The sequence below is a fragment of the Pinus tabuliformis genome, chromosome J (genome assembly GCF_031772625.1).
Source record: "Pinus tabuliformis cultivar Carrire ecotype Pingquan chromosome J, CPIR1, whole genome shotgun sequence".
Classification (NCBI taxonomy): domain Eukaryota; kingdom Viridiplantae; phylum Streptophyta; class Pinopsida; order Pinales; family Pinaceae; genus Pinus; species Pinus tabuliformis.
Genome location: NC_142295.1, coordinates 65,540,581 through 65,612,669, shown reverse-complemented (window position 1 = coordinate 65,612,669; position 72,089 = coordinate 65,540,581). Strand labels below are relative to the sequence as shown.

Below are 72,089 nucleotides of genomic sequence, written 5' to 3'. Positions count from 1 at the left end.
AAGGTTTCTTTATTTTAGGGCTTAATCCGACCTTCGCAAACCATCAATCTTATTGTTATAGTCGTAGAGAATTTTCCTACTTGAAAAATTTGTGAGTTGCGCATAACTAGTCTAACATGTATTATTCATCATATAAAACAATATTTGAATCATCGCAATGAACTTAGAGAAGAAATGTAAAAAATGAACCATAAACAGGCTAAAACATAGAATCTATGCAAACATTAGAAAAATACATAGATCTATCTCAAATTCTTCTTTATTAGCTTAAGTCTTCACAGATACAATCTTTCTGACCCTGCGCACACATCTGCAGACTTACCAAGGTCTCCATGTACACAGCTATAGGAGCCTTCCACTTTTCCTGAAAATAGCAATATTTCCTAATCACAGACTCAAAAACATTGTTTTCAACTTAACTTACTTCTCTAGACTTTCTAAGACATCCCTTCATATATTCTCTTACCCTTATAATACCATGGTCCACAAACCATGGGAGGAGCTTAAAATACTCTAGGTAATCCCATCCCTTTACAAAAGAAGGGGCTTTAATCCAACCTAAATCCCATTTGACTCTTATAACCCTGTACTAATCACGCTCCACTCCTCAAAATGCGGAGTCTTTACATGACTCAGACAAAACTTAGACCTAGGGGACCCCTACCAAATATGCCCCCAACACAAAGATATGACTCGTCCTCAAGTCACTCAAATGGTACACCCTTGATCTTTTCTTTCAAGCCTTGGTATGCAAACTTCAATGGATGAAGTCTTATTGTGTATTGCTCTGTGGCCTGTCGAACTTCATCCACAAGCTTCTCTGTTGTTATCCCTTCTATTGAGAGGCTGATTGTCCTCTATGTTTGCTGCATGCTCTTCAATTTTCCCTCTACTTTCTATGATAACTGTTAGGCCTCATCTTTCCAAGGATGTGTCTTTGTGTATATGATCTGTGCCTTCCTCCGCAAATCATCAATATGTCCTTGCAGATGTGTTCCTTCTTGAAGACGAGCAAACCTTTACATAGGAGCTAAGGTCCGCGCCATTTCTTTAAGCTCATCAAACTGTGATTTCTTATCTCTTATTTCTACTTCGATATTCTACACATGTGAGTCCTCCTATAGTGAGGCCCACACTTCCATTGTATCTTCAAAAAGTTTACTACAATCTATGACTATAGTTTCTATCAGTGCCATATCAACTTTTATGGTAGCTTTGCGCTACTTGCAAAATTCTAGTGGAGTTGTAGGTTGTAACCTCATCTGAAGTTCTGTAATCTACATCTACAGTTTAAATCTAACCTTGCCCACCTCTGCCTTTGATTCTTTGACTGTTGCTGCTAGTTTCTGAAGTTTTTCTGCTGAAGCTACCTTGGTTGGGATTTGGAGCTCTGGAAGCTCACTCCATACTTTGGTTATGGCCTCTTCTAGCTGTTGGCTACGCACAACTACCTCATCGTGATCCTGCACCAATTTATTCTTTTCTTCTAACAATTGTTGGTTTTCTTTTTTCACTTCTTTGATGAACAACAAAGCTCGCTACTCCTAGATCTTTAGTTCCTCAAAGACTCCCCAATGTAAATCATGCAATGCCTGAATAGGGAATTCCATAAGGTTGAGACTTAGACCTTTACAGTATTGCGTGAACTCCTATTCTTTGACTGCCTCAAAAATGGAGATAGCTTCGTGGTAGTTTCGCTTCTCGGAGCTCGGATGTGATTTCAGTAGTGGTACCGAACTTTGACACACTCACTTTAATGCGCTCGCCTGAACTTGCAGCTTCTTGAGGCCCTGTTGTACCTCTGTCAAAGACACTTTGTATTGGTGTTCAATATTTCCCCAGAACTTCTTTATCACAACCCAAAATATGTCTCCTATCTCATCAATGTCCTCTTTAGTGAGGATCATTGGCTCTATGCCAGCGGATTTGTCGAACTTATGATTCTTCCGCGCTCCTCCAGTAATTTGATTCTTCCACCTTTTCACTATAAGCAGGGAATCAACATCCTTCGTGTCCACAAAAGGGTCTTCACCACCTTGATCACCCCCGTCGGTCTCCTTATCAACTTTCGGCTCTATTTCCTATGTGGTGTTTTTCTCAAGGTAAATTATGACCTTCTAAGGCACCTTCTCCTTTGTCGCTGGCTTTTCGGTGTGTGCATCTCTAGTTGCTAGTTGTGTCTTTCTTATGCTCGCCTTCTCTATCTTTGTTATATATAGGGTGAGCCAATTACTCGACCACTTGCTGATGATCATCAAGATGTTCTCTTGAAAAACTAAGTATGGTAGCTCATACCATACCTTCTCCAAATATTTCTTGGCGCGGATAAATACACGGTGAAAATCCACTTTAAAGTCAGAAATGTGTCGATATTGTTGAAATAATTTGGGTGATAGTCATGGCCTTTGGTTGATGACTGCGTGCAGATTCATCTCAAATCAAACCCAGAACATTTTGTTCTCTATAACCCAGGTCGGTTCCTTAGATGCCCACAACGAGGTAAACTTCACAACTTCACACACATCAAGGTCCACAATGGAGAACTACGACTCCTCTGACATTCTTCATGCTACCAATGTGATTAAGAGTAACAACCACGTGTAGTGGAATGGCTTCCCTTCTTCCTGTGCTTCTCGACAATCATCCAAAATCTCCTGACATCAATACCTAGCCCAGTTAAACTAGACCCCTTGCTGCACTGCGCAGCCAAGGATACAACTGGGGTTGACAATTCATACACCAAACACTTCCTCATGATCTTAGCGGCCAAAATGAATGAGGAAAAATTCACAACCCCATTATTAATATACCTAACAGCATAGCCTTGGGACTTCTTGACGAATCTGAGGTCATTCTTAATCTGATCGGTCAGCATTTTCTCCTGATACTTTCCAAAAAATGCGTCAGTGGGGTTTTCTCCTCGGTAAGGTAGTGTAGTAATCCTTCGAATTAACATATCATCAACCGAGATTTGTGTTCTGAGCCACAAACACCCATCATGGATGAATTCCAATAGTTGGCGCACACAGATTGTGTTTATGTTATTGTGCCCAAAGTGTGGAACATAAAACATATTCACCAACCTAGCACGATGAATCCCTGCTACCCACTTCATTGACTCAACCCTTGTCACTCTAACTTCTTCGTAAGAAACATATTGAAGGTACTTGTTAGGCTCGAATTGGGGATACTTGCTGCAATCATTGAAATCGCAGTCTTCCATGTGCAATTGTGGTGCCCTCGCCAACAACTATCCTTCAATCAGCACATCCTTTGGTAACAAGGGTGTAAATATATTTTATTTGATAAAGTTTGGGCCCTTTGTCACCTTTGAAGTTGGCTTCCTCAATGGCATATAGGGTGGCAACCTAGAGATTGGTTCCACCTCATCTACACTGATATCCTCAATTCCACCACTATTTCTTCCTCATCCAGATCTTGGGTCTCCATTGGTTTCTTATTTTTATCCATTCTCTCCTTACTCCATTTATCTAGGGGAATTTTTCTTAGTGATTGCCTAACCAAGGTCCTTTGGGGCTTCTTCTTCTTCTTGGTCACTGCTGCTGTGGCAGTAGGCTTAGTTCTTAGCGATCTTGGTGCAATAGTATGCACTAGCTATGAAGTGGTCATGATGTATTCTAGCCCTCGACTCAATCCACTCTAGATCCTCCTCATAAATGCAAAATTGGTGGAATATTTGCCTAGATATGCTCCTTAAATGTGTTTCCCCTTGCTCCCTTTAATGGCCATTTCCCTGTCAAATCAATTACAACAACCCCAATGGTCCTATTCTGCATGAACTGCATCGGAGCCTTCCCTTCAGTGCAATTACCCCTTCTTCATCACAACTTCGTCCACTTGTGTCATCCTCCTGAATGCTGCGTAGCCCTCCTTCTTCGACAAGGTCCTTCATTGGCAGAGTACTTTATAGGCTCGTGCTTCCTTACAACTACCTGTAGTTCTAATAATGTCCTACGTTCATATAGTCATCACATAGCCCCATGGATGGAATCATCCCTGTAGAGTTTCAACCTACTCCCATTTACTCGTCCAACAAATAATTCTCCATTCAGCTTTGCGAGTTGAACTGCACCACCATTTGAGATTTCTCTAATAATGTACGGGCCTAGCCAATGTATCTTGAACTTACCTGAGAATTGCATGAACTTACTATCGTACAAAAAAGCCAAGTCTCCATTCTTAAAATTTCATTGCTTAATATGTCAATCATGGCATGCCTTTTCCTCGGCTTTCTACACTTGTTGGTGAAATCCTGCAAGAAAGTGATCTTCTTCTAGCATGAGTAGTTGTTCCAATATTTCTTCCATAATATCATTATCTGCCATATTCGTGACTGTTGCAATTCTACGGGTACAGATTAATGAGCTACGGAGGAAGGTACAGATCATCTCCACATGGATGTAGCCTTTGGCAGATGAGGCCTGCCAACTCTCACATGAAGTAAAGGGAAAATTGATGAGCATGCAACAAACATAGAGGACAATTTCCCTCACAACAGAAGGGTCAACAATAAAGAAGCTCATGGATGAAGTTCAATAGGTCATAGAGCAATGCACAGTAACACTTCATCCATTGAAGTCTACGTACAAAGGCATGAAAGCAAATATCGAGGGTGTACAGCTGAGTGACTCGAGGACGAGTCACATCTTTGTGTTGGGTACCTATTGGGTAGGGGTCCCCTAGGTCTAAGTTTTGTCTGAGTCATGTAAAGAGCCCACATTTTGAGGAGTAGAATGCAATTAGCATAGGGATATGAGAGTTAAAGGGGCTTTAGGGTAGATAAAATCCCCTTCTTTTGTAAAGGGATGAGATTATCTAGAGTATTTTGAGCTTTGTCCATGACTTGTAGACCATGGTATTGCAAGGGTAAAAGAATATGTAAAGGGATTTTTTAGCAAGTATAAGAAAAAGTAAGCTAAGTTTAATGTAATGTTTTTGAGTTTGTAATTAGGAGATCTTTCTATATTCAGGTGAAGGGGAAGGCTCCTACAGCTGTGTGTGCAAAGACCTTGGTAAGTCTGCAACTATGTGTGCAGGCCCCTGCAACTGTATGCTCAAGGTTAGAAAGATTGCATCTGTGAAGACTTGAACTAATAAAGAAAAAATTTGACACAAATATGTGTATTTTCTTTTGTCTGCATAGTTTCTGTGTTTTAGCCTATTTAAAGTTTGTTTTTTGTACATTTATTCTACAAGTGCATCACAAAGATTCAAATATTGTTTTATATGATGAATAATAAATGTTAGACTATTTACGCACAACTCGCAAATCTATTAAGTAGGAAAACTATTTACGACCATAATAATAAGGTTAATGATTTGTGAAGGTCAGATTAACCCCTAAACTAATAAAAACCTTACAACCACACTGCATAGTCCCTTTGGATGCAGAAACCTAGTTCTAGCATCCCCAAATACTTCCTCGGGTGAGACTGCAGTTTGCGCTATGCAAATCATTGTTGAAAGGGGCGGTAGTATAGGGTTTTGTTGGTTAGTGCAACTAACTCGGAACCTGGGTCTAAGCTCTTGAAGCCAGAAGTATAGATGACAGGAAAAACAAAGGTGGTGGTGATTTCTTTCTTGGAAATTTCTCAGTAGTCTGGTTGAGTAAAAAGAAATCATATACCTTCCTTTCTACTACTAAAGTTGAATACATAATAATTATAGCAAGTTTCTCTCAAATTTCGTGGATGGAACAAACATTACAGGACATAAAGATAACTTATGATGAACCCATTCCAATTATCTATGATAATGTAAGTGCTATCAATATATCCAAGAATCATGTTCTTCATTCAAAAACCAAGCATATCCCCATACAATACTATTTTATTAGAGAATAGGTGGTTGATCCGATCATGAATTTGGAGTATGTATCAACAAAGGAACAAGTTGCTAATATCTTCACCAAGCGTATTTCTGAGGAACCTTTTCAGTATTTAAGGCAGAAGTTGGGAGTGAGGTCTCACTCTTCTCTTCACTAGCTTTCTTCATAAAAAAGGAAGGAAGCTACCCAAATATGTACAAATATGGTTGTAATGATTCGAGCCAAGAAAAGAGACCAAACTCAAGGGGAGTATTTCAAATTAGTAGGATTAGTACAAGTTTAGGGGGAGCAGGGTGAAAATTCAAGGATAATGACATGGTCATATTGCATTAATATTAGTTTCTTTTAGTCAAAAGCGGGAGTATAATGGGTAGCTTGTCATATCCTTTTAGGCGGTAACATAGTGAGAGAGAAATTACCCAGGATCTTTTCCATGGATGTCAAAGGGAGGGAACAAGCAAACATTAGAGATATTGAATATGTAGAGAGAAATTATCAATAGTAAAGGGGAAGAGTGAGTAGACAGTGCAAATTTCTTCAGCTTGACAAAGGATGTGTTGCCATCAATGACCAACAATGTTTGGTGGTGTTTCCATCAATGCCAAAGGGGGATATCATTGAGCCAGTTGGAAGTGGTTTTCATTGATGTCAATTTTAGTCATTGATGACCAATGATTTCAAGTTCAGGGGGAGCTTGTTGAAGTGTCATGGATTACTTATGGTGTCTTTTGGGTTTTGGCTAATTGGACTATATTTAAAGGAATTTTTCTCGCAGATATTTTATTCGAAGTAACATGCCAAGTCCTTAGGTTGATAGACTTATCCAAGAAATTTCCAATGGTATATGGAACTTAGTCCAACTCCAAAGGAAATAAGGTAAAAATAGTTTGAAGTGTTGTAGTTCAAGCAAGGGTCTAGTTGGTCATGGTTCTAATGGGCCACCTATCAGTTCAGTGCCAAGGTTGAAAGAACCTAAGGAGGAATGGTGATACAAGTGGTGAGCAATGGATTGGAAAGGTCCTGTCCATGTCGATTGGTAACAAAGGGGAATAAATAAGTGTTTGTGAGTTGGGAGGCCATCGATCATCAAACTATGAAGGTGATAAGATCAAGAGGAAGATATGTGAGTGGTGGCTGACACACGTGGTACGACAAGTGGAGCCTCCATGTAGATGCTAGGTGGAAATGATTAAAAGGCATACATATTTCAAAGATCAATCACCATTTATCAATTTTGGGTTAGTGAGTGAATGACACTTGTCAAATATATCACCTCCCTTGTGTTAAGGATTAATAAGAGGGGGGCTAAAAGAATTAGAAAATCCTTCATTGTATCGCTCAAACTATAGAAGAATTCTTGGATCCAAGAATTTCTAATGGAAAGTTTATTCTTACCTAGAATGATATAAGAACTTATAAAAGAAAAAACTATTAGATTTGTTAATAAATGTGATATTATCTGGATACAATCTTCATTGTACATTTCGACCAATTAGATCATTTATTTGTGAATCTCTATAAAAAGAGATTGTGAATGTGTTCTCAAAGAATATTGCACCATTATTTCTAAAAAGAATAGTTCTTTTATTTTCTCAAATCTTCCTAGAGGATTTTGTTCCTATAGATAATCAAAAAAATTCTGAGATTTATTCGTATTCCACCAATTTGTAACCCAAGGCTCCAAACATTTTTGTAATGAAATAGGAATTAACCAAGGTAGTACTACTAAACATGTGAGATATCGTAGGTAACCTGATGCTTTATGTTTGAGCACTTCCAATTCGTGAATTTCTAACGAATAAATTTTTCACAAGACGATAAATGGTTGTGCTGGAATCTAGACCCCCCCAACCCAAAGTACAATACCACCTTGGGGGGGCGGGGGGAGGGGGAATATAGGTTTTTTCACAGTTGTGGTTTTGATGAAGGCGGATTCCAATAAGGAAAAATGCGAGGAAACATGACAAAGGAGGATAAAGATCAGACAATGGATAGGTGGAAGACTAGTTAGTACTGAAACGACAGGAAATTGACATGTGACCATATGGATGGGTGACATGAGTTGATCATATATGGTTTTTTTGGTTGGCCAAGTGGGTTGGGTCCAGGTGACACGTGGAACGACCCAAAGTGTGCCACCTGGCATGATGACATGACCATAATGATAACATAAAATCAACAAAAGTTTTCCCTTCGACGGTTAAGGCCATGTTTGTTCAGCATGGTCCTATGATTCAAAGAAATAAGCCCCTAAGGGAAAGGGTGATTGGAACCTCAACATGTGGGCTTAAAATTCAAAGTGTAAAATATAAATACATGTGCAAAGGTGTGCACCTAAACATAATTGAAGATATCTAACACAGAAAACCAAAAGCTACAGGGTTGGATTTCCTTTTTATTTTTTCTTTGTGACATGGCTAATTTTTATTTTATTTTGGTGATTGGGTTATTTTCACTATCCTTAAAGGATATACTACAAAAGGGATGCATCTTGAAGATGATGTTTAACATATGTTGGGATTTTTTTTCAAGTTTGTTTGCTAAAAATAATTTTAAATAAACACTGACTACTATCTATATATAATGTTGAGTTTATCAATTTCTGCTAACATGATGTTTTGTGTTTCTTTATGCCACTAAGATGTTATTGATTTCAATGTATCATAATAAGGGTATTATTGCAGAGATCAAAGTTAAGGTTGTAGATTACTAAGAAGGACAATTTGTATGAATGTTAAAGTATTTCCTTCGATGACTAAATGAATGGATCCAATATGAAAATGTTATGAAAGGGAGGTCCATAGTGTAATTATTTGGGGTTGGTACCTCCAATAGGTTGTTTCTTACAAACATGTTTAAGAGGTTAGTGCTTGCACATTATGGGATTGGTGCCTCCTTCAAGTTGGTGCATATAAAAGGTTAGGGAGCAGGTGCTTCCTTCAGGTTGGATCCTATAAATATCAGCGAGTTGGTGCTCCCTTCATGTTGGATCTTGTAAATATCAAAGAGTTGGTGATTACTTCAAGTGGGTGCTTACAAATTCAATGGATGGGTGTATCATTCTTGTTCGAGCTCGTAAAGCAGATGTAATAGTAGGCTGCAACCTACAACAATATTCATACATAATTGTTATGGTTTTCTCCATTTATGGGTTTCCACATACATCTGGTGTTTCCACATGTTCCTATGTGTTGCTTACATGATTGATTTATGAATGAATTGAAATATTGGATTTTATTAATAATTGTTAAAAATGGCTATAATACTGATTCACCCCACCTCTTATTATTATCCTAGTTTAACATAGGACTAACTGGGAATGAGGGCTAACTGGATTTCAATGTGTTTATGATGAGCCTCCATGTATTTTTTGTGGATCACCATATTTTATAGCATATAAAAAAACTCCTCCTTGGCTTCATTCCTTTCCAAAACAACCCTTTCAACTAGCATTTTCATCCTTCAATAGAAGTCAATAGAAACCACGTTTCACCACTACATTAGCTTCAAACTCTCAAATATCTTCTTGAGATTCTATAGGGACTTGTTCACAGAAGATGCACACTGGGGCCTCATCCCTATAATAAGCATAAGAAACATCCATCCCACCTTGATTTTCATTCCCTCATCGACATTGCGCTCATTTCTAGACCATTTTTTGAAATATAGGTAACTAAACTAGCTTTCTTGATGGTGTAATATGTCATAGGATTATAAATAGAAGGAGAGACAAGGTTTGTATAACTCATAGATGCTTGTAGTGTAGGTAGAAAGGTAGATAAGGCTCACACATACACAGTGGATCCAGAGGGAGATAACTTAGAAACAATAACAATATGGGAAACAACCACTGAGACCACATTATAGAGGGCCTATATGATTTCAAATTCCAAGTTAGGGTAAGAGAAATGAATTGCCTAAGATGAACTAATATTGAGAATGATGGTCAATTCACCATGTCCATTTTCTTCTTGGTTCCACCATGCGAATTACAACCCTTCCTTATGGCCCAGTCTCATACCTTGTCCTTTCCACCTTAATTTGTAAGCACCAGACCTCAAACACATTTTGGATTTATGGCATGGAATGTAGCATGTAACCTTCACTGATTTTGTGGGATGATGACTACTTTATTACATCCCATGATACTCTATCCATGGGCACATTAAACCTAAAAAGTTTTTTTTTAACAATTAAGTAAATATTATAGGTTAAGTAAACAAACATTTAAATATCAATAGGGTACATAATGATGTAAATGGTAAAGTAAAGACTAAAAATAATAAAGTTAAAAAAATTGATAGTAAAGATAAAGTATAAGGTTAAGATAAAAGGATCTTAAAAAGCCAAAGAGTAATATAAAAAGAAGAAGGAGAAATAATAAAATACAGAAAAATAAAATAAATGGTATAAGGATGAAAGTGAAATTAGTAAATGAAAATACGTAAATAACAAACTAGAAGATAATAAAGAATCGAATATAGATTTAAATGAGTAAAACCATAAAAATAGAATAAAAAAAAAAGTCATACATAAATTTAGTATTTTGTTTTATTTGTTTTTATTCTTAGGCTATATTGTGTAGGAAAATAAAAAATAAAAATAATAAGGTAAAAAAAAAGAAGATAAAATACCACATAATAATAATAAAGGAAAAAAATTCACAATGAGGATAAAGTATGGCCCTTAAATAGAATGATGTAAAAAATAAAGAATAATATAAAAACATCGAGGAATACTAATAAAATATAGAGTGATAAATGATATAAGGATGAAAAGATAAGTAGTAAATTAGGGAAAAGTAAAAAACATAAAGATAAAAGAACCTAATGAATAAAGGTCTAAAATAAGTTAAGAAAATGGGAGGAAATAATGGGAAAAATTGTAAATAATAATTTAGAAGATGGTGAAAAAGTGGAATATAGATTTAAATATGTAAGAATAAAAATATAGAAAAGGGAAAAATATATAGAAAAAAACAAAGATAATGGAATGGAGATAGAAACTAAAGAATAATGTTTAGATTAACAAAAAAAAACAAGAATATCGAAGAACTCTATAGCAAATATAGATTTTAGTATAAGAAGGTGATATTAAATAAGAATGAATTGAAATTAAAAAGTAATAATTTTAGACTCTTAGTTTTTTTGGTTTAATGAACAGTGGATTCCATAAACCGTGAGAGAATAAACCCTATCTAGAAAAGAAAGCTTATACATTGTTGTTGAATGTATAACATTGTCACTAGACATCAATGAAGATGTTGAGATATTTAAGTAATCATTGAAGTAGACTTGATCCGAAATAATAGCTTGAAGAAATATTGTAAGGATAACCCTCTCATCATAGAAATAGAAATCTACATAAAAATAAAAATTGAAATTGAAATTGAAATTGGGATAGAAATAGATATAGAAATATAAATTGACATGTATATTAAAATTAATGTATTCATTTCATTGTACATGCATTGACAATGTACTCTGAAGAAAACAAGTGACATATATTTATGCAAACCATGCAATGGAATATAATTATGACAAGAAGAATTATAATTAGGAAAATGCCATTGTCTTTTTAGCATAATTTTCCAGCATGAATCACTAGGTCACATAGATTAACAACATTGTAATAGATCAACACCATTTGCAATTATAATCCTATTAAACCCCATGATTAATAGTTACTCTATTAACATTTGAAAATATCATTTACATCTCTTTGAGAATATAAAAATAGACATAGATGTGCGAGTTAACAAATTTCTATAATTCTAAGAAAACTTGATTCTAGTGTAAATGCATTGATTTCAGTACACAATTTTCTTCATTTCTAGATTGACATGTCTAGAAATTGACATGTATACTAAAATCAACACATTATGAGTTGAACAAATAGAAATAAGATTTGATGTGTGCACCAAAATTGATACATTAATTTCAATATACATTTTTCATCATTTTTACAACACATTTAGGACTTAAATATATACTGAAATGGAGATAGAAATTGACATAGAAATTGAAATTGAAATTGGCATAGAAATAGAAATTAAATTCAAATTCAAATTCAAATAAATAAATAAATAAAAATTGAAAAGGAAATGACATATACATTGGAATCAATGCATTGATTTATGTTTACATGAATTTGTTTCAATACACATTTTTTTTATTATTCAACATTGATACTTTATTTCTATTTTTTTTTTCATGTAATTATTGAAATATATGTAGTTTCTGGATAATGCTCTTTGCATTCTCAAAAAACTGAGGAAACTAAGTAAAATTAAAACGTTCATACTAATCTAAAACATGTAGATAAACATAATATTGTGTCACTATATTAAAAACTAAGTAGACTCACATTGATCTTTCTCCACTAGATTGAGAAGGATTCAATATCTTAATCATTTTATTTTGCTATTATTCAATGTATTCATGATTAAACATTGTTGTTACTTTGTTATTATTTAGATTTGTAATGATGTAAATTTCAAAATATTATGTTCATTTCAAACATATAAACATACATAATGATGACTATCTAATAATTTCGTGATGTTGTTAACAATTGGAAGTAGCATAGTTCTATATTAATTCTAGATCTATCATGTGTTGAGAGGGTTCAAATTGCTCGAGACACAAATCACCTTCCAAAGAAAGTTTGCACCTTGAGGAATTTGATATCCTTTATGTAAAATAAATCTATAATTAAGATGGATCTTTTAATGTCAAAATAATTAAAACTAGAATATGACTAAGGCATTTAAAATGTACATGTTAACCAATAGTTACAAATTGATGTCAAATTAAATAATATTTAAAAGCACACATCTAAATAATTAACTACCTCTTTCACTTAACATTTTTGATAACCTTTTATTGGAGACTCTTTTAGTTTTGTACCCAAACCATTAGGAATCACTTGGTCATTAGTTTATCCACCTTGGTATCTCCCCATTCAAATGTGTTTTATGTGGTTTCATAAACGCCTCATTACTAATTTTAGTTTTGTGTTTACGCTAAGCTAAATTGGAACATTGGATGTTAGGATTTGTGGTTAGAGATACTTTGCTTCCATTTCCTAAAAACATGCCTTCCTAAAAGACAAATTTAGTTGCGTTATTTAACTTTATATAAAATGGAAATTATCAAAATTGAAATGTTATTTGGACATTTAACAAAATTGGTATGTTATTTCTTATATATAGATTTTTTTATTAGAAAATAATCCAATTTATACTAAAAAAAATTATATGTATATTATTATTTAAGTTCAAAATTTGGATATAGACCATGAGCTGAATGTGATGTATCAACACGAATTAATGGAGTGTTGGATTAAGTCTACGTACATCATGTAAAGAGCCTTCTATCCTTTTACCATTTTAGGTGGTTAAGTTGTTCAAAGGGGAGACTAAGACACATGGATAGTTTCGACATTTGTGAAAGGTGAGATTGTTATGAAAATTAGTTTTGTATTTTATTATGGTAATTTTCTTTTGGGTGTAAACTGCGGCAATTGATATTCACTCATAAAAGGAAGTTATATAATGATCACCTATAGAACTATAGATTTTTGATAGCAAGAATTACAAAGACTATGCAATAAATTTTCCTCACGAAATTATTCTATTAAGAATTTAAGTTAATTTTGATCGCCATCAATGGGGAACAACGTTATGGCTCGACACTTGTACTTTTCTGGACATGGCATCACTGATTTGAAAATGAAGATCTTAGATTATTTTTAAGGTATTACAGACTCATGTGTAGGATTTGCATATATTACTTAGTGCAATGGATCAAAAAGATTGCGATTAATATAGACAATGAGCAGTTAGAAAAATATAATAGACAAACACACATTATATAGCAAATAATCAAGGAGTTCACCCAAAACTCTTGGGCTACGTCTCTTGGTCCAGCTTTCAGTGGTGACCTCTCTATTATGTCTTCAAGAGTAGAGTTTTTATAAATGTGAGCTCCAATTGAGTTTCAACACAATAGGAACAAAACAATAGGGATTTACTTGGATCCCCTAAGTCTTTCTAAGTACACAGACTCTCCTCCTCGCTCTCTGTCTCTGTTTTCTCTCTGTCTCAACACTGCCTGCCCCTGTCTTTGTCATTTTGTGGCTTTTAAGCGGATCGGCGCTGGTCTGTTCATTTTCCCTTTCGGGCCCTCTTTCTCTCAGCCTCTGTCCGCTCAAATCCCCTCTGAGCGTTAAACAATCATTTGTTAAATGTCTTCAGGGAAGGTGGCCACCTGTTCTACAACGGAAGGGACCATCAGTGCATTCGAAATCCCCAAAATAGTCGTTCTCTGTTTACACAGAGAAATACACAAAAACATGGGAAAATCCGCCAAAACGCCTTTCTCTGGACTTGAAATATCATTAACTCTACCCTAAACTCCATCAGGTCTGCCTTTAGATCGCTATCGCAAGTTGCTTAGTCACGGGTTCCATTGTATTTGGGTTTATAATGAAAAACCCCAATTACAAAGGAAAACTTGACAACTAGCCGCATATTGGAACTCAAAACATATGTAATTGCCTCTATAAACCCTTTCGGGTCCAGCTATATATCACTATCACATATCCTTGTTTGGCTTTCGATCGTCGATTGCGTCGATTGACCTTATCGGCTATCGGCACATCACATGGTCGCTGGCCTCCTTGGCATCACCCCTTATGTAGTTGCGATGCGATATTGCGATATCGCAATCGCATATTGCTGATCCTCCGAGCCGTGGGTTAAGTCCCTTTGTACATGCATATGAGTGATGCGATATAGCGCGGCTAGTTCTGGACCATTAGATCTGCGCGCTTGATCGACGGTCCTTGTCTAATTGCGCTTAGTTGCCATTGCGATTTCCATAAGGTCGCCCCCGATTAACTCCACCTACCACCGCCGATTGCGATATGTCGATCAGATCTGGACTGTTGATCAGCCAGATCCGACGGCTCCTGTGCATTATTGTTTTGGCTTCTGATAGGCTCTATTTTCACCATTTTCGCGTGTTTTTCTTGCCCAATAGTGTGATCCGCCCTTTATAAAGGTTTTCTCATGCGATAGTTTTTTTTTTTAAGACTTAGAGGGTTTTTAGGATCCATTTTGGATCACCCCTTCCCACTGAAAAGCTTTTGGACCACCAAAAGTTGGTTTTTAAGTATCGATCAAGTGAGGATATAGCTTCCTTACTTGTCCAATTTCTATCCATCGTGCACTGCTTCGTTTTGAACCTTTGAGTCCAATTTTGAGGTACTCAACATCCCCTCTACGCGTAGTTCTCACCTTCCTGTCCAGAAATGTGTCTTCTCGCAACTCATTGAGATATTCAGGCAACAAATCATCAACAGAAGGTAATTTACTTTGCTCTTCAGGATCTTCAATCAATGAAGGTTCATACAGCCTCAAGTTCTCTGCATTAATGATTGAATAGATATGCATATAAGCTGGAAAATCAAGGTGAAAAGCGTTTTCTCCAATTTTCTCAAGTATATTGAAAGGCCCATACCTAATTGGCTTCAGCTTCTTACCTTCACCTTGCATTTTGTCTTTGTTGATGTACAGCCAGACTTGATCACCAACTTGGAAGCTATGCTCCATTTGATGCTTATCATGCCTTGCCTTGTACTTGGCCTGGCTTCTTTCCAGCTGTTCTTGCACTGCTTGGTGAATTTCTTAGATCTGTTCAATGAACTTGGTTGCTTTGTCGACATCACTGTGTCCATCAACTGCTATGTCTTAACTAAAGACAAAATCCAAGGGAGACTTTGGTATAAAACCAAAACAAGTCTCAAAAGGAGATCTCTAAGTAGAAGAGTTCTTGGCACGGTTGTAAGCATGTTGCACATAACACAAATGTTCATCCCAAAGCTTGGGATGCTTGCTGCAATAGCCTCTGAGCAACTGGATCACTGTCCTATTGACCACCTCTGTTTGACCATCTATTTGTGAATGAAATGTTGTGCTCTTCTTCAATCTGGTGTCCATCAATTCCCACAGACTTGACCAAAACTTCCCAACAAATCGGGAATCTTGATAAGATATAATAGAAGTGGGTAACCCAAAATGAACCCATACATGTTGAAAGAAAAACTTCGTTGTTTGTTTAGCTGTAACTTGCTTGTTACAAGGTATCAAAATACACATTTTGCTGAACCTATCCATAATAACATATAAATTATCATGACCTTTTTTAGATTTTGGTAATCCCCCAACAAAGTCCATGGAAACACTTTCCCAAGGACGAGAAGGAACTGGAAGTGAAGTGTATAAGCCTATTTTTCTATTGTTGGGCTTGCTTTTAGAACACATGGTACACCCTTTAATATATCTAGAAACTTTTTCATGCATTCTTAGCCAATAACAGAACCTTTGTAGTTGTGCAACTATTTTGTTTACACCAAAATGACCTAATATAAGAGAAGTATGTGCTTCTTGGATTATGTTAACTCTTTCAGTTTGTGCAATGCATAACTTTCCCAAATGATACAAGAGTTGGTCCTTAACATAATAATCCAATTCTTCTACTTTTTTGCCATGACTTAAAGTTGCATATACATCTTTAAAATCTACATCTTGAGCATATTGTTCAATGTAGCTTTCATGCATTACTGAGTTATGCGTAAGTATAGTAGATGCATTTATGATTGGTCTTGATAGCATATCTACAACCTTATTGTGTATGGATTTCTTATATCTGATGACAAGATGAAACTGTTGTAGGAAACCCATCCACCTATAATGTCTTGATTGTTGCAATTTAGTTTGGGAGTGCAAATATTGAAGTGGTTGATGATCTGTATGTATAATTGTTTCTTTTCCCATTAGGTAATGTTTCCACTTTTTCACACTGCACTAATGCATACAATTCTTTATCATATGTGGGATAATTAACTACTACAAAATTAAATGTCTCAGAATGATAGCATATGGGTTTACCGTGTTGCATCAAAATTGCTCCCATGGCATAGTCACTGGCATCTGTTTCAATCTCAAATGGATGTTGAAGATTTGGCAGTGCTAGTACTGGTGTTGTACTAATTTTTTCTTTCAAGGTTTCAAAGGGTTTTTGCTATTTGCCTCCCCATTGAAACACCTTGTTCAATCCTGTTAAAGCATGTAAGGGAGCTGCAATCAAGGAAAAGTTAGCAATGAACTTTCTCCAATATTGTGTTGCTCCTAGGAAACTCCTAACTTCTGTAGCAGATTTGGGTTTAGGCCACTTCACATTGACTTCAACCTTAGAGGGATTTATCTTCAATTCACCACCCCGTACAATATGACCCAAATAATTTAAAGATGTTTTTCCAAATTCACATTTTGATAACTTCACATAGAGATTTTCTCTTTTCAAAACATCTAAAGTCTATTTACATGCTTCAAATGTTATTCCCATGTTTTACTGAAAACAAGAATGTCATCTAAATATACAATTACAAAATCATCAATAAAAGGTCTGAGTACATCATTCATAACTCTCATGAAAGTGGCAGGAGCATTAGTTAAGCCAAAAAGCATAACTAGCCATTCATACAGGCCTTGCTTTGTCTTGAAAGCAGTCTTCCATGCATCTTGTTTTGCAACTCTGACCTGATGATAGCCACTACGCAAGTCTAACTTGGAAAAGTAAACTGTTTCTTTCAACTGATCTAATAGATCATCAATGCAAGGAAGAGGATAATGATTCTTGATCGTTATTTTATTCAGTGCTCTGTAATCAATGCACATCCTCCACGAACCATATTTCTTTCTCACCGGTATGATTGGAGATCCACATGGTGATGTGCTTGGTCTTATGAACCCTTTATCGAGCAGCTCCTATACCTGCTTCTTGATCTCTACATTCTCTAAAGAGGATAACATGTACATTCCGATGTTAGGTAATGGAGCATCTTGCTGCAAATAAATATCATGTACTATTTCCCTTTTGGGTGGCATACCTTTAGGTTCTTGAAATAGGATATCATATTCTGAAACAACTTTAACTAAATCAACTTTCTGTTTAGCATCACAGCCTCAAAATACATTGGTTTTATCAGGGGTCTTTTCATTTACAAACATTAGTAAAAATTGCTTGCATGAATTGACAATTATTTTCATCTACCCTGAGTTTATGAGAGAATAGTTATTTTTGAGTTTATGAGCTCTTACAATATATTCTATTCCATCTTTAGTGAGTTGATACTTATTTTCAGCTCTATAGAAAATGGCTTTTCTGTCATACAAGTAGGGACATCCTAAAACAATACAACATATATCCAAGGGAACTATATCTAACTCAACCTCATCTACAAATGTTGACCCAATAGAAAACCTAAGTTTACATTGTCTAGTCACTTGTAGCTTTTCTTTATCACATACCTAACCTAATGGATATGGCTTCTTGTGAGGTGTTGTTAGTAATGCCAGCTTCTTTATAATTGTTTCAAAAATAAAGTTTAGTTGTGATCCACTATCAAATAAAGTATCAATCTTTTGGTGCTTGGAAATAACTCTAATATGAAAATGCTCATGTCTTTTCCTCTCATATATTCATTATCAATAGATTGTGCATAATCATTTGTAGATGCTTCAGAATTTTTACCTTTTATACCTGTGGCTGTGACTGTTGTTTGATCACCTGAGCCTAACCCCAAGTCTTTCTGAATAGCAGCATCACTCTTCTTCTCCTTACCACCAAACTTCTTAGGTTTTAGCTCCAGATGCAAAGACCAGTAGTGTTCATCGTCATGTCCATCCTTCTTGTAGTGAATGCATGAAGTTTTGTGTTATGCTCTTAACCTGCAAGACAATTACCAGAACACCAAATATCCGAAGAAATATACCTAGAACATAGAATAGTGAGAAACAAGAGCAAGTATTTTATTATTCAGAAAGCAATGTTCACTTGCCTCTTCGAGGGGGCAACCTCCAATAGAACAGAGCTCGATTACAAAATAATACATGATTCTCCTCACATGGAGTCTCTATCCTTTATATATGACTCATACATCCAATACCATGGATCAATACCATGGTTCTTATTAATACCATCTATCTAATACCATGGCCCATTTGCAACTAACTGTGGTCCCGTCATTAATTGCGGGTTAACCACTTACAATTATTAATATGGGCTTTATTGACTCCTTACGTAACTATAACTATGACTCGATCCTACTACATAAATAAGGGGGTTAGGGTGGGACCCTAACATGCCCTCCCCCTTAAGAATATCCTTTTCCTCAAGGCTGAAGCTGTGGAAACTGCTGAAGAATAGTGGCTGCTTCCCAGATTGCATCTTCTGGAGAGGTGTCTTTCAATTTGACGAGGACTTCCTTGATCATGCGACCATGCAGGTACCGTTCTCGTGTGTCTAGGACCTATTCAGGTTGGAGCCAAATTGACCCTTCTTCATCCAATTCAGGTAGACTGGTTTGAATTTTGCAATTGTTCCCAATCACTTTCTTGAGGCATGAGACATGGAAAACTGGATGGATTTTTGCAATGGGTGGCAAAGCTAGCTTGTAGGCCACTTCTCCAATGCACTGAAGTACTTGATATGGTCCGTAGAATTTTGGAGATAGTTTATGCCAACCCTTGTCTTTGAGTGAAGTTTGCTTATATGGTTGCAGCCTAAAAAATACCTAATCCCCTTCTTGAAATTGGCGCTCTGAGCGATGTTGATCTACCTATTGCTTCATGCGGTTTTGAGCTTGATGAAGATTATCCTAAGATGGGCAAGCATGGTTGTGCAGTTTTGTAGGAGTTGATCCACTGCTTGTACCTTTGAGCACCCCTTGATATAAGAAGTAGGGGAAGGAGGGAGTTGACCATAAACTGCTTCATAGGGAGTCACTTTGGTGGTGGCATGATAGTTGGTGTTAAACCACCATTCAGCTAGAGGCAACCACTATACCCATAGATGTTTCTTTTTTGAAGTGAAACACATAAGGTAGGTTTCCAGACATTTGTTGACGGCTTCAGTTTGACCATCCATTTGTGGATGATAGGAAGTACTGAGTTTTAGTTGGGTGCCTTGTAGCTTGAAGAGTTCCTGCCAAAAATTATTGGTGAAGATCGGGTCACGATCAGACACAATAGAAGTGGGCATGCCATGCAATTTGAAGATCTGATCCACAAAAGATTGAGCGACCAAAGTCAGTGTAAACGGGTGGGGTAGGGCACAAAAATGAGCATACTTAGAAAGTCAGTCCACAACCACCATGATGGCTGACTTGTTTCCTGACTTTGGAAGACCTGATATGAAATCCACAGAAACCTCCATCCATATAGATGCCGGGATGGGCAACATTTGTAATGTGCCAGGTGCTTTGACTGTCTCCCCTTTGTGGCATTGAAAAACATCACATTCCGCTACAAAAGTAAGGATGTCCTTTTTCATGCCTGTCCAAAAAAATGATCTTCTAGTGCGATCATATGTCTTCTGAAAGCCTGAATGTCTTGCAAGGGGGGATGAGTGCAATTCTGCCAAAATGCGGCTTTTGAGGGTGGATGTTGGTGATATTACGACTCTGTTTTTGTAGCGAAGAATCTCATCCTACCACGAGTAGCCCATGGTGGAATTTGGATCCGCCTGCAATTGAGTAATGAGTTGGGAGAGCCCGGCATGTGAAAACCATTTCCTGCGAGCCTCTTCAATCCATTCTGGAAAGGGAATGGAAATTGCGAGCAGGGTACTTTCCTCCTCAAATTGGCGAGATAATGCATCTACTACACTATTTTCACGCCCTTTCTTGTAAATGATCTCATAATCATATCCCAGCATTTTGGCGAGCCATTTATTTTGTTGTGGGGAGGATAGGCATTGCTCCAAAAAATATTTAACACTATGATGGTCTGTGCGGATTTGGAAACGTCGCCCCAGTAAGTAAGGTCGCCAGGTATCTACTGCATGTAATATGGCCATCATTTCCTTCTCATAGGTAGATTGTCCCATATGCTTCCCACTTAGTTGTTGGCTTGTGAAGGCCAAGGGTCGACTTTCCTACATTAAGATCGGCCCAATACCTGTACCCAAAGCATCACATTCAATGACAAAAGATTTGGTGAAATTAGGTAGTGCTAAGACTGGAGTGGAACACATGGCATTTTTGAGAGCTGTAAATGCCTGTTGTGCATCATCATTCTAGGAGAATGAATTTTTCTTGAGGAGTTGAGTGAGGGGCTTCGTAATGCGACCATAATTGCGAACAAATTTGAAATAATAGCCTGTGAGACCCAAAAATCCTCTTAGGTTCTTCAAGGTCTTAGGTTGAGGCCAATCCTGCATTGCCTGGATCTTTTTGGGGTCCACCTTGACACCTTCACACCCCACAATGTGGCCCAAATACTCAACTTCTTCCATGCCAAAAGAACATTTGGAAATATTAATGAATAATTTATGCTTGCAGAGCAGTTGCAAGAGTATATCTACATGCTGAAGATGTGCGGCACAAGTGCAACTATAGATGAGGATGTCATCGAAGAAGACAAGGACAAATTTCCTGAGATATGGTTTGAGAAGGTGGTTCATAAGGCTCTGAAAAGGAGATGGGGCATTACAAAGACTGAATGGCATGACCAGGAACTCATAATGGCCTTCATGAGTTTTGAAAGCATTCTTTGGAATGTCGACTTCCTTCATGCGAATTTGGTGGTAGCCTAAGCGAAGATCCAACTTAGTGAAGAATTGAGCACCATTGAGTTCATCCAGCAAATCATCAACAACCGGGATGGGAAATTTATCTTTGACTGTCAACTTATTGAGGGCCCTGAAGTCTGGACACATCTGCTATTCCCCATCTTTCTTCAGCACCATGACCACCGTTGATGAATAAGGACTAATGCTGGGACGAATGACACCTGCTTCCAAAAGTTCCTTGATTATTTTTTCTATTTCATTCTTTTGGGTGAATGGATATCTGTATGGGCGCACATTTGGTGGTTGGGCCCTTGGAACCAAGGTGATGCTATGATCATGTTCCCCTCGTGAGGGTGGAAGCTCATGAGGCTTGTCAAAGACTGGCAGATGGTTATTTAAAATTTGTTGCATCTCAGGATGAATCGGCAGAGAATTGGGTTCGACGGCCTGGATGGCATTAAATTGAGCTATAACTCCATGATGGCCCTTTTTTATAAAGTTTTCCATCCTATGTGAGTTGATGATAGAGGGAGCTCTCGCCTGGAGTCCACGGAGGGTATGTGTGGAGTTGTTCTACTTAAATCTCATATATAACTCCTAGAAATCCATTATGATTGGCCTAAGAGTGCGAAGCCATTCCGCACTGAGGACAATGTCGCACCCCCCCATGTGTATGGCAAACATGTGGGCCTTCAATTGATAATCCCCCATTTGAAGTTTGACATTTTCACAGCGGCCTTCACATTTCATTGTTCCCCCATCCGCACTTTGGACTTGGAAGTTAGAAACTGCTCTTACAAAATAATGCACTGCTTCCGCGACTTTTTGATGGATGAAATTATGTGTACTTCCACTATCAATCAAGACTACTACTGGGTGATGTTTAATAAAACCTCTGATTTTGAGAGTTTGAGGTGAAGAAATCCCTGCCAAAGCATGCAGCAAAATAACTGGTTCGTCAGGGACATTGTCCTTCTGGTTGTCCTCTTCTACCTCCTCCGGTTCCTCAAGTGGTGGGGCTTCCTCCGATGAGCTGTAATCAGTGGCATCAATTTGAAAAAAATTGGGCTCCTTGCATTTATGAAATGGGGAGTATTTTTCATCACAGTAGTAACATAATCCATGCTTTCGTCTTTCGGCCATTTCTGTAGGTGACACCTTTTGAACCTTAAGTGTTTGAGTCGTGTTGTGAGCCTGTGGGGGGCGACCCTTGGCGGTGAAATTTGGGTGAATGGACTGGGCTGCTAATGCATGTTCCATGTTACGAGCTACCTTTCAAGCCTCCGACCATGTGGGAGGGTGGTGTAGTCGGACGTGGGCTTGTATGGCCTCTTTAAGACCGTTGATAAAACATTCCGTGTAGAACGCATCTGGGAGATCCCTAGTGCGGAAAGCTAAGGCTTCAAAGGCTGTAACATATTCATCCACTGTGCCAGTCTGTCAGAGCTTAGTGAGATGACCCAAAAAAGTAGATTCCTGGTCAAAGCGCTCTGTAAGAGCTTTTTTGAAGGTGGCCCAAGTCATAAAACTTCCATTGCAATGTTGATGCCATTCCCACCATTTCCATCTTTCATTGTCCAAGTACATGCTCCCCACCATAAGCTGAGTCTCATTATCTAAGATGTTATTCAGATTGAAATACTACTCCATTTGTGCTACCCATGCAGCCGGGTGAGAACAATCAAATTTATGCATATCCAGCTTGGGAGGTCGCGGACGAGATTGCTGGTGGGTGCCCCAGAGGTGAAGAGAGTGGCTAGACTCACCCTTACTGTGTCCATTGCCAATATACGCCTCCTCGTGGGCTTCTTCCTTGCCCTTAGAGAGTGCGTCAGATAGTTTGTCAAGCTGAGCTTGGATGGCTTCCAAGGATTGTTCAAGTTTGTTGATCTTCTCATTGGCCCTAGCTTGAGCTCTAGTTTCTACCATGCACCGATCCGATGTACTTGAAATTTGGGACCGCCCGAATTTTTTTCGCTAACAATTGAATGTTACCACCTTACTTAGCTCGTCGTCCTAATTCTTATGGGCTAGATCACCAATAAGCGCCCCAGGGGGGTCTCATACTTTTTTTTTTAACTCCTAATGGAGTTTTACTCCTTGCTTAGGAATACTGCAGTAGCCGAATCCTCAAAATGTCAGTGCTGCGAAAATTACTGCGAAAATCATGCCCCGGTATAGGAACCCCACACAACTACTCAGATCTGGTGGATCTGAGAGATCTGAATGGTTGATCGGATAGCTCTGATCGGCGGACAGATTGCTGTTGTGGATCTGATGGATCTAATAGATCGGAAAGGCTGGTCTGCTAACTCGGAACTACGGGACTGATGTCTGCTGCTACTGCAAACCCCCTTGCGAGATCTGATCTAGCAGAGATTATGCGTGATCCCAAGATAGAAAAGGGAACTATGGTCTCGAGGAGTGTCAGGTGCTACAGATCGCAATATACATAAGGGTCTGATAGTAGTACTCGGCCCAATGTTTCAGGGCTCTAACTAAGGAGGATCAATCGTACCCTTAGCCGTACAACCTGACTACCCTATCGTACAAGTGAGTAATCTCTTGGAGTGCTGTTCTTGGTGTACTGTAGCAGCAAGATGGCTGACGGTTTATCTATGGTGAGGTTTCAAAGGAGCTAGGGGGATTTTGATATACCCAGAGGGTACTTGGAAGACAGTCCATGTGCAATTCTGTCTAATGCACTACTACTCGAAGGGGTACCAACAGGGGTTACAAGGGAGTCCAATAAGCATGACCACCTCTTGTATTTCCTGTGTGCATGCCTCCCCAAATCCGCAGGATTATGCGCTCAACGACAGATCCTGTGGTTTAAAGACGCCGGAACACGTCTCTAGCCAAATTTTTTTTTTCTAAGAAATGGAGATCCCACCTGCCTTGGAAAGTGCTCTGATACCACTTGTTATGCTCTTAACCTGCAAGACGATTACCAGAACACCAAATATGTGAAGAAATATACCCAAAACATAGAATAGTGAGAAACAAGAGTAAGTATTTTATTATTCATAAAGCAATGTTCACTTGGCTCTTCGAGGGGGCAACCTCCAATAGAGCAGAGCTCGATTACAAAATAAGACACGATGCTCCTCGCAGGGAGTCTCTATCCTTTATATATGACTCATACATGCAATACCATGGATCAATACCATGGTTCTTATTAATACCATCTATCTAATACCATGGCCCATTTGCAACTAACTGTGGTCTCGTCATTAATTGCGGGTTAACCACTTACAATTATTAATATGGGCTTTATTGACTCCTTACTTAACTATAACTATGACTCGATCCTACTACATAAATAAGGGGGTTAGGGTGGGACCCTAACACTTTGTCCTTCTGTACAACATTGGTCTTCCTCTCCTTCCATTTCAGATTCTCCTTTTCCTTGTTCTTTCTTGCAGAGGGTTTTGATGATCCCCCAATCTCTAGGTTCACATTCTTGCCTCTAGCCTCTAGATGTGTAGACTGAACTGATACATCATCTAGGCTAGTAGGATTAAACATGAGAATGGTGTGCTTCAAATAGCTATGCAGACCACCTATATATTTCGACAAAGTTTCAGGTGAGTCTAGAGATATGCCTAGAGTTAAAGCTCTTTTCCTAAATTCATGGGTATAACTTTGTACACTTTCGCCCTTTAATTGGCGAAGAGTTTGCCAACTCATCATTGCTTGCTGCATATAAGCTAGAGGATAGAACTTTTGTTTGATGGTAGAGAAAAATTCGTTCTAGGTAGAAAGAATTTTACCATGTCTCTTCAGATCAGCTTGTGCCTTGCCTTCCCATCACAGTAGTGCAGTTCCTCCAAGGTGAAGGCTAGCCAGATGAATCTTTCTCCTTTCTGAATCGATGTTTTACACCCTACAATATACATCAATCTGTCTAATCCAGTTATCTAGCTTTTCTACATTTAATTCTCCATCATAAATTGGCAAATAAAACTTTACATCTAATTTAATCAAGGAAGATTTCTTCTTTTTCTTTTCAGGGCTAGTTTTATGTGAAGAAGATGATGAGAATGATGAAGGTGATGATGGAGTAGATGGTGGATATGGCCTCTCTTCTTTTCCTTTACCTTCTGGATGGGCAACTAGAAGAGGTTCCTCTTCTCCTTTATCTGATTGAGATGATGAAGTGCTTTCACCTCAACCTTTCTTAAATTTCCAATAAATATCTTCCACCATGGCCTGAAGTGCCTTAAAACCTTCCATAAATTGAGATTCTACTCCCAAGGGAATTTCTTCTGCCATTTTCCTCTGAGGATAAAATATTCCAATTTCTATATTAGCCTCAACAAGTTCTCATTTTCCCAGTGTGAGCTTTGACCTAGTTAGCATACAAAAATCCAGCACAAGCTTGTCTAACCTTGGCAAACTTAAATCTCTCATACCACTTGATCTAAAAATGAAGATCTTAGATTATTTTTAAGGTATTACAAACTCATGTACAGGATTTGCCTATATTACTTAGTGCAACAGATCGAAAAGACTGCGAATAATATAGACAATGAGCAATTAGAGAAATATAATAGACAAACACACATAACACAACAAATAATCAAGGAGTTCACCTAGAACTCTTGGGCTACGTCTCCTAGTCCAGCTTTCAGTGGTGACCTCTCTATTATGTCTTCAAGAGTAGAGTTTTTACAAATTTGAGCTCCAATTGAGTCTCAACACAATAGGAACAAAACAACAGGGCTTTACTTGGATCCCCCAAGCCTTTCTAAGTACACAGACTCTCCCCCTCGCTCTCTGTCTCAAAACTGCCTGCCCCTGTCTCTGTCATTCTATGGCTTTTAAGCCAATCGACGATGGTCTATTTGTTTTCCCTTTCAAACTCTCTAGCTCTCGGCCTCTGTCTGCTCAAATCCCCTCTGAGCATTAAACAATCATTTGCTAAACGTCTTCAGGGAAGATGGCCACCTATTCTACAACGGAAGGGACCATCAGTGCATTTGAAATCCCAAAATAGTTGTTCTCTGTATACACAGAGAAATACATAGAAACACGGGAAAATCCACCAAAATTCCTTTCTCCGGACTTGAAATATCATTAACTCTACCCTAAACTCCATCGGGTCCGCCTTTAGATCGCTATCACAAGTCGCTTAGTCGCGGGTTCCATTGTATTTGGGTTTATAATGAGAAACCCCAATTACAAAGGAAAACTTGACAACTGGCCACATATCAGAACTCAAAACATATGTAATTGCCTCTATAAACCCTTTCGGGTCCGGCTATATATCATTATCACATATCCCTGTTTGGCTTCCGATCGCTGATTACGCCGATCGACCTTGTCGGCTATCAGCGCATCGCATGGTCATTGGCCTCCTTGGCATCACTCCTTATGTAGTTGTGATGCGTTATTTCGTTATCACAATCGCATATCGCTGATCCTCCAGGCTGCGGGTTAAGTCCCTTTGTACATGCATACGAGCAATGCGATATAGTGCGGGTAGATTTGGACCGTCGAATCTGTGCGCTTGATCGATGGTCCTTGTCTAATCGCGCTTGGTCACCATCACAATTTCTATGAGGTCGCGCCCGATTAACTCTGTCTGCCACCACCGATTGCAATCTGCCGATCAGATCTAGACCATTGATCGGCTAGATCCGACGGCTCCTATGCATTATTGCTTTGGCCTCCTATAGGCTCTGTTTTCACCATTTTCGCGTGTTTTTTCTTGCCCGATAGTGTAATCCGCCTTTTGTAAAGGGTTTTCTTCATGCGATTGTTTCTTAATTTTTTTAAGACATAGATGGTTTTTAGGATCCATTTTGGATTAGTGGCACAAATGGTAATTGGGCATGGGTTCATCAACCTATGTATTACTGCATTAAATACTCGCATGGAGCATAGTTAGGGTGGCAAAATTTTATAATGAACACAATGGAGGTGAGGATCACTCAACTGGTTTTTTGGTGTAGTGAGTCAAGTCTGACAAATATTACTGTGTTTATTTTTGGTAGTAGTCCTTGTTTTTTTTGCTAAAGCAAGAGTCGTTCCTTCTATTTCATTAAACCACAAATAAATTTATAGAATATACAAAAGCCATGAACTCGTCATGGACTCAGGAAAACCAAGGGCATTCTATCATAGTAATGATCCAACCCCTCACAACATGCAATGATAATCTTTCAAATAAAACTTTAGGTAGAATAATAAAATTCATAAACCTACTATAAAGTTCCTCTACCCCACCACTACTCAGTCATGAAAAGCATTATAAGACCGGTGGTCCCACAAAACAACACTTTCATATCTGAATGTTAATTAGCATTGTGAAATCATGATAGTAGTCCTTGTTACTTTGCAGTTGTTAGTGGAATACGTTTTTAGAGATTGGGAGTGATAGGCATTCATTTTGCGGTTGATGGTTGCATTTCATGTTTTGGGGTTATGAGGATATCTTTACTAGGAGTTAAAGTTATGTTATTGACTGCACTCAATTAATGTTCTAGTTATTGACTGCACTCAATTAATGTTATAGTTATGGCTTTTTAGTTGGCTTGGGTCCTATTTTTGGTGATTGGAATTACCCCCTAGGTTTTGCTACCATGCCTCGTCATCAAAAGTAGGCAAGTTAAAGAGGGGGAGCTATCCACGTTGGTCCTCGCCATCAGAGACTCTTCACGTAGGAATCTTTTGCCTCATATTTTGACTTTGTCCCTTTGGAAATACGAAAGGAAATTTGTCAATTGGAATCACAGAAGTTTGGAGAATGCTCTTACTTTTCTGTTTCAGAAATTCGAGATAAGAGCTTACACTTGCTCCTAGACTCAGGAAGGTTCAGGAAGAGGAGATTGTATTTTCTACATTCCCTCTTGGTTCACCAACAATTGGATACTCTTCTTTGCATGGTTTTAAGAGATAAACAAGTGGACAATTATAAATGTTTTTGTAGGTAGGAGGATATTAACAAAATTATAAAGAATATCTCCTATTTCCTTGATGATATTGATGCTCGTCTAAGTAGGGTGGAAGGTTATGTGGTGTCAAACTTGGCTTTAGGGGACCTGTTGGACCCTCCTAGAGGCACTACTAATCCTCCTATTGATAATCCTCAAAATTTTACAGTTACCTCTTTAGATTAACGATGATGAATACTTTTGAATTTTTTTGTCTTTTCTAGGAGTATCTATATTAGTTGTTCCTCATGTTTCTGGCTAAGAAATCTAGTGATGGCGCTTTGGGACGGTACTTGGTCAGTATTCAATGTATCTCTAGCCATAAGGGCTTGCTAGTGGTTTTTCTCGCTCGTTCTCATCGCCTTTCTTCAATGTCAACCTTCAATGTCTCTCTAACCATAAGAACTTTCTCATGGTCTTTTGCTGGTTTGTTCTCATCGCCATGCTAGTTGGTTCCCATCACCTCGTAATGGATCTCTCATGGTTCTTGCTTCATGGTTATTGTCTGGCACTTGCTGGTTACGGGAAACAACTTGGAAAAACTGCTTCATCCTTTATTTTATTTGTGGATTGATCCACGATGCTCTCATCTACAAATCTGTTGTTTAGGTTTTGGCACTACCCACTTATGGTGTTGATCTTTTTGGTTCTCACTTACATGTCTGCCTTATGTTCTATTTGGAACTCTAATTTATATGTTTTAGTTTTTGGTAGAGCCAATGTTCTAATCTTTGTATGTTGATGATGTTTGCGGGCTTGATGCCACCATCTCTTGAAAGGTTTGTGTATAAGATATCAATGTACAATATTTTATATTAATGGAAATCTCATGCATGAGTTTAAAAAAAACATATATTTAAAAAAACTGAAAGACAAGTTGTGCTTCCAACCACTCCAGCTACTAAAGATCAACTTCATTTAAAAATAAGGAAATGGGGGTGTGCTTTGATCCACTTCCGTGGGAATTATTTTAATACATTACAATTTTATTTTTTTATTTTTTATGTTTAAAACATTTCAATAATGAGTTATTGATTAAGAAAAATATGTGTATTTATTGAATTTAAAATAATATTAATAATAAAAGAAAACTTCTATATGGAATTTAAATATAATATTTTAATTCTATAACCGAGAGAGAGATATGTAATTCTTTCTATGGTCAACTCATAGTCTACACATATCTCTTTTAAAATAAAAATAAAATATTTATTCAAAAAATATTAACTATAGTAAAAATAAAATAGAAAAGTAAAAAAATATATATTTGGTTATTTTTAATTAAGCACATTATAAAAAATCAATAATTACACACTCACTATGCTCCCTAAATTCTTTGATTCATCATACAAGTAGTATGAATGAGAAATATCAATAAGAGTAAGGAGTGCTAAGGAGATGTTGTCCCATAGAATTATATAATATTAGATTAAAGGAGATGCTCCCATGAGTCTATATTAAAAATAATTAAAAAGTACGTACTTATATATATATATATATATATATATATATATATATATGGGTTTAATTTGAACATTAAATCTTATGGTTTATAGACATGACAATCACTAATTAAAATGCCTCTCATGAATTTATTAATTTTTCTATATGTAAAATAAAAAATTACTTATAAAGTAAATTTATATTTATATTTTTAAATTAGAACTAGAAATTAAAAAAGATTGTTAATCTTATAATATATAAATAGTAATAAAATATTTATGTTTTTAAATTAGAATCAGAAATAAAAAAAGATGGGATAGGTAATTTTATGATAGTATATATATATATATATATATATATATATATTTTTTTTTTTTTATATATATATATATATATATATATATATATATAATATGATGAGTTCGTTGTAAATTAAAAAGGAAGAAAATATACTTATTTGTTCTTAATAAATAAATGAAAAATAATTGTTTTCATTTAATTGACAATGAACAAAATAAATAAGTAGTTATGTAAATATGTACCTCACAACATTTAAAAAAAAAAACAATGTAAATCCATCTTAAACCTAAACTCATGAAACATTGATAGAGATTAATTTTCTTAATCATTTATATGAAGAAATTAATACATGATATTTAATTGAATAATAAAAATTTACGCATTAGATCCCTCTCTGATGTTTAAAACATTTCAATAATATGTATAGGAGGGAGATGTGTGTTGAAAATAGAAACAAGAAATGTTAAAAATAGAAATGCTAAAAATAGCACTGCTATAAATAGCAATTCAACCAATGTTGAACATAGCTATAAAGAATGAAAAAAATGGAAGTGTTAAAAATAGAATTCTATAAATAGAATTTCATGATACCTTCCTATTTTAGTCAGTCCCTAAACAAAAATAGTGAAGTAAAATTCGAAGTTGATCTTAGCGGTTATTTGTAAAATAATTAATTAATTCATCTTGAGTTAATTATTTTAAAAAATCAAACATGAAGTCTATTAATTAATTCATCTTGAGTTAATTATTTAAAAAAATCAAACATGAAGTCTATGTGGGGGACATGCAACAGTTTCTTCATTAATTGAGGAATTTATCCATCAGTTAAAGAGATAAGGATGAGTTGTAATATTGAGTTGTAATTAGTTGACTTAGTTAACAGTTAGATTAATTCAAACAGTTTGTTGAATTAATGTAAGTTCAGTTAGTTAATGCTTGCGTGCATGTAACTACTACACTTCAGATAATTGAGTATTCTCTCATAAATAACTCATGCATGTCAGTTCAGACAGAGACCTAGTTGAGATCAGATGGAGGGGCAGTGTACTATCAGTTGCTAGAATATTCCATTGTGAATATTACTTGCATGCAGAAGGAATTCTTTCCTTGAGGATTGTGCAATTACTTCTTCAGGTTTAGTGAGTGTGATGATGCCAATTCACACGTGGCTTCACTGGACCCTAAGGAAAACTACGCAAAGAAATAGGAGGCTTGGAGGGCTTGAGCAGGACATATACTATGTCTATTTAGTCTGTGAGTTGTATTGTTTGATTTCAGAGAGAGAAGGATAGCTTGAGAGCTAATTATTTTTGTAACTTGAACAAGATTCCACTTGTATGATAATACAAATATTGGGGTTTTAGGTTGAGGCTTTCCCTGGGTTATTTCTTTTGTGTTATGTGTGATTGACTTCTCATTCTCAGTTGTATGTGTTCTCTTGATCTTGCTCAATTCGATTAAGCTTCCACAAAGTGTTGTAGAAGTAGATTTTCTATTTTGTTTTAGTATATTGCATAATCTGTTGATCTACAGTGGGAATTTCTACATGGTATCAGAGCAAAGGTGATCAAGACGAAGAACTGTATACAAGAAGGAGGAGTTCGAAGGTTGTGGTTCCTAAATATAGAAATCGAGTTCTTATCACATCTTAGTTTAACCAATGGTGTTTAGCGGTTTAATACTCGAGTATGCCCTTGATGGCATCTCGAATTATATAGCCTCAAAGGATTGCATGGAGGTAGTATTAGAGGATAATGGTCTAAAGGACTTCATTGATCAAGAAGTCCCCAAGCCGACTGATGCTACTCAACTGGCAAAATGGAAGAAATGTGTGGCTAGAGCAAGGAGAATCCTCCTGGAGGGGGTTCGGGACCACATTGTCTCGAGCCTCCATGGGAAGGATATACTATTTTCGATGTGGAAAACATTGAAAGATTTATATCAGAACAATAGCATTCAAAGGAAGCTGGCGCTAAAAGACAAGCTTCGTAAGATCAAGTATGAAAAGGGAGACATGATCTCTACATATTTGAACAAGCTCACCACCTGTAGGGATGAGCTTGGAAGTGTAGGGATCATGACTGCTGATGATGACATGGTGAGTCTTGCACTCCTCGGTCTTCCTAAGAGCTGGCATAACTACCAAGACTCGATTAATGGAAGAGAAAAACTGCCAGACTGGGAACGACTTTGGTCAGATCTGATGCAGGCGGAAATAAGAAGAAGCACTAGAGATGGATCCTCATCGAAGCAAGATGATGAGGAAAATCTAGCCTTAGCGAGTAAGGTGAGGAAAGGGAAAGGGAAGGCATCCCATCCCAAATCCGGTTCTTCCCATGGTGAGAAGAAGATTGACAAATCAAAAGTAAGATGCTTTCATTGTCATGAAGTGGGCCATTATGCTACGAATTGTCCACAGAAGAAATCCAAGGAGGGTTCCTCGAAGGGATCTGATGGTGAGGCACTGGCCTCACAGTTTGAGATGGATTTCTCGCTTATCTCATGCATGGTTTCATCCATGGTGGGATGTGTGTGGTACCTGGATAGTGGAGCTTCATTCTGCATGTCAGGCGACAAGAATCTTTTCAATACCTTGGAGGAGAAGGATCTCCAGATGCGGATCGAGATGGGCAATGATGGAAAGTACCATGTTTTAGTTGAACATATGGTTGTGTTTCAGAGGGAGCCTGGAGCTCCCCTCACCCTGACTGATGTAAAGTATGTACCAGGTCTGAGGAAGAATCTTTTGTCTGTCACTATGCTAGAAGGTAAAGGCTATGATGTAGTCTTTAAAAAAGGAAAGGTATTCCTGAGGCATATCGGTACTAGACAGACAAAGTGAATAGGGATTCGAGTCAAGAATATCTACAAGCTGGAGGTAGATGGCTGTGCTGCTTTGAGTTCCAAAGCTGAGATGGTGCAGAGCTAAGATGTTGGCAAGATATGGCATAGAAGACTGGGCCACTTGCACCATGGAGCTCTGAAGACCATGCAGTAGATTTCTACCGGATTACCCAAGGGAAAAATTGAGCAGACGACTACATGAAAAGGTTGTACCTTGGGTAAGTATGCGAAATATTCCTTTATGGATCGAGATAGTAGAGCTGGAGTAATCTTGGAGTGAGTTCACTCAGATGTTTGTGGACCCTTCTCTACAGCCTCCATTGCCAAACAAAGGTACTATGTTATTTTTATTGATGATTTTTCTCATAGATGATGGATGTACTTTATGCAAAAGAAGGATCAGACCTTCTTGAGGTTTTGTGAGTTTAAAGCCTTGGCAGAGAAAGAATCTAGAAATAAAATAAAAGCCTTATGTAGCGACAATGGTGGAGAGCATGTCTCCCAACAGTTTAAAGACTTCTGCACTGCAGAAGGTATTAAACGAGAAATGATAGCACCCCATAAACCATAGAAGAATGGGGTGGCTGGAAGGAAGAATAGATCGATTGTGGGAGCAGCTTGAATGATGTTGCATGACCAAAGCCTACCATTGCATTTGTGGGTTGAGGCATGAAATACAGCAATATACTTGGAGAACAAAAGCTCCCACCGTATACTGGGAATGAATACACCTATGGAAGCCTATTCCAAGAAGTGACCTGATGTAAGTCACTTCTGAATCTTTGGATCATCAGTTTACTATCATGTGACCAAAGATGTCAGGAAGACGCTAGACCCAAAAACTAAATTGGGAATACTTATGGGGTACACAGATACACCCCACAACTATCAGGTGTACCTGCCTTCCACTCAGAGGACTGTGGTACACAGGGATCTGAAGTTCAACAAGAAAAAATCCATGCAAGTGTCACTTGAGAGGGAGCTCAAGTTGCATGCAGAGGAGGAACTTTCAGTTCCTAAGGAGGAGGAGCCTCAGATTTATGCAGAGCAACCACATGCAGAGGATCTGGGAGTGGAGACATCCACTGATGCTGATACTTCCAGAGATGGGCAGAGACACTCAAGGGAATATTGCAGGTTGATGCTGGATGCGCGGGAGAATGTTGGATAGCCATCTTCTTAGTGCAGATAGAGGAGGTCACCCGAGCGGTACACTAGGTACATGGCCCTGGTTGGGGAGTGTGTAGATACTTAACCTTCTTCATTCGAGGGGGCAGTGCAGCAACCAGTCTGGGTTGATGCAATGGTAGAGGAGTATGACTTTATCATTCAAAACAGTGTGTGGGATGTTGTCCCAAGGCCTCGGGGCAACTTAGTGGTGAGTTCCAGATGGCTTTATAAGGTAAAGCAGGCAGCTGATGGCAGTGTTGAGAAACATAAGATAAGGTTTGTTGCCTGGGGTTTCTCATAGGTCGAGGGGATTGACTACGATGAGACCTTTGCTCCCTTAGAAAGGTACTCATCAATTAGATCGATGTTGGCACAATCATCTCAAATGGGGTGGAATATCCACCAGATGGATGTGAAGACAACATTCCTAAATGGGAAGATTGAGGAGGAGGTGTACATTGAGCATCCAGATGGTTTCAAGACCTTTGACCATGAGTCACATGTGTGCCGACTCAAGAGGGATTTGTATGGGCTGAAGCAAGCACCCCGTGCTTGGTACTCTAGGATTGACAGCTATTTCATCGATTTGGGATTCACCAAGAGTGAGCAAATGAGAACCTTTACCACATCATGGTAGAAGGTAAACCATTGATCATTGTTCTTTATGTTGATGATCTGATTTTGACAGGTGATGATCAACTGATATAGTCTTGCATGGAGGACCTTGCAAGAGAGTTCAAAATGAAAGACATGGGTCTTATGCACTACTTTCTAGGCATGGAGGTGTGGCAGAAAGATGGTGAAGTATTTGTGTCTCAAGGCAAGTATGCTAATGAGATACTGAGGCACTTTCACATGGAGAAGTGTAAGCCCATGCAGACTCCTCTAGTTGGGAACTGGAGGAAGGAGGATGCTACTTTAGGTGAGGTAGTAGCTGCAACTATTTATTGCTAGCCGGTGGGTTCACTTATATATCTAGTGAACACATGACCCAACTTATGCTTTGTGGTGAACCAACTGTGTCAAGCTATGGTTCAGCCTAGCAAGCTATTTTGGAAGGTAGCGAAGCATGTGCTGAGATACCTCAAAGGCACATCTCAGTTCAGATTATGGTATAGATGGACAGAGGGAGTGAAGCTTCAGGGCTTCATAGATGTGGATTGGGCAAGGAGTCCATCAGACTAGAAGAGCACTTCTGGAGGACTCTTCAACCTTGGTTCAGCTACAATTTCTTGGTACAACAAGAAATAGAGATCAATTGCACTTAGCTCAATAGAGGCTGAATACATGGCTGCTAGTCAGGCTGCATGTGAGGCCATTTGGATGCGAAAGATTCTAGTGGGATTGTTTGTTCAGATGATGGATCCTACAGTGATTTGCTACGATAACAAGAGTTGTATCAAACTCTCTGAGAATCCAGTTTTTCATGACAAGTCCAAACACATAGATATCCGGTATCACCACCTTCGAGACTGTGGTCAAGAGGATCATGTTGTTGCTATATGTTTCGACCGAGGAACGGGATGCAGATATTTTTATGAAGGCATTGTCAAAATGCAAGTTTGAGTTCCACAGAGACAGGATTAGGGTTACTGATAATCCCTTTCTTGTTGAGAGGAAGTGTTGAAAATAGCAACAAGAAATGCTAAAAATAGCACTACTATAAATATTAGTTCAACCAGTGTTGAACATAGCTATAAGGAATGAAAAAATGGAAGTGCTAAAAATAGCATTCTATAAATAGCATTTCGGGATACCTTCCTATTTTAGTCAGTCCCTAAACTAAAATAGTGAAGTAAAATTCGAATTTGATCTTAGCAGTTGTTTGTAAAATAATTAATTAATTCATCTTGAGTTAATTAGTTAAGAAAAATCAAACATGAATTCTATGTGGGACATGCAACAGTTTCTCCATTAACTGGGGAATTTATCCATTAGTTAAAGAGATAAGGATGAGTTGTAATATTGAGTTGTAATTAGTTGACTTAGTTAACTGAGTCAAGTCTAGTTAGATTAATTCAATTAGTTTGTTGAATTAATGTAAGTTTAGTTAGTTAATGCTTGCATGCATGTAACTACCACACTTCAGATGACTAAGTATTCTCTCATAAATAACTCATGCATGTCAATTCAGAGAGAGACCCAGTTGAGATCAGATGGAGGGGTAGTGTACTATCAGTTGCGAGAATATTCCATTGTGAATATTTCTTGCATGCAAAAGGAATTCTTTCCTTGAGGATTAAGCAGTTACTTCTTCAGGTTTAGTGAGTGTGATGAGGCCAATTCACACATGTGGCTTCACTGGACCCCAAGGAAAACTGCGCAAGGAAATAGGAGGCTTGGAGGGCTTGAGGAGGACATATACTATGTCTATTCAGTCTGTGAGTTGTATTGTTTGATTACGGAGAGAGCAGGATAGCTTGAGAGTTGATTCTTTTTGTAACTTGCACAAGATTTCCACTTGTATGATAATACAGAGATTGGGGTTTTAGGTTGAGGCTTTCCTTGGGTTATTTCTTTTGTGTTATGTGTGATTGATTTTTCATTCTCAGATATATGTGTTCTCTTGATCTTACTCAATTCGATTAAGCTTCCGCAAAGTGTTGTAGAAGTAGATCTTCTATTTTGTTTTAGTATAGTGCATAAAATGTTGATCTACAGTGGGAATTTCTACAATCTGTAATTCCCTCCAGTATCAACATAGAGTTGATATGTGGTGGACATATCTACGTAAATCCATCTTAATTCCACAGCTATCGAGGGTCGGGAGGGATCAAAGCTCTTAAGGTGAAAATATCTTTTTTGAATGAAAATTTTGAGGAAATATTTGCACCTCAGGAAAGGTTTTCATCTAAAGTGATTTGATTCCTATCGATGCTTGATAGATCTGTAGTTAATATGGATCTAGGCTGATAGATCTAGAGTTAATATGGATCTAGGCTCATTCTATCAAGGGTCAAGATGGATCAAATATCTTAAGGTGCATGCCTCTTTTTTTAGTGCAAAACTTAAAGAAAGGTTTACACTTTGAGATATTTGATCCCTCTTAGTGCTTCATAGATCCATATATGATTCTTGACAGAAATAGATTCAGAGTTAAGATATATCTAGGTATATATATATATATCTATATATATATATATATATATATATATATATATATATATATATATATATATATATATATATATATATATATATATATATGTAATTCATGGCCCAAAGACAAATTACAAAGGAATCTTCACGCTTTTAAATAGGATATACTATAAATTGCACCAGATGTTGCAAGGGAAACATCGTAAGGCATAAATTCGAGAAGCATTGTGACATAAAAAATCATTGAAGGTAAAAATTAGTAAACAAAATTTCATTCAAAGGTATTTTGTGGGAGGGTTCACACACAAGTCTGTCATTTAAATTTAGGTTAAAAAGGTTCTGTAACTACAAGGTCAGAGCTGCCTCTAAACAAGAAGCCTAACTAAGGTCTTCTTCCTGTTTCAATTTACCAAAAAGGCTATTGTCCATTAATTTAATACCCACAAACCTTGGGTGTGTAAAAATAATCTAGTTGTGTTTCTCAACGTGAAGAGAGTTACTTGGTGATGTGGACGGCCCAACTTTGCTATCTAGTGTGGGTAGAGTTTCCCCAACTTCCATGCAATCATGGCCTTTCCTCAAAGACATTTTCTACATGGATTGGAGGGTTTACCTACCATGAATCTTCACAATTTTTAACTTAGAACTAGAGAGGGGTTTTCTTCTTAACAACCTTTCCAAGTACTAGAAGGAATTTTTATTTTCTGGGATGGGGATAACATGCTGAAACAATAATCAGTGAAGTACAACCACCTCCCAACTACAAAATTTTAGTGCCAAAGTCTAAAAGACAAAATCTAGGACTAGAAGCTCATGATGGTCGAGCATACCATATGCGCACAAACTCTTGAACCTATCACCCAAGCTATCCAAGCTCAAAGTGGTTCTTCAACCCCTAATAAAATTGATAGTGAAAATGATAATGTAGTTTGAAAAGAAATAAGAATAATAAGCAAAATGGTTCTTTAAAGGCTCATGTTGCCAAAGCCCCTACTACAGGTGTCTCCAATAAACACCCACACAAAAAACAAATGGCTCACCCCACCTTCATGCCTTCCTCACAATGTGATGGTCATAGAGCTTGCTCTCTGCCCCTCTACTCAACCCTTTAATTAAAGAGTTAACTAATGGCCTTTTAAAGAGGCTAATATGACCACCTTGGATCACTGATTTGCATAAATAACTAAATATTCAAATCCTTGCAGATTTTGGAAGGCCTTAAAGATAATGAGGAGATGGCAGACATCCCTGCCTTTTCTCAAAGAAGTTATCTCGTGGAACATGTAGGGAATGCCTGAATTCACAAAAGACACACATTCTAGTTCAAACCTCGCTTAGCATTGAGTAAGAATCTATTTTTTTCTGTAAGAAGTCGAAGTTACAAAGTCAAAGAAAAATATTTTTATTGAGAAAAGCCTTGCATGTAATTTGGTTGAATGTTGTTTTTAATTCTTCTGATTAATATATCCTTGGCTAGCTTCTAGGAATACTGAGAAGGGGACATACCCTACCCAAATAAATTGTTTGGACTTTATTTATCCTAGATGGTTAGCTTGTTGGGAGCTCACAAAGATGTTCCTACTATTCACAGAGAAAAAATAGAGATGTTATGAAAAAATATGGTGAATATAAAAGGATAATAAAGTTTCAAGGAGGGACGGCAATATTAGCAGGAGGATGGTGTGCGCTCGTGAAGGCCTAGGTTAACCTAGGGTTTCTGCCTGACCTCTGCAGAATACCATCATGGTCTCAACTAGGCGCACTGTACAGCATAGCAGTCTACACCCATCACTTTCGGAATTTCGACCTGTGGACAGGATGGACGTCAACATGGATTTGGAAGCGGTTGATTATACTGAGGAGCCTTTCCCAGACAGAGTCATCTTTGTCAACCCTAGTTTCACTCCTGCCCCTCCGATTGTATTGCCTTCGCCGTTTGCTGGCCCGGAATCATCTCATCGACCTCCCGTTGTTTCCCTACCGCGGCACAGCTCTGTCCCTCCCCTCATCGGGTCTCACCCTATCGAATCCCCTAATTTCGAAGTCCCTCCACTCTCTTCGGGCACCCTTCATATTCTATCCTCTAATACCCCTCGCTCGCCCTCTTTTGACCCGCTTTCCTCTTCCTTTTTTACTGCTCCTTCTGTCAACCCTCCAGTCTCTGCCGCGACGCCTACCTCTTGTGTTGGAACTCGACCATCTGGGTGTTTTGAAACTCCTGCTGTCAAGGTTAAACCTGCTAAACCTTTTCCTTAGGAAGGCGTACCAAACCCCCTGGTGGACCATCTGTCTGCACCCCGTACCAGCAAAAGGAAGTCGAAGTGCATTAAGGCTACCTCAAAGGATATCACCATTAGGTTCGGTGATACCTCAGCAATAGGCGAGTTTGCTATCATGGCAAACACTGTGCTGGTAGGGCATGTTAGGGGCAGGGCATATTCGACAAAAAGGCTGACACAATGGGTGAAGGAGATTTGGGGAGGTTTGTTTATTGATCTGCCAGAAGTCCATATATTGCCAAGAGGCTGGTTATCTTTACATTTCCCAAAGGAGAGTTACACGGACCTGGTACTGGCCAGGTACTGGCACATTGAAATGGCCCCAGTACTCCTCAAGAGGTGGAGTCCTCTTTTTGACCCAGAACGTGAACAAATTGGAGTTGGACCGATTTGGGTGCGCCTATCGGGTCTTCCTCTACAGTTCTGGGGTGAAGAAGTTTTCATCAGGATTGGTAATTCACTGGGTACATATCTCGATCATGACCGCACGTTTGTGGAATCAAGAAGCAGGACCCTCGCGCGTATATTGGTTCACTTGGATACCCGTGAAGGGCTGGAGGAAAAGATCACTCTTCAGTGGGGGAGATACATCAAAGTTTAGATACTATATTATGAGGGGGTTCCATTCCGTTGCAGGTGATGCCACAAGGTCGGGCATCTCTACAAAGATTTCCCACTCAATCGAAAAGCTGAGGACTCCCCGAAGATCACTCCTACACCTTCCAGGGTTGCTTCATTGGTCTCCATGTGCCCCATTTCTACTGGACAGTCTCCGGTGGCATCCTCACCAGCGGTCGACCCTGGACTCAGGCACTCCTCGCCGCCGATGACCAGGGCTCGCTCGGCAGCTGAAGCTGTTTCAGCCTCGGGTACTCCTCTGAACCATCCTCTCTCTATTATTGATCATATTATTAATGATTCAGGTGCCTCTTTCCAAACATCTATGGCTCATTGTTCTATGTCATCCCCCCCCTCATTTCCACCACTGGTCCCACCTTACTCTCTCCCTCCTCATCTTCCTCCCCCCGACCATCCTCCGAGGTCTCCCCCCCTCATCCATACTTCCTTCGGTCTAGATCTCATTCCAAAGATATGTCGGCCCACCAGTCTGGTCTTGGTATCTCTGTGCCGAGTGCCGGCCCCCTGCCTACCAGAGGCAGGAAGTATGATCTCTCAAAGGCTATTAAGAAAGCAGGGGCGGAGGTTGTCTCTGGTTTTCAATCCACCATTGACGGGGTCCTTAGAGCAGGATATACCCCTCACAGTGTTCCCCCATGAAGTGTTTGTCTTATAATTGTAGGGGGTTGGCTAGTGCCTCCAAGAAACTAGCCATGAAGCATCTAATTGAGAATGAACCTATTGATATCATTTTGCTACAAGAAACTCTTTGCTCGGCCGAACAAATCTCCCAATCCTTTCAATCCTTGACCCCAGGTTGGTCCTTTGTAGCCCTCGATGCTACTGGTCGATCCGGTGGTCTGGCCATTGGAGTTAACCCTCACTCCATTAAGGTTGAAGCTACTTTGGGGGGGGCCGGTTATCTGGGTCTGGATTTTTTCACTACTGATATGGGCATGCATCTCAGGTTAGTGAATGTATATGCCCCTTGTAATCAAAGAGAACAATTTTGGCAGTGACTCTTACATCTCTCCCTCATGGATGCGGGGCAGACCATAATCGGAGGAGATCTCAACTTTTCATTAGGATTCAGGGAATCATGGGGATCGGCGGCAAAAATCGACTCTATCACAGATTATATGACTAATCTTTTAGAGCAGAAAAATTTTGTGGATATCCCCATGCATAAACTCCTTCCTACCTGGAGGAACAGGAGGGTGGGTGATGCAGCATTGGCACGCAGACTTGACAGATTCATCATGAAATATTCGCTCCTTCAACAGTTGCATCATTACAAGCAATGGGTGGGCTCGGGAGGCATATCGGATCATGCGCCTATATATCTGGAAATCCAGGGGCCTTTTAAGAAACCAAAAGCCCCTTACAAATTCAATCACACCTGGCTGAGGGACCCGTCATATATTAAGATGATCTCTGAATATTGGAATACTCATCCCACTGATGGAACAAAATCACTTGCAAAAGGGTTCTGCAAAAACCTCTCTGAGATCAAGCACCTCTCCACTAATTGGGCCAAGGATAAGCATGCTCGGGAAACCTCTCAACTCACTCATATCGAATCAGAGTTGAGCTCACTACTGGATGAACGGGGCTTGGGTTTCATCACAGCTGAGGACAAGGGTCGACTGATAGAATTGGAAAACTAGAAGGCTAAAATCCTAAAAGAGCGCGAAGAATCCCAGAGATTGAGGAGTAGAGCTATTTTGTTACAAGCAGGGGACGATAATTCAAAGTTTTTTCACAGCTATGCCAAAGGTCAAAAGGTGTCCAACACCATTTGGAAACTCCCCACTCCTGAGGGAGACATGGCTGACTCCTTTAATAAGCTTGCCCACCTTGGCATCACTCATTTCAGAGATCTCTACAAATGCCCCCGTGAAGCAAATCTTCCTGAAATTATCAATATAGCGAGACATTTTCTGAGATTTGTTGATGAGGATGATGCTGAAGAGCTTAATTCTTCGGTTACTTCTGGGGAGCTAGAAGGTATTTTAAAATGGTTCAAAAAAGATAAGGGTCCAGGCCCGGATGGATGGACCATTGAATTCTATCTGGCATTTTACGAAATCCTGGGGCAGGATCTTCTGAATGTCGTGGAGGATAGAAGAAATTCGGGATCCATCTACCACGCCATCAACTTGACCTTCATAGCTCTCATCCCATAATCTGACTCCCCTTCTTCTTTTGATGATTATAGACCTATCTCTTTGTGCAACTTTCTATACAAGATCATTTCCAAGACCATTGCCAACTGTCTCAGACCGATTCTCTCGAGACATATTGCCCCTCAACAATTTTCTTTACTCGAATCCAGACAGATTCATGAAGCCATTGGTTCGACTCAAGAAGCCATCCATTCTATCTGGTCCAAGCATCTCAAGAGCATCATTCTCAAGATTGACTTATCCAAAGCTTTCGATCATGTCAGTTGGCTCTATATCAAAATGCTTCTTATTCATCTGGGATTCCCCCACATATACATCACTTGGATTATGGCCTGTATTACATCTCCTTCCTTCAGTATTCTCATAAATGGCTCGGCCTCACCCTTTTTTCACTCTGAAAGGGGACTGAGGCAAGGCTGCCCACTGTCTCCTCTTCTCTTCCTAATAGTCATGGAAGGTCTTAGTCGGCTCATAGCCTCTGCAAAAAGGAATGGTGATATCTGTGGTCTCCGGATCTCAGATGTTTGCTCTCTCACTCATCTTCTATTTGTGGACGATGTACTCATTCTGTTGGATGGAAGCATACGAGATTCCAAAACTTTTTCCAAGATTCTTCTTCTCTTTTCCTCTGCTACATGTATGCTCACAAATCATACTAAATCCACTATCACTTTCACTCGTACATCGGTTCAGGAATCACATTTTGCACAACAGGCTTTTCCCTATAGCATTCATCCCCTGGATAGGGGCCTAAAATATTTGGGGTACTGGCTAAAACCTACTTGTCAAAGAATTGTTGATTGGGTTTGGCTGGTTACAAAGTTGGAGAAGAGACTCACTGTATGGAGCTTCAGATACTTATCAAGGGCAGGCAGACTGGTGCTTATCAAATCTGTCTTGGAGGCCACTCCGGTCTTCTGGATGGCACTTGCATGGATTCCGCGGAACATTCTAGGGCGTTTAAAACAACTCTGTAACAGATACCTCTGGAATGGAAATCAGGAAAAAAGATTATTTGCCTGGATAAGCTGGCAAAAGATAGCCCTACCAAGGAAATGGGGCGGATGGGGGCTCAAGGACCTTCCCCTCTTCGCCCAAGCACTTGCTGCAAAAATGGGCTGGTCATTGATGAAAAGCCAGAATATTTGGGCACAAATATCATACCATAAATACATTTGGCCTCAGAGCTTATTGGACTAGATCAGACTACCATCATGGCAGGTAACGGGATGCTCTTCGGTATGGAAGGCACTGCTCCATTCCCTTCCCCTCATACGAGACAATTTGGTTTGGAGAATCAATGATGGATCGATGGGAAGGATTGGACAAGATCCGTGGATAGGAAGTGGGGGAAGACACATACTTAGTAGAGATCTTATCAGGCACCTTCATGCATGAGAGATCAGGGTTTTTGCACACATCGCCAATCAACAGAACACAGATATCTTCACACAGACATGGAAGTCGGCCCTACAACTCGATCTCCCCCCACAATGGCATCAGGAGTGGCTTGAATATACCTCAGCATTATCTGAATCGCATATCCGAATCAAACAGGGGCCTGATGAACTAATTTGGTGTTTGGTAGATAATGGTACATACACACCAAAGCCTGGATACTGTTCCCTCATTTAGCATAAAAAACCGGACTTGACATTACACTGGTGGCGAGATATTTGAGTACCAAACTTTTTTTCTGGTGTGTTCTTACGGATATAGTTCCCACGGGAGAGCATCTAACCCATAGAGTGATTTATGGGCCATCTTGGTGTATACTGTGCAAAGAGGCATCAGAATCAACTGTACACCTCTTCCTACATTGCACAGCAACTTGCACTCTCTAGCAAAACATTTCCACATCTATTGGCTTTGCTGGGTCTTGGACCGGAGACGATATACAAATTGCATGGGAAGATTGGAATCGTAGACATCCGGGATCAAAGTTACTGAACCTTCCCGTAGTGGTCATTTGGCATATTTGGAAGGTCCACAATAGGTATATCTTTGATAACATGGCTGTGTGTTGGCCTCGAACGGAAGCCGGCATTATCTCCGCATACCTTGAACTGCTCGACCCTAATCCCCCTAGGGAGAGGCACATTCAACCACCCCCCATCATAGAAAAATCTATCCCTTGGGACTTCTTCGATGGGGCCGCAAATCAAAATGGCTGTGGGGGTGGTTTCGTTCTCCATATCAATGAACACCACAGTTACAAAGTAAAACTGGGGCTCCGTGTGGGCTCTAACAATTTTGCGGAACTCATGACCCTACGACACTTATTACATTTCTCTCTGGGACATCAGTGTTTAAATCTTAACATTTTTGGGGATTCAAAGATTGTTGTAAGCTGGTTCAATCTTTCTACAATATGTCACATTCACACACTCAGCAACATATTGTATGAAACACATACTTTTAAGGTAGCATTTAACCAAATATCTTGTATCCACATATACAGGGAATATAACTGCAGCGCAGATCAATTATCCAAGGAGGTTGCGCTACTTCCTAGAGGAGAATGGTTAATATTGGAGCAGCGAGGGACTGAGGAATACCGCTATTACCACAGGCCATATATAGATCAGTGATATCAGAGGGACAATAGTCCCTGATCATAGCAAATGATTAAATGTTCAAGATCTGATAATTTTTTTTTAAATCTTTTTGATATATATAGAAAGATACATTGATAATGGACCCTGCGTGGTCATGTACAGGCGATTATTAACTAGATTGTTAAACTGTCTATACAAACAACTTTTTTGTTTTAACAGCCTGATCACCCTGCGTGGTGGATCTTGATTGACGACACTGATTACAGCATATGCTACTACATTTACAATATGTAATTTTCTCTATCTTAATGATAATTACGGATTTTTCCAGTGGGAAAAAATAAAGTTTCAAGGAGATATCTCTATAGATAGAAGTAGGGAAATTATCTTCTACATGATGTATATCTATATCCCCATATCCATGTAACACAAATTTTCAACATGACAATATACATAAAGATAAAAAGAATGAAGCTTTTACTGATGCCTAAAAAATTACAACGAATTGTAATATTAAAGAAACAAATACTAGTATAAAGAGAAAAGAAAGAAAACCTATTTTTTTTATCTGAATTACTTGTAAACTCGAGGTAGAATTATACCAACAGATAATACTAAGGACGTTCTTATTGGTATAGGAATATTATAAGTGAATTTACTCTCGAACAAATTTAAATATGAAGAGAAAGAACAAAAAGCTTAATCTTTTCGATCACTCTACTTGGAAATTTTGTGGAGCCTCTGCAACAACTTGTGAAAAAGATTTATCCATTTGATGATTTCTAGGAAAAACAACAGGTTGCAAAGAAGATACTTATCTAAAAGCATTGAATGAGTTCCACATGATTTTTGGGAATGTGAATACTTGATCGTTGTTAAAGATGTTGCTTCTCTACACAATATTTTCTTTCTTCTAGTAATAATTTTGACTTTGTTCGTCAGGACCTCCATTAAAACTTGCAAACCATAGAAGAATTATTGTAGTAATAGAGTGCCTAAATAAATCAGAATACCATCACAGTAGACTCAAAATTTTAACATACGAACATGGAAAATAGATCAAAAATGTTGGCACCATGCCTCTAAATATGAAGAGAAAGGACAAAAAGCTTAATCTTCTCGATCACTCTACATGGAACGTCTGTGGAGCCTCTATAAGAATTTCTTAAAAATATTTAGCCAGTGGAGGATTTCTAGGATGAACAATAGGTTTCAAAGAATATACTTGTTTAGAATTAGACAAGTTTCCTTGAAGCATTGAATGAGTTTCACATGATTTCTGGGATGCGAATACTTGAACGTTGTCAAAGATATTGCTTCTCTACGCAATATTTTCTTTCTTCTAGTAATACTTTCGCCTTTCTTCATCACAAACTCCATTAAAACTTGCAAACCATAGAAGAATTTTGAAGTAACTGAGTGCTTAAATAAATCAGAAGACCATTGTAGTAGACTCAAAATTTTAACACAAGAACATGGAAAATTAATAAAAATGTTGGCACTATGCCTCTTATCTACTTAAATGTAAGTACAATAATAATACCTGAAAGAAATTAAACATTGTACTTAGGCAAAGTAGACTGCTGACAACCTAGAGAGGGTGGTGATACCTAGCATTTATCGAACAACTAAACTGAGTAAATCATAAAATCAGGACCCTTAAGTTGAGATGTTAATTACACCTAAAATAAGTAGAAGCCAATATTTTCAAAGTAAATTGCACAATATATGTAGTACCCGATGAAGAAAATTCCATGTCTCAATATATGTAGAACCAAAGGGAAAACATTATAACACATTCATATTCTAGCAATATAAATTAACAAACAAATTGCATTTGTATAATAGCCTTTGCATAATATCCATTTCCATGATCTCCTCCACATAGGAAAGGTAAAATGCTTTATTTTGTCATAAAATCACTAATAGACTCAATAATTGAAGGAGAAAGGTTTGCATTTTTCTCTTGAGAAAAAAGTAGAATTTGTTACACAGGTTGAAGGGCGATGGAGGTTGGGATCATCTAGTGGGGGGATACCATTTACTGACCACTCGCCTTTCCAAGGGACCATAGGTGCCAAATTGCCAATGTTCATCAAAATCATACTAGGATCGTTAACGACTTGGAATACATATCCCAAATCGTACAGAAGAAACCTTGTGATGTTGGAAAATAGGCTTAGATGACTAGACTAAGGGAATTTTGGAATGAAGTTTTTTAAGCCAAAGGAGCCTAGCTCAAAGATCGCTTGCAATCAGTGAACACTAAATACTGACCAACTAAAGCTTTTTCATACTGTTGGCAACTAAGGACACTAGGGGCAATTTTTGCACTTCAACAAACTATCTTCATTCAAGGCCAACTTTTTTTAAACAACGTTCTCTTTTGGGAGTGCATAGAATGTAATCTATCTTTGGGCCTAAATAACCTCTTCATTAAGGTAGATTTCAAAAATTCTTGACCATGTGGAATGGAGTCTGGGATTTCATGCTAACCATCCTAAAAGCACTAGGATTTTTCCTTTTTATAAATGAAAATGATGGTTTAGAAACCAATGTGGAGATTACATCTAACCATTCCATTAATTAAAGAACACCAAGCAACTTCGCACTATGCCTCTTATTCACTTAACTGTAAGTACAATAATAATACCCAGAAGAAATTAAACATTATACTTGGGCAAACCAGGTTGCTAACAACCCAGAGAGGGTGGTAATACCTAGCATTTATCAAACAACTAAATTGAGTAAATCATAATATCAAGAATCTTAAGTTGAGAAGCTAATTACACCTAAAATAATTAGCAACCAGTATTTCCAAAGTAAATTGCACAATTTATGTAGTACCCAATGAAGAAAATTCCATGTCTCAATATATGTAGAACCAAAGGGAAAAAATTAACACACATTCATATACCAACCACACATTCATATTCCAACCATATAAATCAACAAACAAATTGCAGTTGTGTAATAACCTTTGCATAATCTCCATTTCCATGAGCTCCTCCACATAGGAAAGGTAAAATACCTTGTTTTGTCATAAGATCACTGAGAGACTCAATAATTGAAGTAGAAAGGTTTGCATTTTTCTCTTGAGAAAGGTAGACTCAGGAGGAAATATACTTCCTCCCCTCCCATTTCTCTAAGCTTTTCAACACTGACATAGCCAAAGACTAGATTTCTTCTTGAAGTGGAGGAAACATGGGCCTAGGCAAAACACTAGGAGTGACACCAAATCCAAGTTTTGTTAAGAGTATGTGGGAATCTCTAAGCTTAAAGCAACAACAATAGAGGCCATTGACACAACCTTTGATTCCATGTTCTTATAAAATTCATTCTCCATTATCCGCTCATCACCCCAGTTGTGTAATAGCCTTTGCATAATCTCCATTTCCATGAGCTCCTCCACATAGGAAAGGTAAAATGCCTTGTTCTGTGATAAAATCACTAAGATAAAATGGCTTGTTCTGTCATAAAATCATTAAGAGACTCAATAATTTAAGCTGAAAGTTCTGCATTTTTCTCTTGAGAAAGGTGGACATAGTAGGAAATATACTTCCTCCCCTCCTTCCATTCTTTGATCTTTTCAACACTGACATAGCCAAAGACTGGATGTCTTCTCGAAGTGGAGGAAACAGGGGCCTAGGAAAAACACCATGAGCGAAGCCAAATCCAAGTTCTGTTAAGAGTATGTGGGCATCTATGAGCTTAAAGAAGCAACAACAAAGGCCATTGACACAACCTTTGATGCCATGTTCTTATAAAATTCCTTCTCCATTATCCCCCGATCACCCTTATACTCTGATATATAATATATGCAAAATTTGAGAAAAGCCATTGGCCAATGTTGGTTTCCTGCAATCTCCTTTAGGCATGGGAATGCAGGAAGTGCTGAGCAATCTACAACCAAGACCAATATTGGTTTCTTGCATGGATTTGTGCACGTCTTTTGTGCCACTGTTTGGACCAATGGTTATGTTTGTCGGTTTGGCATTAATTACCAATACATGATTGCCTCTTTTTGCATTGGTTCGTACAATCATTTGGGCAATGACTCCATTGCAACTAAATGCATATTTCTTGTACTCAAGGGTCATGATAACAAATCTCATTGGAAACTCCTATTTAAGTTTTCACATTGGAACAGTGCCAATTTTACTTATCCAAATCACAGTTTGTTAATAACCCATATGCAAGTAGAGGCCAAGAGAAAAAATTAGATTCAGGCTCTCCTCATTACTGTTTCAAAGAGTACATCCAGGGACACCCTCACAGTTTAAAATTTCATCAAACGATCCCAATCCTAAGAAAATGTGTTATGTGGGCATCTCTGAGCTTAAAGCAGCAACAACAGAGGCCGTTGACACAACCTTTGATTTCATGTTCTTATAGAATTTCTTCTCCATCATCCCCTGATCACCCTTATATATAATATATGAGAAATTTGAGAAAAGCCATTGGCCAATGCTAGTTTCCTATAGCCTCCTTTAGGCATGGTAATGCAAGAGTCATTGACCAATCTACGACCAAGACCAATGCTGGTTTCTTGCATGGCTTCCTACATGGCTTCCTGCATGTCTTCTACACCACTGTTTGGACCAATGGTTCTGTTTTTTGGTTTGACACTGATAACCAATACATAGTTGCCTCTTTTTGCAAGGGATTGTACAATCGATTAGGCATAGACTCCATTGCCACTAAATGCGGATTTCTTGTACTCAAGGGTAATGATAACAAATCTCATTGGAAACTCTTGTTTAAGGTTGCACATTGTAACAAAGTTGACATTCCTTATCCAAATCATGGTCTATTGATAACTGATATGAAAGTAGAGGCTAGGAGCAAAAATGGCATTCACACTCTCTTCATTACTATTTCAAAGAGTACATCCACGCACACGCTCACAGTTTAAAATTTCATCAAACGATCCCAATCCCAAGAAAATGAGTTTATTAATCCACAATGACTCCAACTAGAGTAACAATCCACATACCTGGGTCCATTATCAGCGGATAGAAGGTATATACCTCTCAATTTCAATGTGTAACATTCAAACAACATTCAAACAAAACCATTTCATCCACACCAGAGTCTGCCAAGAGCAAAATGAGAGTAAGGTACAGTTCCCAGTGCGAATTACATGCTGAGAGCGAACCATATAATATTACCCTGAACAAATTAAAACTTTAAATCAATTTATGCATTCACTAGCTGAAACTCGACTGCACCACGTGAAACCCACCTGCGCCATCCTCGTTGCAGAGCTCAAATAGAAGGAATCTTTGGTGCAAATGACTGGGCTGGCAAGGAGCATCACAAAACCTTTTGGCTCTGTCCTAGTCTGAGTCTGAGGCTCACAGCTGAGACCTGCAACAATAAAGGATGAATCCATGTCTTTAGAGATTCGTAGGGTTTAGAGGGCTCATAGAGTTAGTTAGGTATTTAGAAAGAGGGATGGGTGGATTCAATGACCTAAAACATTTCAATCGTTTAACATTTGATTTAATGGTGCACAAAGGTACATCGTGACATCTTGGGGAGTTGTTTTCAAAGGAGAACGCCTTACAACGTAATTACATAAGAATATTATTGATAAAACCATGAGCTTTCAAAACCTCGAAACTAAAAATCCCAATGCTAAATTAACTAGAATATGTTACATAAGAATACCATTAACAAAACCATAGATTATTAAAACCTAGACCCTAAAAACCCAAAGATAAATTAATTTTGTAACTCCCTCTACTACAATAATATTTATAACCATCAATTTATTATATTTTTTAAATTTAAATTTTATTTTAAATAATTTAAACTCTCCAAATTTTATTTTTAATTTAAATTTAGCTAAACCAAAATATTTACATCACACTATCTCTTAACACAATAATAAATAAATTTTAATTTAAAATATATCATAATAATTTACTAATTAAAATACATACTATATTCTCAATAATCAAATTTTATTATTTTATAAACCAAAATATTTACATCACACTATCTCTTAACACAATAATAAATAAATTTTAATTTAAAATATATCATAATAATTTACTAATTAAAATACATACTATATTCTCAATAATCAAATTTTATTATTTTATAAAATGAATAGTAAAAAAGATAAAAATATTGAGAAAGATGAATCGTATATTCCCAATGCTCATCTTGATTAGTCCCCGCCCCTTCAGGGCTGTAGAGACAATTGTAATCGTTTTGTCGCTGCTCCTTATTATCTCATAGAATGAGAAATGCATCAAGAAAATGGACTATATTAAAAGGTTGAACATCCTCATCGTTTGGGGTCTCGTCTTAATGATAGGTGCTCCCTCTTAGAATATGAAACTGATTTTGATGTGAACCATTTAATTGAGTTTTATAATTATATGTGTTTTTAGTTTTTTAACATAAAAATGATATTGTAAATTACTAGATTGATTTTTATAATTACACGTGGATAGATTTATATATTTAATAAGAGTAGTTATTGCGTTCATTAGATTAGGTATTCTTGTATGTGCAGTTTTAAACTATATTTTCATGAAAATTAAACTTTATTTAACGACGAATGATTCTTTAATTTTCATGGTTAATTATTTCTTTCCTAATATTAAATTTTATATATATATATTATTTTGAAATAAAGTTTTGAAAGAGAAATTGTTATTATCTATTTGTTCATATATATTTATATTTATTTTGGAATAAAACATTTGTAATGTTATGTGGATGTAGTACAAGTGGTAAGGAGGAGTTGTTATTAGCGATTTTTGGTATAGTGAACCACACAAAAAAATAAAGCTTTTACAATTTTAATTAGATATATAAATCAAAGATTAAGATTTATCTTGAAACTAGTTATCTTTTCTAATTAAATTTTTTAATTAAGAAAAAAATTCATATAAGCATGTGTCATATGAAATGAGTTGTGGATTTCTAGACATATGGTATTGATAAGTTATAGTATTAGTGGATAGTATTTTAACAAATCCTATTTACATAGTAGAATCTTATGATAACCTAGAGGTGAATATTTATGGTTAACAATCTTGCTATTTTTTTTTTTAAATACATCTATATTCTCCAATTTTTATTAAAAAATATTTATTTAAGATATTTATCTATTCATTTTATAATAATAATAATAATAATTTCATATAAAGTTAGAATTAGTTAGTTTATATATATATATATATTAAATTTTAGTAACTTAGTGAATAAGAATAATATAGAAACTTCAAATTTAGTTAATTTATATATATAGTTTTTAATTTTAACAACCTAGTATGTATGATAAAATATTTATCAGAGATTTAATTTATTTTAATTTATATAACTATATTAGTTAGGCAACAAATATTTCCAAATCTATTGAACCATAAATAAACCAAGCTGTGTATAAACCAAATTGTATTACAGTGAAATTGAAACAGATACATTATTCAAAAATAAACATATACTACACCTGCTTATTAATTACTAGATAACCTAATAAATATGCCTTGCCCATTACTTATACTATTATTAAAAACTTTTTGCCCTCCGGGTGGTTGGTTCTCAACGTTTTTTCCTCCTAAACAGACACCACTGGTTGCTTCTCAACGTTTTCTCCTCCTTAACAAACACCACTGGTGTTTATAACAAAAAGAAAGTTAGGAAGTTTTCCGGATATTTGTGTTGGTTCATTATAGTCTTTTGACCTATTGTTTACTTCGTTTGTGCCAGTAAACAAAGATATGAAACCAACTTAAGATGGGTAGTAAAAGGTTTTGGTTTCTCAGGAAAGTATTTGTAGTATTTATCATTTATTTATAAAAGCAGAGAGAGATTTGATGGAAAATAAGTACCAGAGAAAGTGAGAAGCATAACTCTGTAATCTGGTCAAAAAGAATGAAATTGGGTCCATGTGGGGGTGTTGGAACCGTTAATGATAGCGGGTTCCTTGTCCGAGGACCCACTTTGGCCTTTTGGTTCAGGGTTTACAGTCGAGATATGGAGCTTTCTTGACTGGAAGAAGCACAATTTCATTTCCGTGTACAAAATGATCTAGAAATCTCACAGCCCTTCTAATTGCGTTTGCATGAAGGGACTGGATGTCGTTTTTGCTTTGTAATTAGGGTTCCTTTTTTGAACTTTTTACATTAGATATTTTTGACCAATCTTCAAGGCTAAGGATTTCTTGGAAATAGGTTTTGAACTTTTTATCTTAGTTGTTTTTTTTGACCAGTCTTCAAGGCCCAAGTTTTCTTGGGAAGCGGGAGAAGCCAACTTTACAAGAGAGGCATGCAAGGGTATCTATAGGCGCGTGAAGGACTCAGGGATTTGCTTTCAGCTGTCGCCATAAACACATGTTCTGTATATGGTGAACACATTGAAGGAAGAAGCTCTACAGGTACTGTGAATATGAGAACTATAGACGTTGAACGTTCGAAAGAAAGAGAGGATGGGCCACCCAGCGCATGTGGGATGATCGTTACAATAATGAGTGTAAGGAAACTGGACTCCACCCCACCGGGCCATGGCGACTCAAAAGGGCTGTGGAAAGCCACTTTACGCAATAAATTTCCAACCAAATCCGACATCTTATACTCAAATACTTTCAGCTTTCAAGGCGTTTAATCATCATGAATATTCTTCTCGGATGGCGCTCTTTCATACTTTCTTTTCTGCTGCTCGTTCATTCTCTTTTCTTTTTGGGTATTTGTGGGCAGATTGTGCTCGTCGGTGGGTATCTATCTGACTCCTGTTACTAATGTGAACGTGTGTATATATCTCTTTACAGCAGTGCAGGAATCTGCTTTTCCCTGTTTGAATCCAAGGAGTTGTAATTTCTATTATTAAATACAAGTAGTTTTATAATATATTTGCTGTGAAGCATGAACCGGGCCTTGGCTTTTGAAGGGCGAGCGTGATTTTGATGATTCGTTAAAACACATGTATATCTTAAAATGAAAGGAGGGTTGAAATGTTTCGTAAAATCCGATCTTCTGCTGTCATTTGCTTTAAGGTTTAAATAAACTTTAATCTTTTGTACACAATTTTATTTATGCAAATAACCACCTACTCCATTTATGTTGATAAAAATTCAATTCTGGGATGTGGTTGGTTTTTTTGCTTTATATTTTAAATTTTATATAAATTTATAAATATTAATTTTTTATTTATTTTAATTTTAAATTTGTTCATATTGAAATTAATCACCATCAACCTCATTGAATTAATTCAATGCACTTTAAAATTACAATTTATTCATCATATTAATATATTATAATTTATTTATTATATCAATATAATAAATGGAATAGATTAGAAGAGCTAAATGTTCCTTTTGAGTTGAGAGCTGCCATTCTAAGGTTATACGATAATGTAATTGCCAAGTTAAAGAGCAATGAGGGGTGGTCCAAAGATATTAAGTGTAATATCAGAGTTAAACAAGGTTGGCCCCTCTCCCCTACCCTATTTTGCATTTACATTGAAAAGCTAGAAGGTTGTTTAGAGGAAGCAAGATGTGCTGGCATGATCTTAGTTGGGATAATCATCATCTTTTTTTTCTCTACGCTTACAATAGCGTTCTTCTCGCATGGTGCCCATATGATCTTGATAAGCAACTTAGACTTCTTAAGGATTTCTGCTCTACCATGGGTATGATTGTTAATACCGACAAAACAAAAGTTATGATTATCAAATCCAAGAAGGACACTTACGCTAATTTTATGTATGAAAATAGTAACTTGGAGGAAGTGTTTTCCTACAAGTACTTAGGGATTGATATTCATCATAAGCTCAACTGGAACTATAGCATCGAGAAAAGGATTAATGGGGGTGAAAAGATTATTTTGGTCTTGAAAATAATTGTAAAAATGAAAACCTAGTAATGTGGGATAGAAAGAAGTTCCTCTTTGAAACTTTAGTCACTCCGCTTATCTTATATGGATGTGAGGTTTGGGGTTGTAGCATCTCTAGAGAATCTTGGAGAAAGATTGAGCAAATCCAGAAGTGTTTTATAACGTATAACCTCAAAATTAAAAGCAACACACCCTATCGTATTCTCCTTATAGAAGTGGGTCTTTCCCCTATGGAGAGCCTAGCTATGACTAGGCTTTTGTTGTACAAGCACAAACTCAATAACATAGGAGACCATAGACTTCCTAAACTAGCTTTAAATTCCAGTCAAAACCACCTAAGGCTCAAGCGAGGCTAGTTACTCGTATAAAGACATCAGGCCTGGTTAAACCATTGGGAGATCGACAAGAATGTTGCATTGCAAAACATTAATAACATTAAAAATATTGTTACTTCTAAGTTCAAATAAAAAATGTGGTGTGAGAAAGATTTAATAGCTAAAAGAAAATTAAGATATTATAAGGAGGTCATCAACTAAAGATCAAAAGTATCTCTCTATTTTAACTAGCTCAAAGAAGAAAATTAATATAGCCAAGATTAGAACGAACTCTCATGAGCTCCATAGTGAAACCGCTCGTTGGGCAGTTCCTAAAACACCATGGATGGAAAGGTTCTGCCATCTCTGTGAGAATACAAACATCCAGGATGAAAATCACTTCCTCTTAGAGTGCCCCGCGTACAACTACATCAGATCTCAGTTTCAAAATATCTGTTGAATAGTGACCTTCCTAGCCTTTTATGATGTCAAAGTTAAAATTATAGTGAGCTCGAAAGGGTTCTCTCCAAATTTTTTGAGCATAGAAATAAAATCTTAAATCAAACTAAATAATTCTTTAGGTCTTTGGTCTCAATAGACGTTCATCATCATATTTTAAAATTTATGATGAATTATCTAAACAATTTAAAACAAAATGATTTCATCATTATCTACAATATTACAATTCATTGAGTAATATCAATGTATTATAATATAAAAAATTATCACAATTAAAACCTTTTATTATTTTTATCTATTACAATATTTACAATAAATATGATATAAAATGAAAAAAATATAAAATTTTATAATAAATTAATTATCCAAACAAATAACCAACAAAATGATCATTTTTATCTATCACATTATTTACAATACTTATTACATATATTTCTCATTTAAAAAGCTTCTTACACAACCAAATTCTACACCTAACCATATTAAATTTTTATTTATTTTGATTTTACATTTATTCATGGTGAGATTAATAATCATCAATATCATTGAATTAATTAACTACACTTTAAAATTACAATTCATTCGTCATATATTAATATATTATAATTCATTTACTATATGAATATATTATAATTGGAAAGAATCATATATATTATTTATATAATAATAAAATAGTATTTTAATGCTTATTATAAATCGATGAGTCGCTAAATTAATTTCAGATGTTCTAATTTAATGAGAATGATATATTCATACGATAGGGATAACTTAGATATTCATGCGATAAGGATAACTTAGTAAACTGCAGTGGATGTACTCTTGCCTTCCAGTTTTGAATCTCTCCATGTAGAAAGCACATGCATATGTAGTACAATGGAAAACCAGAAGTCGCTTTCCACAGTGATAACACTAAAGCTCGTCATTCTTGTTTGGGTTTGCGCAGGAGAAATGTGAGGATATATATCCCGATCATGGCTCTCTGTTCGATAGGATAGCTTAAACAGGTATGAAATGATGACGATTGTACGCTTTGCCGCAGTGCAGAATACCTAAAAGTATGCTTATGCATATACATTCTATCAGACTGCAAATGTGAATCCGAAGGAACATTTCATAATTATCAGATTCGTCACGCATGCTCTCCCCTTTGCTCCCTGACACTGCTGCCATGAGTCTTAGAATGGATTGCAGCAGTTCCCACCCTTTAATCTCCTTTCTACTGTTAAGGGCACTACTTTTAAATAGCCAAAGGACAATATTCCTATCAGTACAGAGCCATGAGTGAAGTTTTCTGCTTTTTTTTGGGACACGTAAAATATATATTTATTACCATCATTACAGATACCTTAATGTGATTGATGAATATAATCATTTTGCATGGGAAGAATCGCGTTCGTCTGCAAAATGCAGAGCGCAAAACAGTGGTAATTGATTCTCCAGAGTCTTATGATTATAGGTAGATTAGTTCAGTTCAGCTCTATCTCCCTTTCATGAATCGACTGGCCCCAATCAAATTTGTACGAGCGTGCGTTCTCATGCAGAAGAACATAATTGACTCATCAAACCATCAATCAAATTTTTTTATCATTCAGTCATAAGTACCCCATCTCTCATATCATCTGGCCCATCTCTGCATGATATCATTATGATTGCTCTTATTTTGGCTTTATGGTCCCAGTATGTTTATCATCATGGCTATTTTGGACCGTGGATCTGGGCCTTTGTCCTATCAAGTATAAGCAAAACTGGGAACTAATCTCTGAAACCTTCTTCATGCAACTGTATACACAAACGCAATAATGAATTTATGGTGTTCCTTTTTTAATCATATGTATCATGATTGAAACAAAGTAGACACATGGAATAGTTCTGGGCTGTTGCTGTCTACAGTCGGCATGAGAGGAAACATGTCACATTTTATAAAAAGAGCGCTAGTACAAGTCACTGGTATTCGTCACTGGAAATACAAATCAGAAGCCGATTAGTGTTGTATTAGACATTAATATTTTAAATTATAAAGATGGTGATTAAATATAATGTTCTATACTAGAACACTAATGAATCAATAGGCCATTAATGCACGAGAAATAACTTTTGTAACAGTCATCAATGTAAGCCATTAATGCAAATGAAAAAACTTTTGTAAAGGCATCAATGTTAGCATATTCGGTAGTGAAAATGCAAAGAAATAACCTTTAGAATAGTCATTAATGCAAAAGAAAGAACCTTTAGAATAGTCATTAATGCAAAAGATTTTGATGTTTCATGTTCGAGTCGGGTACGTACATTTTTCAAGTGAGATAGGTACGTCTAATTGCATAAGATTGGAGGATGACTAATCTTAGATTTTGATCCGTAACAAGGTTGCATAGTTAGGTTTTTTTGTAGCTTAGTTTAATTATTGAATTTTAAAAAATATGAACAAGTTCTTAAGTTTAAACAAGCATTAAAGATATTTGGAAGTATAAAAAGATATACATAACAATATAACTCAAAATTGAAAAATGAAAGATTTAAAAAGCCAAGCAACGACATAAAAGTTTAATTTTGCATTGATACCATATGTCATTGTAACTTTTGATTTTATCTCAAGTTCTTTAGGTTTTTGGGCTGCCCATGCTTTTAGCCGATACCACATAGAACCTAAGATATTTTACTTGCAAATATGGAACTTTAACCCAAACACTAGACTAGGTTATTTGACAATGTACCCAAGTGATTAGTATTTAATCTTATGAACAAAGTTCTCACCATCTAAAAAACACTTACTAAGAGTCGAATTAAACACCTGATTTTTTATTTTACATCAACAATGAGGTATCAGAGATTAATTGAGCTACAAGTCCACTATCAATGTTATACCATTTTGACACTAAAAAGCTTCCATGTTGTTAGACATCTATAAATTATACCATTTTTACACTAAAAAACTTCCATGTTGTTAGACATCTATAAATAGTTCAACGTGATTTTATATTTTATGTTGAACTCATCATTTCTTAAAGTTCCAAAATCCTTTAAAATGGCACACTTACATGGCATGCATAGTTGGCACACTTGTTAGCCTCAAAGTTTTTCTTTCATGGAATATGAAAGAACTTTTTATGAGGGAATTCATCTAGCAACACTTTGATTCTTTCCAAAAGGTTTTCAAAGTGATTATCTTTTGGAAGAGTTCTGGTGAGAAGGTGTTGAATTATGATAATTGAACCTCCAAGGATATGATTATATGAGTTACTTGGGAAGCTTTTTCCAGTAGCAAGTCTTGCAACATGCCATGCAATTCAACCTAATTGTTGGTCATAGTTCTCAATCCCCATGCATATCTTATAACCAATTTTTCATCGAGGCTATACATAACCCCTCCCTCTCTTGAACACCCCTAAATGTAATACATGGTTAGGAGTGTGTACCCTTGGTTAAGACATAGACCTAGGTGATAGGGGAGGGCATGCTAGATTCTCGAACATCCTAGTTATAGACTTTGAGGTGGTAGGGTTGGAGGTGAGTAGTGAAGGATTACTTGGCTGGATTTAAAGAAAACCCCAAGTCAAGTTTAAAGGGGGAATGATAAGTTACACTTGAATATGTGAAATACTAGGTGAAATAGTCAAAGAGGTAGGTCTACAATGGCGGTTTTTGGGCGGCCCATGCTTTTGGTGGATCATGGTATTAGAGCCCATGGATTGCATATAATGAAGCCTCTAAAAGGCTTGGGGATACTCCATTATAATGAAACCTCTAAAAGGCTAGGGGATACTCCATTGTAATGAAGTCTCTAAAAGGCTTGGGGATAATCCATTGTAATGAGTCCTCTAAGAGGCTTAGAGATACTCCATTATAATGCGTCTGGAGGTGAGTGGTGAAGGCTCACTTAGCAAAATTGGTCATATTTGGTCAAGGGAATAATAAGTCTATTGAACAACTTTTCTCGGTTTGGGTTTTCCAAAAACCTATGATTTATGTGTGCATTATTTTTGTTAAAACTAAATAGTGAGACTACCCATCAAATTTTACAATTAACCATCACATAAAAATACATTAACAATAAAATATAAAGATATATAAATATAAATATCTTTATCTATATATATATATATATATATTATAGAGTTTTCAAAAATATACCTGATGTTTTTATATGAATTATGTGCATTACATTTAGTTATAGATGATTAATGGCTAATTTTTTTTTTAATATAATAACTTTATTTTTTTTAATTAATTTAAAATATAATATATTCAATTAAAAAATTAAATATAAATTATTATTTATTTTAAATATTTTAAATTAATTAACTAATATTATAATTGAAAAATTATTATTATATAATGTATTGTATATGGGTGGAGCTATGGATCTTTAAAGCACTTCATGGCTATCCAAAAATGTACATCTCAATAAAAATGCCAAGTTGTAAAGGATAACCTTATTGGATAAAATAGACTAATGTGAGCCAATACAAAATCTTAAAATGTCTCAATAGAAATATTGAATTTTGAATAAGCCCATCATGTAAGGTATTATTTTTAATTGACAAACATCGCTACAGAGATTAATAATTAGAGACTGTATTGTACAACAATTCATCGCACCCGAAGAGAGGAATTATTTTTAATTGACAACCATCTATACAGAGATTGTAATGTACAACCATTCATCGTTGATGCAGGAGCATTCAGCCCAAGGAAAATCATTGTAATTAAGTAGACATAGAGGGGTCATGTATTTTTAGGAAGTAGTTTTCCTAAGTCTCAAATTAATGTAATATCTAGACCTTTAAGTGATTTAATTAGATATGTGAGAGGAAATTGTATGTACCCTCGAATAAATGAGGACATGAGTGGAAATAATAATAAAAGAGCCTAACGTCAATTAGGACTCTTAGAACAGTTCATGATTCTAGGAGCGAGAGAGAGCTTTTAGGCATTAAATGGATAATAGGCGTGGACCATTGAGTTGAATAAGGGGACTTTTCTATTTAAAACAGAGCGAATGATGGAATGGATAAGTCTCTTGAAGACTTGTTATTAAATGTAATCTGCCATGTGTGCATTGTTAATGGGTTGTTAGAGGAGACCAAAGAGAGAATTGATTGGATCCTTTATAGTGATCCCATCCAATATTCTTGTAACAATGAACCAATGTTTCCATATATTTATGTTTGTGATGAACCTGCACATTCAATAAGAGGAGGACAAAGTGATATAGATAGAGATGGTGAAATTAGAGATAAGAGGAGGCCACTAAAATTGAAGAACAGGCCCATGAGAGACAGAGAGTCTCAACATGTATAAATTGTTCATATTTTTATAAACAGAAGTCTATTCTGGACTATGTGAATGCGTGAAATTATCTTGAATGATTGACTTACATATAAATGTTGAACTCGTAGATTCTGTAACTATGATTGCAGGAAAATTCTGGTGAAGAACATGCAAAGAGAGCAGATCAATTCAGAAGAATCGTAATGGACCATTGAGTCTAATTGAAGCAGCAGAGCGAAGCTCTGGAGAGACAACAAAGCTAAGAGTTCGAAGACTTAAGCTCAGATTAGAGTGGCGCAGCAGAAATAGTGAAGGATCAGAATCTTCATAGAAATCGAACCACAAAGAGAATATTAAAGGAAATGCTAAAAAAACACAAGTAAAGAGATAACGAGGAGTAAAGCATCAGCGCTCAGGAGCCGTTAGATCTGTGAGATCGACGGTCCAGATCTTATCGCATCAGCAGAAACCATTGGGACGAGGACTGGGATGGGCCTTTGAATAGAGTGATTGCGACATTGTGATTGAGCAACAGCCGTTTGATTTGATGTCAGATCGACGGTCCAGATCTGATCACTTATCGCATATGAGAGAGACCAAGGTCTAAGCAACTATGGAGTAGTTAAGGAGTGATGCACCGATAGCGATTAAGCACTAATCAGTGATCGAAGATATCGTCTAATCGGAGATCGGGCCTTAATGTAGTGCACGCTGAGGAGCGACTAAAGGAAGCAGACCCGATGACAAATATTGTCACGGTCTTAATAAAATTGAAGTCCATTTTAGGCGTTGGGCGTAGTTTTCCTTTGTAAACAAAAAGGGTGTGAATTAAGTGCCGATAGTGTGTTTCCCGATCCTAAAGGGAAATCACATATCGGAAAGTGGAGGATATATATGTATGCATGGCAACGAAAGAATGCGAAGGTCGATTGCGATGAGGTTAAACCTCGGGAGCCGTGGCAAGGCTATACAGTAGGCGGAAAGGTATGCTTGAAGTTAATTCCTTTATAATGCTTTATAAAGTGTAAAGGCACTGATATAAGGTTTTATACGTTAAAATGTATATAAACAATGATTAAGGGTTTATAATGGTTGTAAGGTGGTTTCAAGTTTCGATAGGGAAGGTTAATTAAAGGCTTTAGACAAAGTCATAAATGAAAGCTTGAGGACTAGTTTAAGTCCCGATAGGAGGTTTTGGCAGGGTGATTGGTTCTGATAAAAAAGGAACTATGGCAAAAGGGCCTTAACCATGTATCGTTAATGAAGATTTGACTCCATTGAAGATTTAAATACCTGGGGCAGTTGTGTTTATGCTTATTCTGATGCATATTGTGGGTATGTGCAGGTGTTACCCTGCACCATTAGTGGTATCAGAGCAGAAGTTTGTAATTAGAGTAGATCTTTAACCAGAGCAGAATTGAAATCAAAGCAAGGGAAGATTTCCTATGAAAAGGAGGTTGCACACAGAAGAAGGTAATGTGCATAAGGCTACAATAGAAGACTATAAGGGTAACTTTTGAATTTCTGGAAGATTGTAGCATTCCAACATACGTTTGGAGTAGGCAAGAATAGAGGATTCCTTGAAGGAAAGAGAAAGCAAGATTGCTTAATGAAAGTTCCGAAGGAAAGAGGACTTGGAGAGAAAGTAGAGAATAATCCATGGTGGAATGACGAAACAAGATCATACTGAGATCTTGAAGGTGAGGTATTGTGTTCTGTTTTAAATTAAGAATGTGTGTTTTTATACTAATGCATAGGTGACAACAAGAGAAGCTGTGAGAGAAGAACCAGGTGAGTTCTTGAAGACAGAATAAGGAGAACACTCTGATGGAGAAGTGGCAATGAACCTGAAGAATCCAACAAGAAATTGGACAGAGAGGATAGCTGAAGTGTTCTCAAGAGAGAGTGAGAGATTGCAGAAGCCTAGAAGGAGAAAAGGTGTTGCTCGAGAGGAGGTTCCAAACAGAGGACCTGTGCTTACCAAAAGACTGAGTGAGAAGAGCTTAGTGAGGTAAGATTATAGCGAGGAGGACTAGATGTTGTAGAGGCTTGTTACAAAGGAGCTCATGAAGAAATAAGAGAATAAGATGACTATTGATAGTCATAGCAGAGGTTTAGAGACAAGCCACAACAAAGGATATAAGAAAGAGGATACCAAAGCAAATGGCAAGAGGACGAGTCAAGAAGAAATTGACAAAGAGGTTGTTGAACTAAAAGACCAACTCAATCCATTAAGGAGAATGCTTGAGGAAAGACAGAGACTAGGTTGGGTCTTGAGGAAGAAGCCGGTGAAATGGCATGAGATGCAGAGAAGGCTACAACAAAATAAAGTGAATTGGCTGATGGAAAAACTCGATGAAGCTGAGTTGGAAATGGAAATGGAAGAGTAAATTTGTGAACTAGAACAAGGAGAAATTATGGGAGAGACTGAAGATGAAAACTTGAAGATTGAAAATTCAAGTGAGGCCAAAGGGTCACATGGGTTTAAAACTGACAATTTGTGTATGTATGTAGGTGAAACATGTAAACAAGAACAATTGGTTGATATTGTCATGAAGAAGGAAGAATACCAGCAGAATCTAAATTCTGCTCTAGAAAAAGATGAGATAGATAGATCTCATAACAGCTGGAGAAAGATGTCAAGCAATCAAGTGAAGGGATTGAGGAGATTGAATAAGAGACTATCAAAGAATTTCTGAATCATATGAATGATTTAGATTAGCAAGGAGATATGATGGCTGAACCATCAAGTGAGACCATAGGGTCTTATATTTTTAAAACTGATAGTTTGTATATGATGGCAGATATTGCAGGAGAAAAGCAGCCATTTGAAGATATCTTCAAAGGAGATGAAGATCTAGAAATAAAAGGTGACAAAGAAAACTTTTCAGAAGAAGAGAAATTTGACTACATACAGAAGAAAAGGTCTATGGATGAGTCTATAGAAGCTGTCATGGAGATGAGGAATCAGGATCTTATTCTGATGAAGAATGAAGGAATACTGTCTCAGAAAGGTAATCAAATGAATTTGATTAATGTTATTGATGAAAACCAAGTGCATGAGAATGTTAATGAAGATGATGGGACAAGGATAACTCTGGGAGAAGAGCTACAGTGGGACAACAAGGCAAAATGTATTGAAGAAGAAGAAACTATGTTAGCTAAAAACATAGTAAAAGATCATCAATTCACCATGGTGATAGCCACAGTGGAAATAGCCATGAAAGTTGTTGAGACAGTCAGTGAAGAAGAAGAACATCTACTAAAAGATGTTAAGGAAGAGGAAGTCTATGGGAAAGACTTAACAAAGGGGGAAAGAACACTAACAAAAGAATGTTTTGCAGAGGATGAGAAATCTTTATAAGCTATCAGAAGTACGGAGAAGTGTCTTTTAGAAGATAAAAACTCTGAAATAAAGGAGGATGAAGAATGTATCTTAAATGAGAGAAATAGTGATTTATTGCAGCAAATGGAACTTAACAATGCATGGATGTGTGAAGATGTGACAACACGGGAACAAGTTCTTGTGGAAGGAGATGAAGTTTAGTCTGAAGAGCTGATATGTGAAGCAACAGTTGAGACTGTTGAACCTTATGATTCCCAAACTAATAATTTGTGTGTAAATGCAGGGACCATAAGTGATGATGAAATACTGGCAAAGTGTCACAATGAAATTACATTGCTATAATATTTGTTGGAGAATTCAGAGTATGACAGTATGATTGCAGAAAAAGGAGTTCATTACAGTGGACAAGGGCAGGAAGACATCATTAAGATAGATGGTGTGGAAGAGAGACTAGTTGATAGTCTCAAGAATTCTTTTGAGATTTCAAATCAGCATACTGATGTGCTGACAGAGGAGGAAGAAACAGTGTAGCAAACGAAGTGTTACTAATAGAAAATAAGGCACAACAACCTTGTATTTTTAATTTTAACAAGTGTTTTGAGTATGTAGGTTTTGTTGCAGGTGCTGGAGGATATTTGACACAAGTGAATAGCCAAATAAACGTGAAAGAAGAGAATTCTATGGAAGAACTCAATCCATGGAATAGAGAATTTAATTTGCTGGAAAGAGTGTTGAACAGTCATGATCCAATCATGAAAGAGGGTAAGGATGATAGGGAGGCAACAAGCAAACCAAAAGTTGGAGCAAGTAAAAGAGAAGTCAGCAAAGCAACCAAGGCAAAGGTTGAAGCAAGCAAAGTTAAAGTTAGCATAGGAGTCACAACAAGCGTTGAAACAGGAGCAAATGAAGAAGAGAAAGAAAACTAGCAGTAGATTGAAGAACTAATAGACAATAGAAACCTGAAACAAAGAGAAAGAGGTAGAAATATGAAGCAGAAGATGGACCAGTCCAAAGATGTATTGGAGACAGAGATTGAAGAAATGTGGGAGCTGATGATGAAGCAGTCCAAATGGAGGAAAATGGTAGCAGTAGCAAGCAAGATCAATCAGAAGTTGAACCTGATTGATAAGAAGAAGAAAATGGAGCAAAAGATAGCAAAAGTGTAGTAGAAACAAGGGAACAAAGCATGTGGACAGTTACAGAACAAAGTGTGGGATCTAGGAAGACAAAGATCAGAAGACACATGATCAGGAGATCATGAATATTTTCTACTTTGGGAGTCTGATGCAGGAGCATTCAGCCCAAGGAAAATCATTGTAATTAAGTAGACATAGAGGGGTCATGTATTTTTAGGAAATAGTTTTCCTAAGTCTCAAATTAATGTAATATCTAGGCCTTTAAGTGATTTAATTAGATATGTGAGAGGAAATTGTAAGTACCTTGAATAAATGAGGACATGAGTGGCAATAATAACAAAAGAGCCTAAAGTCAATTAGGACTCTTATAACAGTTCATGATTCTAGGAGCGAGAGAGATTTTTTAGGCATTAAATGGAGGATAGATGTGGATCATTGAGCTGAATAAGGGGACTTTTCTGTTTAAAACAAATCGAATGATGGAATGGATAAGTCTCTCGAAGACTTGTTATTAAATGTAATCTACCATGTGTGCATTGTTAATGGGTTGTTAGAGGAGACCAAAGAGAGAATTGATCGGATCCTTCATAGTGATCCGATCCAAAATTCCTATAATGATGAACCAACGTTTCCATATATATATATTTGTGTGAAGAACCTCCACGTTCAATAAGAGGAGGACACAGTGATATAGATAGAGATGGTGAAATCAGAGATAGATGTAATGTAGTCGAGAGGAGGCCACTAACATTGAAGAATAGGCCCATGAGAGACAAAGAGTCTCGACATGTATAAATTTTTCATATTTATATAAACAGAAGTCTATTCTAGACTGTGTGAATGCATGAAATTATCTTGAATGATTGAATTACATATAAATGTTGAATTCGTAGGTTCTATAACTATGATTGCAGGTAGAATTTTGGTGAAGAACACACACAGAGAGGAGATTGATTTAGAAGAATCGTAATGGACCATCGAGTCTAATTGAAGTAGCAGAGCGAAGCTCTGGAGAGACAGCGAAGCTGAGAGTTTGAAGACTTAAGCTCAGATTAGAGTGGCACAACAGAAACGGTGAAGGATCAGAATCTTCAGAGGAACCGAACCACAAAGATAATATTGAAGGAAACGGTAAAAAAAAACAAGTAAAGAGATAGCAAGGAGTAAAGCATCAGCACTCAGGAGCCGTTGTATCTGTGAGATCAACGGTCCAAACCTTATCGCATCGGTAGAAATCATTGGGGCAAGGACTGGAATGGGCCTTTGAATAGAGTGATTGCGATATTGTGATTGAGTGACAGCCGTTGGATCTGACGTCAGATCGACGGTCCATATCTAATCGCTCATCGCATATGAGAGTGACCAAGGTCTAAGTGACTGTGGAGTAGTTAAGGAGCGATACGCTGATAGCGATTAAGCACTAATTGATGATCAAAGATATTGTCTAAATGGAGATCAGGCCTTAATGTAGTGCACACTGAGAAGCGACTAAAGGAAGCGGACCCGATGACAAATATAGTCGCGGTCTTAATGAAATTGAAGTCCATTTTATGCATTGGGCAGAGTTTTCCTTTGTAAATGAAAAGGGTGTGAATTAAGCGTCGATAGTGTGTTTCTCGATCCTAAAGGGAAATCACATATCGGAAAGCGGAGGATATATATGTATGCATGACCAAGGAAAGAATGTGAAGGCTGATTGTGATGAGGTTAAACCCTGGGAGCCGTGACAAGGCTGTACAATAGGCAAAAAGGTATGTTTGAAGTTAATTCCTTTGTAATGCTTTATAAAGTGTAAAAGCGCCGATAGAAGGTTTTATATGTTAAAACAGATATAAACAATGATTAAGGGTTTACAATGGTTGTAAGGTGGTTTCAAGTTTTGATAAGGAAGGTTAACAGAAGGCTTTAGACAAGTTCATAAACGAAAGCTTGAGGACTAGTTTAAGTCCTAATAGGAGGTTTTGGCAGGGTGATTGGTTCTGATAACAAAGGAACTATGGCAAAAGGGCCTTAACCATGTATGGTTAATGAATATTTGACTCCATTGAAGAGTGAAATACCTGGGACAATTATGTTTATGCTTATTTTTATGCATACTGTGGGTATGTGCGGGTGTTACCCTACACCAATCGCGCCTGAGGAGAGGAGTACAACTTAAAATTATTACACAATAAGACAACATCCAATGAAATTTAAAATAAATATAATAAAATAATTTCAAAAAATAATTTGAATTGTTTCATTAATGTTAAATTTAGAGATAGTTATTTAGTCAAAATTAAAACTAATTGAAAGTCAACGAGATATCAAATACGATATATCTGTCTGCGGCAAGATAATAACACATTGCTATAAAGCAATCGATAAAAATAAATTTATCATATTTGTAGTATTATGCATTTTTAATTGTGAATTAATATTTTCAAAATCCGCACCAATTAGTACCTCTAAGTATTTTTGTGACAATAACAAAGGCTTAGCCAGTTAAATTTAATTTTAGGTAGATTCATCATTAACATTTTTTATACTTTTGTAAGGTAGATTATAAACTATGTTTGTAGATTTATTTATTGTGTGTATTATTTTTTAAGACTATATTGGTAGCATATGGATTTTGCATTTTAGTAATCAATGATTCTCACTATTAGGGATGCCACATTGTGGCCTATTTTTAGGTTGTTTTTTATGGGTAATCTTCCTAGTGATGACATTCATATTTCATTATAATTTTTATGCATTGACCACTTTCATTGAACTCCCCTTACCTTAGCATAGGTGTGTTACCTCTTAGGGATATATAGGACTTAGCTAGGGCCCTAGAGCGCCTTTCCTCTCTTATCCGTTAACCCTTTGTCATTGGTTTGGTTCACTTTGACCCTTTGGGCACTTGTTTGGGGAATTTTCTCATTTTATGGGTCTAATTTGGAGCACATTGCCTTCATAGTTACTTGGAATGCTTCACTAGAGGTTCATCATGGTGGTTAAATTCCATTTTTGTTTGTTATTTATGTGGTCAATTGAGTCAAATCTTCCTTAACCTTTCCTAGTGAACCATGACTTTCCTTGTTGTTGTGCAACTATATCTTTTGGCTTGTAGAGCACAACTTGTATGGTGTCAAGACTTCAAATATTAGGCCAAATGACATAGTTTGAATTTTCCACTTAGGTCTCTTTCCCTAATGATTATTATTTTGTCCTTGCCTATATACTAATCAATTCATTTAAACTTTCTCTATTCAAATATTTAATATTTGAAACACTATCTTGTTTCTATACACTTGGATTGGTGTTAAGTATTGATCTATATTCTTGATATACTTACAAGGATCTTGTGTTCATACTAATTATCATCTTCAAATTCAACATGAATCTCTTGATGTTAGTTTCTTTCCAACTAGGCAGACTTGTTGTCTCAATTTATCTAGGGCATCTTCAAAGGTTTGCTGCTCTCATGCCTTGAAAAATTTAACCTTATAACTTCAAAGAAGGTTTTGGCACAACTATGGTAAGGGTTTATCAAAACCCTTTTAACAGGACCTTGGGTCACCCTTGTTAAAAATGCAACAAGAAAATCTTAGTTTGACTTCGGCTTGGTCAAACTAGAGCAAATTAGAATTTCTATTTTAGCATAAATATTGGAGGTAGTTAACTGAGGTGACATGGCACTTGTCACTCAATTAATTAAAGTTGGGGAAGCATGAGATCAATTCAGTATGATTGATTACTAATTTGTAGCAATCTATTTCAATTAATTTGAGTTATTGTCAGTTAAACTAGTTCTAACTATTTGAGGAACTAGTGGAGGTCAAGTTATGGAAGTGGAACTTCAAACACACTCAGTGATCAACCAATTAACTAATCAATCAACCGAAAATAACTGTTACATGCAGATAGTTTGAGTTTCCCAGTTGATATGGAGATTCCAATGTAGTGTACGATCAATTGTAGACTATTCCCATGTGTACAGGTGCCGCATGGAGTCAGAGGAAGGAGTTAGAGGAATTGGACAATTCAATAGAGAGAATTTCCTAAAAAATAGGGGCTAATTTCCTCAAGAAACAACACAAGGAAATAGGAGCTTCGATGGCTTGAAAATTGGCTAAAGGGATAGAATATACACTTGCAGGGTGTGCTCAGGCTTGAGCAAGCATCTGTATTTCATCTCTATTCTATGATTAATGCAATACATATAGGAAAGGGTTTTGAGCAATTGTTTTCACCTAGATAAATCTTTGTGCATGTGTGATTTTTCCTTTTTCATGTCTATGATTTGTGTTATAGATGGTGAGTTAACTTCTGTGGATCACTAGAGTGACTTCGAGTCTTCTGATTTAGTAAATTTCACATGCAGTTTCAAATCTACACATTAATTTCTACATGGTATCAGAGCAGGATTAACTGTAGAGCAGATATTTCAAATTTGTTATTGCAGGAGGATCATATTTACAAGATCAATTCTTCAGAGCTAGAAGGATGGCTTTCTATGGGCTAAGACTCAAGTATGCCCCTCAGGGAAGCTCAAATTATGTTGCTTGGAAGGACCGCATGGAGGCAGTGTTGGAAGATAATGGATTGAAGGAATTCAATGATAATGATATCCTAAAATTGACAACATCTAATGCTCAACATCTAGTAGAATCAAAAAAGTGTGTAGCCAAGGTGAGGAGAATCGTATAGGAGGGAGTACGAGACCACATTATCTAAAATCTCCATAGGAAAGAGACTATGTATGTAATGTGGCAAGCATTGACAAATCTATTCTAGAATAGTAGTGACCACAGGAAGTTGGGGCTCAAGGATAAAATTCAAAATATCAAGATGCAGAAGAACAAGACCATTCCATAGTACCTAAGTAGGTTCACACAATGTCGTGATGAACTTGGTCAAGTTGGTGATATTGTAGAAGAGGATGATTTGGCAAGCCTAACCCTTCAAGGCTTTCCAAAGAGCTGTCACAACTACCAAGATTCAGTGAATGGGAGGGAGAAACTACCAAATTGGGAATGCGTATGGTTTGATTTGGTATATGAGGAAATAAGGTGGAATACAAGAGATGGGACTTCATCTAAGGGAAAGGATGAAGAAATATGTGCCTTGGCTAGAAAGGCAAGGAAGGGGAAAAGGAAGAAATCCCAATCCAAAGCATAATATAGTCAAGGGGGCAAGAAGAAAGATTTCTCCAGAGTCAAGTGCTTTCATTGTCATGAATTCATGCACTATGCTACGAAGTGTCCACAAAAGAAGACAAGCAAGAAGACCTCGGGAGGAGCAACAAGTGAAGATCTAGCTTCACCATTCAAGCTTGACTTTACTCTCATTGCATGCATGTCTAACATAGTGATGGGGAGAATGTGGTACATGGACAATGGTGCCTCATTCCATATGACGTGGAATAGATATTTTTGCACTGATTTGGAGGAGAAATATCTCTAGATGCACATCGAGATGGGAGATGATGGAAGGTAGAACATGATCAAGATTGGAACAGTCACCTTTCATAGGGTGTCACGCTCCCCTCTCAGACTCAAGGATGTGATGTTTGTTTTGAGTCTAGAGAATAATCTTGTCTCTATTACAGTTTTGGAAGATTTTCATTATGATGTGATCTTCAACAAATGAAATGCATTCCTTACACACATAGCCACAGGATAGGTGAAGTAGATTGGGATTCATGTGAAGAACATTTACAAGCTAGATGTTGAAGATTGTGTTGCACTGAGCACAAAGGCAGAGAAGGTGTACAGCCGCGATGTCAGTGAAATTTGGCACAAAAGACTTGGCCATTTTCATCATGGGACTTTGAAGATCATGCAACAGATAACCACAGGCCTCCCTAAAGGATCACTAGAGAAACATGATACATGCAAAGGGTGTACCTTGGGGAAGTACACAAAAGCCACTTTCCATGATCGGGACAATAAAGCACATGCAATCCTTGAAAGGATCCACTCTAATGTTTGTGAAACTTTGTTAATAGCCTCCACTACTAGGCATAAATATTTTGTCATTTTTATTAATGACTTCTCACGGAAGTGTTGTATATTCTTCATGTAAAAGAAGGATGAGACTTTCCCCAAGTTCATAGAATTCAAAGCATTGGTTGAGAAAGAAACAAGAAAGAAGGTGAAGGCTCTCAAGAGCGATAATGGAGGTGATTACATGTCGAATGAGTTTAAAAAATTATGTACGAAAGAAGGCATTCGATGAGAGTTGACAACACCTCACAACCCACAATAGAATGGGGTGGCTGAGAGGAAGAACCGTTTCATTATTGGAGCAACGAGGGCGATTTTGTATGAACAAAGCCAAACTTTGCAATTGTGGGCTGAAGCATGCAACACAATGTTTTATTTTCATAACAGGAGTCCTCATCGGATTCTTGGCATGATTTCAATGGAGTAGGCTTTCTCAATGAGGAAGTCGAATGTGTCACACTTTAGGATTTTTGGAGCCTCTATTTAGTGCCATGACTCAAATAATCAAAGAATAATATAGAACTGACAACAAAATTGGGAGTATTTTTGGGTTACACGAAAACTCCCTAAAATTATCGTGTGTACTTGCCATCCCTCATAATGGAAACTATGCGAATGTATGTTAAATTTAATGAGGACAAAGCCATGTGGTGCTCTCTTGAGAGGGAACGTAAGATCCCAGTAGAAGAAGAGTTGTTGGCTCTAAAGGAGGAACCTCAAGAAGTTGTGGAGTAGCCACAAGTTGAGGAGTAGAGAGTCGAGATAGCCACTCAAGTAGAACCATCCAGAGAAGGCAAGAAAAGGACTGGGGAAGCTGAG

General features: G+C 37.1%; 1 protein-coding gene across 1 annotated transcript; it reads left to right on the top strand.

The window, feature by feature from the left end:
- Window positions 1–39,674: 39,674 nt before the first annotated feature.
- LOC149225524 (uncharacterized) lies at window positions 39,675–40,160 on the top strand. Its single transcript, XM_089379955.1, has one exon. The coding sequence runs from the start codon at window positions 39,675–39,677 to the stop codon at window positions 40,158–40,160; it is 486 nt and encodes a 161-aa protein (XP_089236081.1).
- The last annotated feature ends 31,929 nt before the right edge of the window (window positions 40,161–72,089 follow it).

Coding starts and splice junctions, on each gene's coding strand:
- LOC149225524 (XM_089379955.1), top strand. CDS start 39,675: ATGGCAAACACTGTGCTGGTAGGGCATGTTAGGGGCAGGGCATATTCG.